Raw genomic sequence first — 72,089 nt, 5'->3', positions numbered from 1 at the left:
TAAAAAGCTAGAGTTAGAAAACAACGCAAGACTTCCATTAGGTATGGATTGTTATAAACCATGAGTATTATTGGTAGCATGATCATTCTCATGGGCATTATGAATAGATGACATTTAATAAGTAAAGGTAGTAGTGTATTATGAATAGCAACATGCCTCTAATGATTATGCAAATTCTCATAGGTAGCATGGTCGTGAGTAGCAATGTGTAAATGGGCAACAATATGCAAATGTATATGAGTAGTATGCAAACGTATATGGAAAATATGTTGATGCTTATGGATATCACCCTCTTGAGACCATGAGTTTCTATTTGATTTGGTTGCTTATGATTTTGTGGGTCTAAAAATACATGCATATGATTCCATGGATGATGATACCTATGGCATGGTGGCCGAGAATTTAGTGCATGGATGGGATGACACTTTTCCTTTTCATCCTAGAGGATAGAGGATTGCATTTGAAAAGGAAACCTCTATTAAGACTAATGTTACAAGACCACCTAGGGGTCAAAATGGCCTAAGTAATTTAAAAACAAGCTGCCAAGTGGCAAACTTTCCCATAGAAGTTGGAAAAAAGGCTATTGGCATTGGGGGGGGGGGGGGGGGGGGGGGGTGGCTTAAGGTCATTCCGACACCCAAGGAGAGCATTGTGAAAGGCTCTGAGAGACTAGTAAGGAATTGTAGACTACTAGTAGGCACCCGCTAAGAGCAATTTCTAGCCACCAAGAGACCCTTTATTAGGTAGTGACTGCATCATAAGGCCGTTAGGCTATAGTTGTCTATTGTCCCCAGGCTATTGATGATAGGTTCCTAGAGATATGGAGTAGTTGACAACAACATTTTTGCTGTCAAAAGATCAAGCTATATCTGATTCTTGCATTTTCTCATGACAAAACTCAAAAATTTCTCTCCTCATTTTTTCTTCCTTTGTAAGAAATCCCTTGGTAGTTCTTAGGCATTTTTAGTCTTGGTAAAGAGTAGCTTGTTTTTGTTGATGTAATTCCTAATTTACAATAGAAATTTGGGCTTAAGTTACCATCCCTTGCTTGTTAAAGATTGCAAATAAAATCATACAACAAAGCATATGACTCTTTTATTAGTTTGTGCTTTATCATACAATTGTGTTTATTATTTGTAGACAAGCATTTCTTTACAAGGTATTAGAGCTAGACGCTCTCACCAAAGAAACCTACACTTTTGATTGAAGAGCTCATCATAAGAAACAATTTCTTAGAGGGAAGATGACTTTGAACACATCATCTCACTACTTTACTCTTTAGAGTAGCCTTGGCCAAGATTTGAGCAAGAATGGATCTCATAGCTTGCTCTACAAGGGTTTGACATTGGAGAGACATTAGACTACCATGGATCATACAAGATTTTGCACGTCGATTTCATCCTCATGCACAAAGCTCAACAACAAGTAGAAGGTAAATGTTGATTATCCCCCTTTAGGTTCAGTGCATAGACCAATTGAGAGAACCTCCACTTGGGACTAGCCATCCTATTGGAAAAACTAGCACAAAGTATAATCCTATCTTCTCTTCTCCTCCATCTACTCATGTGTCAGGTGTACCGACTTTTACTTCTATATCAACTCTAGTTGTTTCTACTTCTTCGTAGATTTTGTTGAAAACCAAGAGGAGGAAGGATTTCTTCAATATATTCATAATAGTTTAAGTCTTCAAGAGAACCGGTATCTTTATGTAAACACAAGAAGTGATGCATATAAGGGAAAAATCATTGAGCTCTTCTAGTTTTCCTTCTCCTTGTTTTCCTTCAAGTTTTATTTATTAAGGTCATTCTAGAGTTGGCACATCATCCTTTTTTTCATTTCCATCTTCTTTAACATTTCAATTTCAACAATGTTAGGATTAAATAATCAATTTAATGCATTCACATCCATTTCATTCGTGCCACAATTTCAAAACCCACCTTTTCCACCCACTTCTTCCATTGCATCCCCATTCACTTTTCCTTTTCCTACACCCAATGTGACATCTCACATCACATCATCAAGGGGTTCTTCAATCATAGATGCATCCTTTAGGACCTCTATCTTCCCACATCTAGATAGTGGAGATGCACCTATGGGGGAGACTCAATCTCCATCTCATACACTTTCAAAATTTTCCTTGTGTGGGATATTCCCTCAAGCATTCTGAAGTGTGGATCAGTTTGGTACCATAGTTTGCCCACATGGCTATTACCTAGTGGACCTTCTACTTATGCTCCAGTGTGCCAACTAATAATTGGTCCAAGTTATCAAGTATCAATGCCTTCTCCATTGGCACCTTATGGAAACCCTCATCCTACCTTTGCCTACCCATTCTACCTAGCCTTCTATTCTCCTTACCCTCTTACTAGACATCTCAAGGATCTTTGTTCTCATAAGAAAAGCATGGATTCACTTAACAAGGCTCATGTTAATGGATCTAACTATACGACCTGGACAAGTTTGATGAGGCATGTTTTAGACTCATAGACTTGTGGGACATTGTACATGGGTTGGAATCTCAACCAGCCCTCACCTTGTTCCACTTGAGTTTGTCACTTCTTGGAAGGCATGAAATGTCTCAATCATTGTTGGAAGGCATGAAATGTCACTTCTTGGAAGGCATGAAATGTCTCAATCATTGTTGAGTTAATGCAAGGGCTACTTCCAAAAATTCCACTCACAGCTACAACATTTTCAATTGCATTTGAGTAATGGAAAGACTTGATTGACCACTACATAGCTTGGGATAGGACCAATCCTATCAATCTTCGACTGTGAGCTCCAAGAATTTAGGATTATAGACTAGGATGATTTTAAGGTTAAGTTGGCTGAATATCTGTGACTTGCTCAATTCTCCACAATAAGGGCTCCTAATCCTTTGATAAGTAGGTCACATTGTTCCTAAACAAGCTTCCAAAGGAATTTTTTCACTTTGTTCAACAGCCATTTCTCATTTTCCCTCAACAATTTTAGCAATTACAACCATTAGAGGTGGAGAACTAGAAATTCTCAACTGTAAACCCTAATTTACAGTTAAAATTAGGGTTTGATAGCCACTTGGAAAGCATACTCAGAATTTTGGACCTAGGGCTTAAATTTCAGCAAAAACTAAAGTTAGAGAATTTCAGGGGGATTCAAGAGGTTAGTTAGCCAACATCGAATTAGGGGATAAATTTTTCACCCAAGGACAAACCAAGGGGCAATTTGATTTGAAGACTTTTTGGTCATTATTGACAGCCAAGGGCATTTGGAAAGCAAAGAACATTGAAGAAACCACAATGTATTTCAGACCATTTGCAATACAATCAAAGAAATACCACAAAAGGCATCAGTTTTGGGGCAACTGGGTGTCTATTGTCCAAGATTAAGTGGAAAGATTTCAAGTTTTAGTTTTGGTGAACTTAAGTTCTCTTTGAGTAGGTCTCGCAGGACCACTAGTTCTTCTTCTGGAAGATTGAGACCTACTTTCAGGTGACGTTCAGTACTGTCAATATCCAAGAACATCACTTGTCTTCCACTTCGTGGATAAATGTCCCACTAATTGCTTTTGGAAAGAGGTCTGACTCTTTCAAGAGAGTAGTGTCCTCGTCTGATGTTCCACTAGAACTAGTGTCCTCCTTCTGAAGAGATGACTCATTTGTCTGTTGAGGTTGCCGAAAGGGTATTAGAGCTTTGTTTACTTCTGTGTGAGTGATGATTTCTTCTAGACTTAGGGATTCATCTTCAGAGGATGTGTCTAGGAATGTCACATAGCACAAACCTTCTAGAGGCCATGGCTCTAAGGGCTTTGGCTTCTGTTGGCAAAGGGTATCATCATCATCTTTTCTTTGGACTGAACAGTCGTTGCATTATGTCTCTAAGGGTCCTATTAAGGGATTTAAAAGCATATATATGAATCATAAGACCCTCATCCCATATAGTTAGACTTATTTGCCACAACATCTTAGCAAGGTCACTGTAGACAGATATTGCAAGTTGATAATGCATCTAGATCAATAAGTTTTTTGAACTCAAAATGTGTTATGCAACCATTTGATAGTAGCAATAAACCAATACTTGATGAAGCAATGTGGCCAATGTAAAATTCAAATTAGTAGCATGTCTTTGTCCATCATTCAAGAGTGGATCCATAGCCATAGATGCATTCTCATGTTCAATACCAATGTTCCATGAAAAAGATAACGATGATGAAGACCAACCTAAAAAATGAAAATCTAGAGACCCATTAGTAGGGGCATCAAAAGACATGAAAATTTAAGGGGCAAGAACACTACTGAAGGTTGAGGAAAAGGAAGATAATTGCAAATGGTATAGTCGGTACTATGAGAAGTCTAATGGTTGGATTTTGTAGTGATGGCGATTAAGTTCTAGTTAAAATAAAAAACATGCTGTATCATTCCTTATCCTAACATGGTCCATAGGAACCAAGATATGAATCAAGATATTATACAAAACAGACTTTTCCTCTCTTTTTTAAAAATTTATATTTTTCTTACCTTGAAAGAATTAGTATACTTATTGATGCATGTGTATCTATAAACAATCAAGTATTTTCTATTTAATACCACAATGCCAATATTTAGGTTCTTGTAATTGTTGCTAAGAATGTTCTCCTCTTTCACATTACAATTGATAAACCAAATCATTTATCAAAAGCACATGAAATTTTTTCCCATAGCATTTCAATTTGAGTCAATTTGTAAAATATAGAAATCAAAACAAACTTCACCATATGGGCAACATGGCCTTCTTGTCCCATTTCACCAATGCTTCTACATTGAACTTAGTTGGTCTTAGTCTATCTATAGAAATTAGCTCCAAACACTCTTGAAAGAAGAGTGGTTCCATCTTTAATTCCCAAGTAATATAGTTTTTTCCATTGATATTTTTAGCTCCATATAAGTGTAGATTGTGCAAACTAGGTGCCATTTTCCATTTCACACATATAGTACAATGAATGGGGATTTTCACACATGCAAGGTCAACAATATGCAATATCTAAAATGCCTTTTCTAGTACCATGAGAAATTTTGGTGAGGAAGAGGAAGTGAGACATGATTGTAATCAACAAGACAATGACAATGCAATGGAGATGATAGTATCCTTTATTCAATAGAGAAGGGTGGATAGCTAGCAAAAGCATAGTGATAGGATAATCCCAAAACCCAAAACTAACATCAAGGAGATTATTAAGATCTAAAATTGTGCATATAGTGATAAGATTGTTTTGTACACTCAACACTCCCCTACACTCTCAATGCTATACATCCAAAGTGTCTTACTTTTTTGTCTATGTTATATCATGTAATTGTTCAGGATTGCAATCTAGTTATACAATAACAATTTATGTTTCTCAATAAGTTGAGTGAATTTCAAGGAATCTATTGATAGGTAGCTACTCCATGATGTACAAAATAACTCTTCTTCACATTTTGTTGTGAGATAATGGTTTTAAGTTTAGTTATTTAGCTTCCCTAGTAGATATGTATGTGCAACCTACTCTTTTTGAGTATAGCTTTTGCAAAAAATTGACTCTTACTCATTGCCTTGACTTCCTTAAATGCTTCTCTCATAAAAATTTTATGATATATCCTCTTGATTAATGTGCCCAACCATCCTATCTTCTCACGGTAAACTAATCCTTTTATATTTTCCATATGTCCTAGTGTCCCACTATAATTTGATTTCTTAGAAAATTCATCCTATATTTTTAAAAACACATTTTAGTTCCCTTTCCACCTTAAATTTTCAAGCTATCCTTAAATAGGGATGTTGTAGCATGATATGCTAGTTAGCTCAAGGGGTATCTTGAATCTTGACAATGCAGTGCTCCTTCCCCTCACAATCTTGCCAAAAGACAATTGTATAAGTATGTTTTCCCTAACCCTCCAAGGCCATCCAAGTAAAACCAAACTATCTGCAAGTTATTTACAATAGCAAGAACTTCAACAAATTCCCTCATTTGACAACCATTTAAATTGAACTCCATTGAACATGCCATGCTTTGCGGCTGCACAATATCTACATCTAATTCATCATGAATCAAAGGGTTACCAAAAGCCAAAACCAATGCTTTGTCTATCTTAGGCATCCCCACAAATTGATCAAGGCTTCATCAATGTTGGTGCAATATGTCTTCTATATGCATCAATCTAACATTGAAAACCATCTCCTAATTGAATTGCAAGAATATGACCATGGGAAAGAATCAAATTATTATGCAAAATGTCATCAGTCATGTCAACTTTAAATTGTTCCCACAATTTCCTTGGATCCACGAGGACACAAAAAACCAAGAGGCTAGCAAAAAGAGCCTACAACTATCTTCCTATTTGCACCACCATCACTTCCTCCATATAAACAGACCACTCATGATCACTTTCTAGCAAACCCCTAGCCATCCAAGATTCTTTAAGAGTAGGATACAAAACCCCATCCATAGTATGCACATCCTCAAAATATGTGCATCTCGCACATTCTGTTAGAAGCATGTTCTAGTAATAAAGCTCACTTGCACACAACATAACAAAATAAATGTGACAACAAGTATTTCCCTTTTTTTGTTTGTTCCATAGTTTCCTTGTTTTGTTCTAAACCCAACTTCTTGGGAATTCCTAATACAACAAACCATTTGCATATGGATTCCACTAATTGAAAACAAACCACTCAGTCAAGGTTGTGTTTTAAACATTGTTGCTAGCCACCAGTTCTTCAATGTCATCATTGTCATGAAAAGTGACAGTATTTTGCCCGAGCAAGTGTACTTGCAAGTGTTATAACATCAGGCTTCTCATTGTGCATCTTGTAATCGTAGATCCTCTAGCCCGCCTTAGAAGTAGAAACATTCCATGCATCAAGACACAGTTAGATCTCATCAACATTATCACCACATCCGTGACTATTTGGAACACTCCCTAAATTCTTTGAAACAGCTTGGAGTGTGACAATAGCACAATCATGCCCCTTGTAAAAATATTTGTAAAGATATTTCACAATAGATATGGTGGAGCAAACCTCCACATTGATATGGGCATTGTATTTTTGTGAAAGGTATGGATTGTAAGGCACTATGCATTGTTTTATCAAGGATTGCACCTCTATCTTGCCAGCATTGCTTCTCATGTAAACAAGGTAACCTTTCTCATAATCCATAGTGGCACTTGTGAAGCTTCGCAGATAATGCCTTGAGCACTTACCATCCACCATGCATGGGCTTGTCTTCAACTGCCACGTGGACCATGCATATTGCAAACAACAATAGTATCAAACAATTTAGGAAATTTTCCCTTGTCAAGAGACAGCACAAACCAACCTATCATATTGCTCCACATTAGTTGTCTTATAATCACCCTCCATGATTAGCAAAGTATGTAAGTGCAGCAAGCCATGCTTTTGAAACTCCACCACATTTATGTATCTTACAACCATTCCAAACAATTTTTTTCCAAAACAGAATGCATCACGTCTTTGTGTTTTTGATAGAAGACCTTTGTTGTCAAATCCAACTTGTCATGCCCTGTTTGGCTAGGCAATAGGGCATCATCAATCTCTATCCACCAGAATTGCATGTAAAGGTAGCAAAAGTATTAGGCTTATCTCTCCAATGAACAATGGCAATTGCATCTTGATACAACTAATACTACATGTAGCATGGTTTGCTAGTAAATGATGATGGAAGAATAATAAACTTACCAACAAACCTTCCAGAGATAGCACAATGTCCATCTTTTGCAATGACCATATTAGCAAGACTAGAATAGACCTCCACATGCAATTTGGATTGATTGAGACAATACCAAGTCAATCTAGATTGCTCTATACTGCAATAGGCATCAACTATGAATTACTACATCAATCATCCACCATGCATAAAATGCATGACAATATCTGGTTGATGACAATATCTGGCCAAACCTGTACATGCGAGGTATAATATTGCATCTATGTGACACGTTCCTTATTGGGCACTTGCTCCATGGGGATATCCAAGGGTATATTATTGTATAGAATTTTCATGTGCCATCCATCCTCACCATTGGGAAATAGAAGAACATAAAATAATGGCATGTAGGTTCTATGCAATTTGGATATAGAGACAAAGGCACCATTCCTTGTATGCACCTTTATATCAGGATGTTGCAAGGTATCATCATCACCTTGCCTAAGCATTATGGAAAAAACCTCATTACCAATAGGCATAGAGTATTGTCTTGAGGTGCTCAACCTTCTATAATTGTCATTCTTAACTCAATCGTAGGGTCTCTTTGCAAGATCTCAAACAAGGAACAAAATGCATGAGCATAAACATTGTGTGCACACATCATTGCTTGGAGCAATGCTCGAAGACTAGGTCCAATGTTTGACATAACATTCATCCTATTCTAAAGTTCATGCTCAATATCATAAATGTACAATTGTGCAAATCTTGGAGCTCCATGGTAGTGAGCATCGAGCACTAGAGAACGAATACAATGATAAATTGAACCATGGACATGAAATGTGTAACCATTTTGTCCAATAAGACTCATCTATGTTAGCACCCATGGACACAAAAGTAGGTGCAACATTGTATGCACGTATGTTTTTCTTAAATTGAGTGATATCTACATGCTCTCCAAGTAACAAACTTTGTAAGGGCTCTGGTGGTGCATGAAGAGGTGGTAAAGGAACTTTTCCATGCTGACAACAATACTTTCCCATTGTTGAACCATTTGTAGACTTGGACTTGCAACTCCAAATCTTTGCATGATAGTGAGAACACACTTTATTCATTTTGGAAATGCTATGTGCAATAGAATCACATAATTGAAGTGCACACAATGGTAGATGAGGTCCATTTGCTGGAAGATTATCTTGAAGTGAAGGGACTCTTACCATTAGAAGGTTCATACCTTGGAGATTCAAGCAAACATTGGGTATGAAATGGTCTTTCAAGAATGTGTGACATTGTGCCTCTTGCATTAAACATTGGGTGTAGTTGACTCATAGGCATGGATACCATATAGCCAGTCCTAAGTGAATCCTACTACGCATCTGAGTATGGAGTCCTCCATGATGTCTTCAACTAACTCTTGTGGAGTTTAACCAAAGTCTATATAGTTGTAGCATTGACTCCCTTGACAACATACACACATTTGGAGCCATTTGGGGAAAATGATATTAAGAACTGTCCACAAAAAGAAAAGAAAATACCACAAAGTTTTCAATGAGAATAACACAAAAGGGGAGAGAGAGAGAGAGAGAGAGAGACACACACACACAAAGAGAAAAAAAATGCATGTCTTTTCAATGCACTCTTAAGACCAACAAATTTGTAAAGGAAGAAAATATAATCGAGGGAGGTGTGTGTGTGTGTGTGTGTGTGTGTGTGTGTGTGTGTGTGTGTGTGTGTGTGTGTGTGTGTGTGTGTGTGTGTGTGTGTGTGTGTGTGTGTGTGTGTGTGTGTGTGTGTGTGTGTGTGTGTGTGTGTGTGTGTGTGTGTGTGTGTGTGTGTGTGTGTGTGTGTGTGTGTGTGTGTGTGTGTGTGTGTGTGTGTGTGTGTGTGTGTGTGTGTGTGTGTGTGTGTGTGTGTGTGTGTGTGTGTGTGTGTGTGTGTGTGTGTGTGTGTGTGTGTGTGTGTGTGTGGGTGTGGGTGTGGGTGTGGGTGTGGGTGTGCGTGTGCCTGTGCCTGTGCCTGTGCCTGTGCCTGTGCCTGTGCCTGTGCGTGTGCGTGCGTGCATGCGTGCGTGCGTGTGTGCGTGAACTAAACAAATGCATACATTTTTCAAAGCACTCTTAAAATCAACTAATTTTTTAAAGGAAGAAAATACATTACAAAAAGAGAGAGAGAGAGAGAGAGAGAGAGAGAGAGAGAGAGAGAGAGAGAGAAAACAATATAAATGCTAATTTTAAGAATATTTAAATGACGTATTTCGATGAAGATTTTCAAAGCAATCTTAAAACTAATTTGATGAAGAGGGGAAATATAATAGACAAAAAAATATCAAGCAAAACCGTTTGAGAAATAGTTCTACATAAAGGAGCAACATTTTCCAAAATCTAACAATTGTAGGTTGCCAAACCCTAATGCCTTACCCTAGAGGACCCATTATTTTCATTCACACCACCAAAGGGATGCAGACCACCCACCTTAACAAGTGAGAGATTTTTACTCATTCTTCTACACTTCATTGCTTAGCCTAATAGTCATTGCATTAAACAACCAAGTTGCATCCTAAAGTTCTCACCTTCAGCCTCAATCCTATTGATTTGAGACTTCAAGCTTTGTAATATTAATTTTTCCTCCCCACCCCACAATGTCCCCCACATCTCTCCATATAACTCAGTTGTGTCCCTGTGTATGCATGAAGCAATGCCTATCACTCCTACAAAGCTACAAACACTCCAGCCCTCCAAGTAATGCCTTGTTGTGTAGCTATTTGTATTTGTTGTTGTTGAAATTTTTGGAGCTATTTCTCACCCCTAACAGCCCCAACCTTCTCGGCAATATCTTGTTGCATTCAACATTCTAATTGTTGGCATAAGCTTTGTAGCTCTAACAAAAGATCATCTTTGAGACCATTGGTAGATGTTCGCTTGTTTTGTGTAGCTATTAGTGCTTACCTAATGGATTTACCCTTGGCCATTTGCTTTGCCTTCCTCACATTCATGTGCCTTTGTGTCGTGGATGCAACCACCTCTAGAATGTCACTAAACAGAGGTCTCAATTGTGGCATTTCAATTGTGCACATTCACACTTGTGAGATAACATCGGATCCAAAGTTCTTATAAAAATAGAAACAATGATATGTATACTTCAAAAGCTCTAAGGGAGAACTTAGAGGGAGATTGACCTATTCCCAAGGAAAATTTTCTAATTTACTAAATTAACAAATATATATCGCAACCTCTAGCAGTTTCTAGCAAGCACAAGTCTTATAATGTCATTCCATCATTTTGAATTGCTTCAAGCCAAATGTTTTTGTATCTAGTGCCAAAAACAATCTTCTTGAACATCGTTCAAAAGCTCATAGCCTTCTTGAAGGATAGCACCTTTTATTAAAGGCTGCTAAAAAATGTACCCTTAAAGATAAGAGGTTCTTGTAAGCAAACTCTCAAACTATCTTTATCAAGTTATCCTTTAAAAGCAAGAGTTATCCTTCCATATATAAACCAAAGGTTGTTGCAATTTCAAGAAGAGTGATGTTGATTATGAGGAGAGAGAAAGTCATGCTATTGAGTCCCAAGAACCTCATGTTCATGTATGATTTGTGCAAGTATTACCCTATTGGAGGAGTACTCAATTCACTCTTGAAAGTGGAAAATAATATTTGCCCATGAATTCTTCAACTTTAGCAAAAAGATTTCTCTATCTCTATATGTGCTTAAACACCCTAAATAGCACACATCATTTACTATACACGTAAATGTATAAAAGCTAAGAAACCCAACAGTCATAAATACAAAATTACATATTTTTACACATGTACACTCTTTGAAACACACGTTTCCACACCCTATTTACATTCTTAAATGTGAAAGCTATCAAACACCCACAGACCTACTACAATACTACACACACCCGATAATATATAAAACCACATGTATGTAAATACAATAGAAGACATTGTGTGCACTCTTAGAAACACCCATTGGCACTTCGTATTTACATTTCCTAAATGCTAAAGCTATCATGCACCACGCACCTAGACTATCACACACACTCAAAAAAAGATAAACCACATGCACATATATACAAACACACACGGCCATGCACCTATGCATGTACACAAAAAGCACAAGTTTAGGGTGAAGGTGTTTAAAGAGAAAAGGAGAGAAGCAATAGTGATAGAAGAGGAAGAGAGGAGGCTTCTAAAACATTGCTTTGTGGGTGCCCTAAAGACCTTCACTTGTGTGGGTCGTCCTAGTGGGAAGCATTATCACTTATAAGGAAAATTGTGCCAACATTGAATCACTAAACATTTGATATATGAAAAGCAAAGGTGTGCACATTTAATAGCCCAATCCAAATCTCTTCATCTACAATGTGCAACATGCTTTTATGCCAATCACATATGATTATATTGATAGTAACAATCATTGTATTGAGACTCTTAAGTAGCAACATCCAAAACACGATATATTTTATATTTAAGTCATATGCAAACATAAACATATGTCCTTAAGCCATATTCCAAATATAACAATGCACAAAAACGTTTACCCCAACTTTATGCATTTAGCTCCATAGTGGCATGTGACCTCTTTGATGCACACCAAATTTAGTGGAAGGAGTATTATACATTTGATTCAAGCATTGGTTCAATCACAAAGAAATGTACATAAATACAACATCTTCATTTATATAATATTTTCAAGCAATGCATCCCTTAATGTTACTCTAGTGGCCCCTCAACCTTAATTAAGCATTGCACATAAATATGTAATTATAAGGATGATACAAATATTTCAAAACCTTGTGGGATAAGGTTCTTTCAAAAAAAGAAATTGAAACAACAAGCCCAAGGAGGACACACTTGATAAGGGGGTATGGGGAAATACACATGCGTGTCAGTTGTTAATGTCACATCTATAAGATGGTATGATAGTAGAGCAATCACATGTGTGAGATGAAAAAGAGTGACATCTCACACATGTCACTACTCTCCTATCATGCCATCTCACACACATGTGAGAGTTAGAACTAACACATGTGTGTACCCCCCCTCTCTCTAAGTTTGTCAATTTTGGAGTATTCTTTTTCTCCTTACTACATCGATTAACATTGTTCCTCCTCCCCTTTTTCTCCTTCATGCATCATTTAACGTTGTTCCTCCTCCCATGATTGTAGGTCTCAACAATCGTGTCTCCCCCTCCTCCTCCTCCACTTTAGTCATAAGATGTGGGGGCGTTCGAGAAGGGCACCTCCCCCTACACATCCCATCAGCTCCACATGCAATGTGATGGTTAGCATATGCCCCCCTTAAGCATTATGTCTCCCTATTGTACTCAACATAGTTAAAAATAATCTTTACACAGTTACATGTATGAATTTAATTATGTGGAAGTTGTTAATTAAGTTGAGGAAAAACATAGATTAAGTTGGCACAACATGCTATGGATTTTGGGCTTGGCAAAGTGGGGGGAGGTGAGCAACTTGCCAGTTGTAGATGGTACCCATCAAAGGCCATTTAAGGCATCCACTGAAGGCTATGAAATTGTAGGGGATGCAAATCTCTCTCTCTCTCTCTCTCTCTCTCTCTCTCTCTCTCGCATTCCAAATGCTATCACACTAAGTGGCTTGACTGACTCCTTTATGTCCCTACTAGCAGAAATGGTGTTATGCAGGCAAAAAGTGTGCATGTATCATGTGGGACCAAATAATGGAGATTCCAAATATCCTCAAGCTATGTTATGTTCCATTTTTTAGATTCCAGTGGAAAAAATTCTCCCCTTTTTCTCCTTTATGTTCATTTTCATCTTCATAAGCAAGTTAATCGACTAGTTTTAATTATTTTTCTCTTGGACAGAGCATATTAGAGCTTCTTGCTACATAAGAGATATAGAAAGGGATTTACTGACATGATGATATTGCCAAAAAGGTCAACCATTGTTTGTATTTAGCCCAATGCCCATACTCAAGGGCGCATTAGAAGCACGCACAGTGAGAGATATATATTATTTTATTTATTTATTTGATATTTTTAAAACAATTCTAACATGTAAATATATTATGGTTCTTTGCATAGGAGATATTGGACGAAGAATCACTTCCTAAAATGGTTCACAAACTGGCTCAAGGCTTGTTGGAAAGATTGCGTAATAGCATGCAATCCAATATGCCATATGCATTCATTACATTACATCACAATCAATCAAAACAATCAATCAAATGCTAGTCAAGTGCTAGCACTTTGACAACCCAAACATGAAACTTGAAGCTTGAGAGTAAGGCACAAAGAAGCTCGAGCCTTGAGAGCAGAGCATGAACTTGGCAAGATAGGGATGAAGAGTGAAATCTTGAATGGGAGAAGTGTTGTAGTTTGTGCCACCCATGTTGTGAGCTACTTATCCACATGTTAAAGTTGATGTTACTCGTAATAGATGTGCCCTTGCCTATTGCTTTTGACATTTTTAGGTTGATGGCACTTTCTTTTTCTCTTAACATTTCTTGCTAATTGCTCTATTTTTTTGTCAACTCTCAACACCATTTTCTTTGTCAACATCTCTTTACTAATGTTATTTTTTATCAAGTCTAACAGCTTGAAAAGGAAGAGCTATAAAGTCTCTATTGATTCATTATCATGAGCATGATATTTTAGGATTTCCCTTTGTTTGAAGCATTACTTTTAATTTGGAAGACACTGTGTTTGTAAGTAATGGAAAAATGTGTATTGGAAATTAGAAAATGAACGAACATAACTATTTTGGGGTATGAAGGATTTTGAGTGCTCTTTGCCCCTGCCACATAGGATAGGTGACATGTTTGGTGTTTCTTTGTTTTCTAGAGTAGTATAATCACTGTACAGAATTTTCATGTGCCATCCATCCTCACCACTGGGAAATAGAAGAACATAAAGTAATGGTAGATAGCTTCTATGCAAGTTGGATATAGAGATAAATGCATCATTCCTTGTATATACCTTTATATCACCATGTTACAAGGTATCATCATCACATTGCCCATGTATAATGGCAACAAGCTCATTACTGGTAGGCATAGAGTACTATCTTGAGGTGCCTTGACCTTCTGCAATTGTCATTCTTAACTCAATCATAGGATCTCTTTGCAAGAGCTCGGACAATGAACAAAATGCATGAGCATAAACAATGTGTGCATGCATCATTGCTTGAAGCAATGCTAGGAGACCAAGCCCAAGATTTGTCATAACATTCATCCTATTTTGAAGTTCATGATGATTATCATACATGTACAATTGTGCAAAACTTGGAGCTCCATGGTACCGAGCATCACGCACCAAAGAACCAATACAATGATAAACTAAACCATGGACACGAAAGGTGTAACCATTTCATCTAGCAACTTAGTAGCAACTTTGCTATGTTAGCACCCATGGACACAAAAGTAGGTGCAACATTATATGCACGAATGCTTTTCTTAAAATGAGAGCTGTGCACATGATCTCTAAGCAAGAAATTTTGCAAGGGCTTTGGTGGCACATGAAGAGGTGGTAAATAAACTTTTCCATTCCAACAACAATACTTTCCCATTGTCGAATCAATACAATTTTTACTAAGATATTGGCTAGTGCTAATAGTACTACTTAGTACTAACACTATCCATACCAAATAGTACTAGTAGTGTTTAGTTATAACTAATTCCTAGTACTAAATACAAAAATTTGGTATTAATCGTGTCCATTTGTAATATACTAGGCCAAAAATGGTTAAATCTCCCTCTGTCGGTTTGCACTCCCTTCCATGCACACGAACAAGCCTTGAGGAGACTCTTTAAAAATGTTTTTTTTCTCTTTTTTTTAAAAAGAAAAAAAATTATCGCCTCCCCCTATCGACGCCAAACAGGTGGCGGGGGGGAGAAGAGAAGATAATGAAGAGGGGGGAGGCCATGTGGCCTACCACCCCCTGGCCACCTCGTCTAGTCCGCGGCCACCTGGGGGGTTGAGGACTCCCCTGCCGCCATGCACACCCTGACAAGTGGTGGGCGGGGTGAGACATCACCACCACCACCACCCCATACCACCTCCGCCATTATAGAACCTCCTCCCTTCTCCCCCCATCGAGAAGGGAAGGAGGCTGCCATGGCACGTTGCTGACAAGAGAGAGAGAGAGAGAGAGAGAGAGAGAGAGAGAGAGAGAGAGAGAGAGAGAGAGAGAGAGAGAGAGAGAGAGAGAGAGAGAGAGAGAAGGTTCTAGAAGGTTCTTTTTTCCCCCCTCCTTAGAGGGAGAACACACACACCTTCCCTTTGCTTCTACCCTACAAGTGTGTTTCCCCCATTTGTCCCTCTATTTGAGCAAAAGGCTGCTAAAATTCCAGCAAGGGTTGCACCTAAAAGAGAAGAAGATAGAGAATGGCCCTCAAGCGAAGAATGTTGTGTGTGGGTGGAAATCCCTCAACCAACAACGAAGCTTCGGGTGAGGGTATCACTATTAATACACCTACTATATCGGATATAAGTAATACATTTCCAATTTGTTAGATGCTTATTTTGATTTCCAAATACATTGGGTCCCGTACTATGTCACATGAGAATATGTCATTGAAAGGGATAAATTTCATCACTATAATTGTAGGATGCATATTCGAGTGCAAGAGTTAAAATTATGAAAACGATGTGCACCCATCCATGTATGATAAACGCACCTACACCTAAGTGTAACTAGCGATGCAAAATCTATACTTGGCTGTGATTAATTAGAAAGGTCACCGAGATGACAATCTCCAAGATCGTTTTCATAGGAAAACATGCAATTACCTATAGGAAATGGATGTCCACTATTGCGCAAGTTAGGATTCTTCACAGTTATCTAGCCTCCGATAGAGTTACTATTGTTGGGCGCGAGGATTGCATAACGATTTCCATCATGAAATCAGGAGACAAGAAATTCTAGAAAGTTACTTAGAAACTTGATAGATTTGGATCAAGATATGAGTGCACGCGAGAAGCAAGCTTTTTGAGTGAGCTTTTGAGCGAGCTTCTCTGGGCAACCTCCATTTCTTGTTCCACATAGTCCACTTATTCCACCCCTTGATTTTTTTGACCTCCACCGCCATTACCACAACAACTTCACCACCACTACCACGGCCATTGCCACCACTATTGCCACTGCTACCACCACCACCATGGGTACCACCACCACCACTACCACCATCTCTGCTGCCAATACTGTTGCCATCTCCACCACCACTACCATTATCCCCACCACCTGCATGATTGCCACCACTACCATTATCCCCACCACCTACATGATTGCCACCACTACCTTCACTCACACACACATACTCTCTCTCTCTCTCTCTCTCTCTCTCTCTCTCTCTCTCTCTCTCTCTCTCTCTCTCTCTCTCTCTCTCTCTCTCTCTCTCTCTCTCTCTCTCTCTCTCTCTCTCTCTCTCTCTCTCTCTCTCTCTCTCTCTCTCTCTCTCTCTCTGTGTATAATCTCTTTTTCTCTTTCTAGCACACTCGATCAAATAGCACTCCATCTCATGTAAATGATTTCTCTCTCTCCCTAGCACGTAACGTGGATTCATTCATGCGATCACCTCGGAAGAATGGAACACCACAGCTCACACCTCTCTCTCTCTCTCTCTCTCTCTCTCTCTCTCTCTCTCTCTCTCTCTCTCTCTCTCTCTCTCTCTCTCTCTCTCTCTCTCTCATGAATTACTCCATGTCTTTACTCTCTCTTAGTTTAGGGTTGTACATGCAATTTCTCCCTCTCACTCTATATTCTCTATCTCTCCCTCTTACCTCTATATATATATATATATATATATATATATATATATATATATATATATTCACACACATACATACATATATGTACGTATATGAATCTTAGTCACTCACTCACTCTCCATGTTTATCTCCCTCCCTCTCTCAATTTCTCGCTCTCATGCATTCGATTAGTCCACATTGTATCATAATGCCTCACATCAGATTATGACATGTGTTGTAACAATCGCTTCTCTTAAATCCTAAACATCTCTCTCTCTCTCTCTCTCTCTCTCTCTCTCTCTCTCTCTCTCTCTCTCTCTCTCTCTCTCTCTCTCTCATATAATGTGAATGCTTGGATAGCCACTCGGTGTTTTTAGAACTTTAAGTTCAATGCATTGATAGCTCCCTCGCCTCCCCCTCTCTCTCCCAATATGATACAAGACAATTCATACAAGCAATCCAAATGTACATTTATATTTATATTGTGTTAACTCTAGGAAACGTGCTTTTGCTTGTCAAATTAAGAGAGACAAGTTCACCAAAGGCTTGCCATCCAAATGGATTCTATAACAGTGACTTCTCAACAAAATAAAATGTGGTTGTGCTAAGAGGTAGTGTTGGCATTGCATTGTTGGTTACTATATAGGTGGTGTTGGAAAAGTTCTTCTACTTCCAAATACAATGTGCATGTTTTCTTCAGTGAGTGTGGGTTGGTGTATAAACATGTTGGCATTTGCATCCATCCCAAAGACTCGGAGGTACACATAGTATAGGTGCTTGCATGCCAAATACACTTTTCCTTCTGCCACATGGTCCATGAAATCCCGACAATTACATGTTGGATTCTTTGCAATGTGCACATCATAACACTCATGCATGACACGAGTTAGTTGTCTCTAGTTTGAAAACCTCATGCTTCAAGGCCTTCACCACTGTGTGGCCCTTCACAGTTGCATCTAGAGCCAAAGCTAAGTCTATCCTTTTCCCTGTAGCTTGTGAAACACCTCTTTGATATCTACACGAGTCCTTGTTAACATTCGCCTCTTGTGCCGTCTTTTGTAAAAAAAACCCACCACTCTCCAATATGTGGATTTTTTTTACGGTCAAATTAGTGCCTCATGCCACTAGCCATACTTGTGGAACCTTGGGCGGTGCATGTTGAATGGAAGAACAAATGTTCCATGTATGGTCCACACTATCATTACAAAACCACATGAGCTGGCGCCACATTCCATGTTGATTGCTAGCTACTCCTCTTGAGCTAGACCACTCCATGATGCCCCAAAATGAAGGTGCAAGCACCCCATGTGATATATTTTTTATAGATTTTTTGCATTTTCCCTCTCTAGCTCCCAACCATCCTTGACATTGTACACAGCTGCGAGCTGGAATCCTTCTTATAGTCCAAATGGTGTCATGAAGGACTGTCTCCACTACCGTTTCCTCCGCACAATTTGGTGATACTGCCCTTGATTGGTCAGAAGGCAAAGGGTCCTCAAAGTTTAGTTTTCTTGTATCCTTTCTTCTAGGTATGTTTTCGGTCACATACTCAAGCCTATGAGAGGCGTTGGCTTCCTCCAACCCCACTTTCCCATCAACCTTTTATTTTCTTACTATAGTCACATTGTCCCCTAAAAAATCGGGACGTTATGCAATTCAGTTCCTCTTGCCACCTCCTTAACCATCCTTACCATTGCTCAAGGTATGGGGCTAATTCCTTGTTGTAGTCGACTCAAAAGCTTCTCTGCACTGGGTCCTCCACCAATGAATGCATGTCGTTTGTGCTCTATAATAGAGCATTGGCCAAATCACTGACACATGCATCGTACAAGCGGATAGATCCCTTGAATCCCTCCCCTGCCAACCAACTTGCATGCATTGGCTCTGCCAAGTTTGTGGTTGGCATATGAGCAATGTCCTCCACCACCTGGACAAAAATATAGCATGAGAAGGTATGGAGCGTGAGAAAACAAATGCACCACATGTCACATCCTACTATTACGAACTAGTCTTACCCTTCGACAAAGTGCCACCTCCAACATGGATATTTGATATGCCACCAACTAAGCCAACAATCCATTGTTGGTATATTGCAATCCACAACTTTCCCTGAGGCCCACCAAGCCCAAATGAATCGATATTGCATTGTTGCATCATCTTCTGTGACTGCACACCTCCACATGCGGCACAAGCGCTTATGCTCATCTTGAAAACGCTTGTGCACATACTGTGATGTGTGTATTTGGAGACTTTGTTCCCAATGAAATAAGTAAGATCTCTCCCTTCCTTGCATTACGCTTTTTGGACCACCATTGAACGCTGTGTGGATGGTCCTCCAATTGGCAGCTGCCTCGTCTGCCATGAATCCTTGAAAATCAATGCTTGGGTGTCCACAATTCTCCATCACCTCATTCATCTTTGTCCAAAAAAGAGCTTGTGCATCTGTATCCTCTTTTTTCATCTCACATATTGCCAGAGTCATCAACTCTTGTACACTATAGAAACACAAAGGAATGGGAAAGTAAGGAAAACTATGTTGCTTAAGTTTGTGTTGTGATGGTAGAATTAGATAAGAGAAACTACCTTGGATCATACACGTGTGCTACTATGGTGGTCCAATCATTAATGCAATGCACGTGGTCAAAGCATACCCAACTATTGCGTAGGTCCTCGGTGCCATTCCTTCGAATATGATTCACTAAGTCAACCCCTGAGGCTAGCCTAGTTGTTGACATTTTGAATATAAAGCACCTACTATCATTGTCAATGGCTTGACTAGGAAATAGACTACCATGGAAAAATCTGTATGCACAACGTTGCTTTAACTTTAGAAGACGAGATTCCATTCCCTGATCACTCTCAGCGCGTGCTGCACGGACCATGTGTTTGAACCTGCATGCACAAAATATTGATCTTCATATGCATGGCCTTTTAAAGATATTTTGAAATGTGTTGTGAATGGAATAATATGTTACCTGCTTCTCTGAATGAGTGGTTGGAGTTCCTCGAGCATCGTCGAGAGTTCAGTGTCGGACATGGGGATACCTTGCTCACGAAACAAGGCACCCATCACTAGCCTTCTAGCCGCAGTCATTTGTAGTTGTCGAGGTCTAGCTGCACTAAAGTCTCTTACCATTTCCTCTATAGTCTTTCGCACCTCTTTGACATTAGCTCTACATGTGCCTCTTTGCACCTCATGGTTATGTGTGCCTTGATGAATAAATAATCTTGACATTGGCTTTGCTGACATCACATAATACACTACACACTTGCACTTGGAGAGCAGGATGGGGGGGTTCTTACAATAGAAGCATCCAAGGCTTCCAAGACCAATAGCTGACATTCCAACAAACATATGGTGGTACTGAGTTTACCTGCATGGCATGCATTTGGACTTGATTAGTGTGATTTACTTGCGATAGGGTACTAGAACCATGTCATGCGACTTTGCAATCACTTTAATGATAGTGGAGTGAATGAAGAATCTTGCACTTGTCCATGCCACCCTGTTTGGGGAGCTAAAAATTGACCTACCAGTACAATATCTATTGGGACACTCTAGCTCTCCAATACATTTGCTTCAGCAAACAGTACCAAGGAATACCATTGATGTTGATGTGGGCTTTGTTCAGCCATGGCCATCGTACTTTTGCTCCATACTCTCCATTGGATGCATATTGTGTGCTACTAGTGGAAGCTCACATGCCACATTGTCATCATAGAAAACTGGGATCTCCTCCACTCTCTCTATAGTGCTCGTATTCTGAAGCAAATGACGTAAGACTCGGTTCGGTGTCAGCCCCCGGAAGACATTATGTACTCAACCACACTTACAACATAAGAGGACTGCAGCATTCCCTTCTCTTCCACATCAAGCGTGATAGGGATGGTTTTGTTTTTCTCAATGTCCAAGGGGGATGGTGAGGCTTCCATGGTGATTGTTGTTTTCTCAATGCTACAAGGGCTCCGGTTGAGGTCTATGGTGGGGGAAGGCTGTAATGTAGGCCCATTTCCTTTTTCGATAAGATAGTCTTGCGAGACCAAGTATTCAGAACATATACTTAGATAGCCTCATGGTCATTGTTACAATGGACCGGTGTGCTTTGTATTCGGCCATTTGCATGGGTGATAGCAAGAACATGGGAGCCATTGCCATTGCAAATGTCTTCCTTCTTCAACATCAGGAACCGACTACTTGTGTAGTGCATAATAGGTTTGGCAAAGAGGGACGATACATATATGTGGACCTCGGTATTTGGTGTAGCACTAGATGTTGAATCTATTTCCAAAGCTATCTACACGTACAAATACTCATGTCAGATATGGGTGTCATTGAAAGACTTAGTGTGGGGGTGTATGTCATATACAAGAGAGGGAGAGAGAGAGGAGGATATATAAAGTGTGTGCATGAGAGAGAGAGAGGGAGGGAGGGAGGGAGATAGAGAGTGTACATACATGTGTGTGCGTGTGAATGCTATATATATAAAGTATTTGGTATGAGAGAGAGAGAGAGAGAGTGTGTGTGTGTGTGTGTGTGTGTGTGTGTGTATGTGTGTGTGTGTGTGTGTGTGTGTGTGTGTGTGTGTGTGTGTGCTAGATATGAGAGAGAGAGAGAGAGAGAGAGAGAGAGAGAGAGAGAGAGAGAGAGAGAGAGAGAGAGAGTGTGTGTGTGTGTGTGTGTGTGTGTGTGTGTGTGTGTGTGTGGGGGGGGGGGGGAGAGGGGGAGAGAGAGATAGAGAGAGGATATAAAGATTTGTGTGGGGGGAAGAGAGCAAAAGAGGGAGATAGAGAGTGTGTGTGTGTGTGTGTGTGTGTGTGTGTGTGTGTGTGTGTGTGTGTGAATGTGGGTACCACGGAGAGAAAGAGAGAGAGGAGGGGGTTGGAGAGCACCAAGAGGGAGCTTGGGAGAGAGATCGGGGGTGATGGATAGAGTGAGGAGGAGGAGGAGGAGGAGGAGGAGGAGGAGGAGGGGGAGGGAGGGAGGGAGGGAGGGAGGGAGGGAGGGAGGGAGGGAGGGAGGGGTGTACATACCTGCAAGATTAAGAAAATAATCTACAACTTGAGGGAGGGGGAGGTGTTGTGTCATAGGGGGTGTGTGGCCTTATAACCACTTTGACATAGTGGGGCATTAAATGCATGTCAAAGAGAGAGAGAGAGAGAGATGGAGAAAGGGAGACTGGGAGACATGTGCCATATGAAGAGAGAGATGTGAGAAAGGGGTAGAGGGGGGGTACTAGTCATATTTTTCTACACCACAAATATTGGTCTATCAACGACCCCTAATTCTTTGGCAACAAAATGATCCCAATCCACATGCACTCTCTCTCATCAGCAGTCCTCTCCCACACGCACTCTCTCTCTCATACCTTGGACCCTAAACCCAAATAACTAAGATAGATGATGTAGGCACGCCGAGGACCCCTTTCTCAATGGGCAGAATGATCCTAATCCACATGCACTTGCACTCTTCATTCTCTCAAAAAAAAATCCCATACAACTAACGTATTAATGTACAATTATACTACTGATTAATTAGTATTACTATTACAATACATTGATATATATGAAATGATTAATAGTAATATATAAATTAATAAACAAGTTAAGTAATATTAATATACCAATGGTTCACTTTATACTAATTGATTACTATGATAGCTAATTAATTAATAGATTTATATTAATTAATTGAGTAATAAATATTTTTAATTACTAAATAATTATGTGATAAAATAAATTTAATATTTTTAAATAAAATAAATATATAATATTACAATCAACAATTACTACTTGAACAAAAGATATTTATTGGTTATTAAAAACTAATTTATAACTAACTAAAGATATTTAAGTAATTCATAACTAATTAATAAATAAGAAATTATTATTTATTAGTTATTACTTTTAATAAATTATTTCTTAATTTTAAGTAACTATTTATTGGTTATTATTAATTGTTTTTTAGTTTGTAGTTATTAATTTTAAACAAAGAGTTACTAATTTCAACTAATCGATCAATATATAATTTTATTGGCTAAGTAATTAATTAATAACTAATATATAAATTATTTATTTATTAATTATTAATATTAAGTAATTAATTATTTAACTAAGTAACTAATATAAAATATAACGTTATTTGTTCATTAATAAGTAATTTTTTAATTGGTTAAATGGTTACTTAATTAGTTAATTGGTTTTTAATCAGATAATTAATTATGAGTTGACTATTAATTTATTGGTTGATTAGTTGCTTAATTAATTACTTACTTATTAAATAATTAAATACAAATTTTTATTTACTAATTAATTACTTTAAAAATCTATTACTTTATTTTTGTTAGTTACTTAATTAATCAATAATAAATTAACTAATTTGTTAATAGTTAGTTAATTAGTCATAGTTATTTAATTAATTATTTAATTATTAATCACTATTAATTAGTTAATTACTTAATTTCTAAATTTAAGAAAAATTAAATAATGCTTTTTTTATTTTTTAGTTAACCTGCTAAAATAAGAAATTAACTAATTTATTAATAGTTAATTAATTAGTTCATGATTAATTATTTATTTACTTAATTATTATTGATTAGTTAGTTAATTAATTTTTCAATCTAGGAAAAATTAAATAACACTTTTTGCTCTTTTTTTGTCTTTATATGAGAGAGAGATTCCCCCCACCTAGAGAGAGAGTGCGCGCGAAGGACGGACGTCAACGAGGACGGACGCAGTGCGACAAGCGAGCGGACATAGGTAAGCACCAAAAACCTTTCCCCCATCTACTCCCCCTAACCTGCGCTAGGAAGGGGGCACCTGCACCCCCTTAACCAATCCACAAGTCCCCCTGCCCCCCCCCCCCCCCCCCCCCCCAAAACAAATTCCCCCTCTGATGTCATCGGGTGGGTGTCACTCCAAGGCGTCAGCGGGGACGGACGCAGGTAAGCACCAGAAACCTTCCCCCCATCCGCTCCCCCCAACCAACCCACAAACTCGCACTAGGAAGGGGGTGCCGGACAAACATCGACGGGGACGGATGTAGTGCTACAAGTGAGTGGACACAGGTAAGCGCCAAAAACCTTCCCCCAATCCGCTCCCCCCAGCTTGCGCTAGGAAGGGGGCATCGGTGCCCCCTTAACCAACCCACAAGTCCCCCTGCCCCCCCCAAACAAATCCCCTTCGATGTCGTTAGGTGGGTGTCACTCCAAGGCCAATGGGGACGGATGCAAGTAAGCACCAAAAACCTTCCCCCCATCCTCCCCCCCTAACCAACCCAAAAACATGCGCTAGGAAGGGGGCGCTAACCCCCCCCTAACCAATCCACAAGTCCCCTTGTCCCCCCCCCCCCCCAAAACAAATCCCCTCCGATGTTGTCGAGCGGGTGTCACTCCAAGGCGCACAAGTCCCCCGATGTTGTCATGTGCGCGTCACTCCAAGGCGTGCAACCAAGGCGGTGACCAAGGCATAGACCTTGGTATACTTGGCAGCGGGCAACGAAGGCTTTGTTGGTGCCGTTGGCTACGTGTGAGGAGCTCTCACTAGTTTGTAGGAAAATCTTCCCGAGAGGTCACCCATCCTGGCACTGTCGTCACCCAACTGCATTTAACTGCCGAGTGACTATCCACTAGGCTAGTTCTTTTTGTTATTCTATACTACAAGCATAGTTTTAATAAGCTAGTCTTGGGAGGGTTTCCCAAGTCTTTTTTCCATGAACTGGTATATAATATGTAATTAATAATAATAATTATCTTCATAAGTAGAGCAAGTTTCATAATTAGAGCTAGTTTTAAAAAATGTGCAACATAAATCAATTTTCTTTGGAATGTATATGCATATTGTTTATTAAAATAAACTAAGTAATGGGGGCCCATTCATTGCGAGAGTAACTTTTTTCCCAACAGATTTGTGGGTTTTCTTCGCCTAATAAGGGATTGCCGGCAACCCCTTTTTGGCGAAAAAAACAAACTACAAATCCGAGAATATACAACATGGGGAGAATAGGGATCAATAGGGTACAAGTTTTTCTTCACCTAATAAGGGGTTGTTGGCGACCTCTTTTTGGTGAGAAAACAAACCACATAACCGAGAATATACAGCATGGGGAGAATAGGGACCAATAGGGTACATGTTTTTTTTTCTATTCTCCCCATGTTGTATATTCTTGGACCTGTGGTTAGTTTTTTTGCCAAAAAGGGGTCACCGACAGCCCCTTAATTGGTGAAATAAAAACCACAAATCTAGTTGGGCAAGGGAAGCGAGAGTAACAAAGTGATGGGGGAAGAGAGAGTAACAAAGTGTTGGAAGAGGGATGAGAGAGAGAGACAACATGAATAAAGCAATGTTTGAACGAGTGTGTATAAGCTTCTACTTTGTATAACTATCTCATATTATGCTTCTAGGAGTGTAAAGATCTACTATTTGGAAAATTATATCTCTCTCTTTCGCTCGTAAAGATAATTAAGTAAATATTTGTTAATTAGTTGAGAAAATGGGGGGAGAGAGAAAGGGTGATGACAGAGAGGGCATGTGATGTGTGCAATTTTTTCTTACCGAAAAGGAGTCGGTGGCAACCCCTTATCAAACAAAAAAAAAATTTGCGACCCATTCCTTGCAAGAGTAACTTTTCACCCAACTGGATTTGTGGGTTTTCTTCACCTAATAAGGGGCTGCTAGCAACTCCTTTTTGGCGAAAAAACAAATCAAAGATCCAAGAATATACCGCATGAGGAGAATAGGGACCAATAGGTACATGTTTTTTTTTTCACCCAAGAATGAAAAAAACCCATATACTACTGGTCCCTATTCTCCCCATGCTATATATTCTCGGATCTGTGGTTTGTTTTTTCGCCAAAAAGGAGTCACCAGCAGCCCCTTAATGGGCAAAAAAAAAAACCACAAATCTTGTTGGGCCAAAATTTACTATCCAAGAATGGGTCATCGAAAAAATAAATCGTCCAACAAGGGGTTGCTAGCGACCCCTTTCTGGTGAGAAAAATTTACACATATCACATGCTCTATCTCTTTCCCCTCTCTTTTATCACTATTTCTCTCTCCCCCTATTTTCTCTCTCCTTCATCTATAAAAAGACCCATCTCCCCCTCTCTTCACATTGCAAATCGTTCCACTCTCGGTATGTGACTCTCTCTCTCTCTCTCTCTCTCTCTCTCTCTCTCTCTCTCTCTCTCTCTCTCTCTCTCCTTTTTGTATTTAAAAGAAACCCCCTCCCCCTTGCAATTTAACTTCTTATTTTTTGTTCCCTACCCTTAGTACGGTTCTCTCTCTCCACACCTCTCTCTCTAACACAGTCACATATACTCTATCTCACCATTCTATCCCAGGCTTTTTCCCTCTCTCTCTCTCCCCTTCCCACTCTCTCTCTCTCTTTCACTCACTCATTCACACACACACACACACACACACACACTCTCTCTCTCTCTCTCTCTCTCTCTCTCTCTCTCTCTCTCTCTCTCTCTCTCTCTCTCTCTCTCTCTCTCTCTCTCTCTCTCTCTCTCTCAATCTATCCCCACCTTTCTCCCTCTCTCTATCTCCTCCTTCCTCCCCCCTCTCTGTGTCTCTCTCCCTCTCCCTCTCCCTCGCTCACACACTCTCTCTCTTTATCTCTCACTCTCTTATCCCAATCTCTCTCTCTCTCTCTCTCTCTCTCTCTCTCTCTCTCTCTCTCTCTCTCTCTCTCTCTCTCTCTCTCTCTCTCTCTCTCTCTCTCTCTCTCTCTCTCTCTCTCTCTCTCTCTCTCTCTCTCGTGTACAACAAGGCCGTGGCCATATGCAAACTAAGAAGAATCGAACACAAAGAACCGAAAAGAAGCGCATGCCAGATGCCAAGTGAAACGACTGGCAAGACCAGTCTCACAATCACTTGCGATAAACGTATTGTGCAAGCATGCATAGAAGATCAATTGGAAACATTGACGGTGAGTGCTTGTAAGAGATGGCAGCATGATTTAGATTATGATTTTTATTTATTTACTTTGGTTGGACATTAATCACTTCATCATCTCATTCAGATGCAGACATCCACCCCTTTGCCACCCATCCCATTATGTCATTTGGTTTCCATGCCTACAATTAGACAAGTCACATCGAGGTACAAGAAACTCTCGGAAACCTTTTTTAGCAATAGGTGTGTTAGAGGGATGGGTATATTTATAGTATCATTAGAGACTCCAAGACACCAGTGCAAGGAGGTTGACGATGTGATTAGAACTAAGTGGGGTCCCCATTGGCTAAAGAAGCATGAGGACTTTGAGGTAGAAATTAGCGGCACCGATTGGGCCTTTTTGTCAAATTGCATGTTTTATATTTGGGATGGTAACCATCGTCTCACAGCATGGATGAATGAGATATGCACATGTGAGTGGCCCTAAACCGTAGGGCCTTAACATTCTACAATGTGTTTGTTTCTTACATCATTCTTAACATAATTGGTTGTTTGCAACAGCCTTTCCAGATAATGCGAGGCAACATGTGCGCATTGACTGTTGCCTTGTGAAAGTGACAAGTGTGGTAGAGGGGGAGATTTTGTTAGCTATTTCTCGTGGTACAAGGCACCATTGATTGCACTGGCCCATGTTATGTGGAAGGTAGGTAGTTCTTCAAGCTATCTTAACAATGTTTTTCCTAATGCATTTTTTCCTAATGCAATGATATTGTCCCTAATTACCAATGCAGGACGAGTATGATATGGCAATGCGACCAATCGAACAAAAACAGACACAACTCTCCGACTCTAAGCTTAGAATCAAGTGGGGTGAGGCATACTATAGTGCCAATGAAAAACTCATCAAGAAAACTCGACGTTTTCTAAGAGTTGCAGACCCCAGTCTCGGAGAGAAGTGGTATCAGTAAGTTGCTACCTCTTTGTATCTGCCATCTATATGTACTTATACTACGTTTGTCCAAAGTAACAATATTTTTGTCAATGCAGAACTGTCTCATGCTTGGAGTGGGGCTCCAAGACAGGGGGTGTATTGAACGAGAAGAGAGTATACACATTGGCATCCTCAAAGCTAAACGAGGTAGATCGCGTAAGGATACTGAAGGCCATGGAGAGTTCTGACAGGAAAATTTGAACGTTGATAGGCATGCCTAAATGTAGGTTATTCTTGTTCATCTAAATTATGTGCATCATAAGTTTGAAAAATTGGTATTAGACAACATATCTTTGATTTGAGCAAATGGAAATGCACCATTTCGAAGTTGGGTAAGACAAGAGACCTTTTGGGCCATGTTGCAAGACAGTGGAAAGAGATTGCTTTTAAGTTGGGAGGACTACTATAACATTCGAGTGAAACACGATTTTTTCTTCCAATACACCAAGAGATAAAGAGAAATCATAGAGAGAAAATGTTTCACACTGTCTTCCATGATTTCAAGCCAGACAAAGATATAGAGTCACAGAAGTCAATGAAGTTGGCAGCATGGAGGCTTCTATACATGTAGTTCATAATATCCTTCTTTAGTAGCATGTCTACAATGCTATCTTGCCAACCCATTCAAGATTTTTAATGGTGACTTTGCAAGTCAAATTCATGTATGGGCAGATGGAGAGGAGGGCTATACAAACTCTTCCAAGAGAGTGTGAGGACTGGGCAAACGTGCAGGAGGATCAGTGCATGTATGAGGATTACCAGATAGAGCAACAGTGGGATAAGGAGGTATATCAAAGATGCCCTATTTTCCTTAACTATCCAGAAGGTGAATACCCCTCCAATGAAAAAAGTTTGTACCAAAAATACTCAAGGAAAAAACAAACACAAGAGACACAAGGATCCAAAGGCATGGTAAGTGAAATGAGTTACATTCTTAGGAGTATATTGCACTTTGTTGTCTCCTAATGAAGAGACTATGATGGGTTCATAAGAAACTGATACTAGTAGTGTGGTTACTATAAAAAGAAAACACCAGAGTAAGCGCATATCCAATATCATCGAAGAGAGGCCAAGCAAAGATCGGCCCTCATCGCCAATTAATTTGGTTTCTCCACACCTAAAAGGTTTGATGTTTTGAAGTACTGTAGCCAATACATCTCTTGTGTCCCTCTAGTAAAATATTTTCTTGAATATGAATCGTAACCACCAATCCATGTAGGCCCCTTCATTGATACCACTGAAGAGCAGATCGCAATGGAAGGCATCACCGAGGAGGTCCGTGAGATTGGCATGGATAGAAGGATACAAAAAGTTCTTCGAGATCTTGCGATGGAGAGTGTTACCTTACACACCACTATAGAGAGATGCACAACAATGACGAGAAGCTGTGAGGCATTACATGGAACTGACACACGTATTATAGAGCACCAAGATGGTAAGCTTGCTTTTGTACAAAACTCATGATGTGAAGCACGTAATTCTTGTTCACCAGCAAAGTAACATCAACAATATTTTTTAACATATAGAGGGTAGAAGAATTGAGTGTCTTGGATTTGAGGTCACATCGGACGTGACGCGTGCACAGAGAGGTAAAGAAACAATGCTTGTAAATTCTACACATGTCAAGATTGGATGATGTCAGAGTTTTAAAATATTCTATCATTATATGATGTTAATAGTTATGTGTGTCCTTGTGTAGGGAAGGAAATAATGCAAGAACATGAACTAGCCGTGCTAGGGGACGTGGCAGCTACCTGTAAACAATCATGAATCATGGTTTTTTTTCCCCCACAATACAATGAAAATAAGAATGGTCTATATTTTTGCAGAGGGGGATACAATTTTTTATTTTCAACCTATAATGCTGGAGGATGTGCCAACCACAAACACTGGTGAACTAACGTGTCTCAATAATACTATCTACAATAACATTTTGAACAAAAAATATGTTGCTAATTATGAATTTATCATATAGAGGGCCATATTGAAAGCCATGTGGAATTCCACTTGCAAGACATCATCTCCCACGAAGCTACAATGGTGCAAGATGTTCCAACCACACTTGCAGTAAACAAACATGTAAGAAGAATATTATCTATCGTTAACATTCAATAAGAAAAATATGTTACTAATCAAGGAGTCAATGTGCAGAGGTCCACAACATTGAAAGCCCTATGGAAGATCCCTTGCAAGTCACTGTCTCCCATGCCGCTATGATGGCGAAGGTGGAGTGGCATACTATTCTCTGCGACCCATTCGAGATCGGACATGCATTGCGAAATGATCAGCCAAGTGAGGCATTCTCTCGATTGGTAGAGGCATTAGAGGATGTCAACCAAATTAAGATTGTCAAGGTTGATGAAGAAACCACAAATACAGCATGTGATATCATGGTGGTTCGTCTCCCTAAAGATAGTGTTGTGCATGGATTGGGGGATGGAATTCTGTCATGGAACTCCCATACTGAGGCAGATTCAATCAATGCCATGTATTTGGTTGATCGTGTTCTCAAGGACGCAAGGATGTTACTGTTCCTTGCCACACAACACACTCCATGGTAGAGCTTATCGAGCAGGTTGTGGAGGATGGACATCGACGGAAGGAATCAAGGCAAAAGTGTTGGGCCTTACGCATGGCATAGGTTATTCATTGTGAGACACATGTATGTGTCATTAGAGGTAGAGAGGTGAGAGTTTTAAAGTCATGATATGCTCATGCTAGATATTGTTTATATATCACACTTGTTGGCTTCATTTAGTGATTATAATTACTAAAATTAGTATTTCAATATTTTGCAAGTACATGTGCTATATATTCTAGCGTACATGCATTCAGATATCGCTTACAATGGAATCATCCCTCCGGATTTCACAAGAGATGACATTACTACGAATGAGTGGGTGCGAGATACATCACGATCCCCAATGAGAGGTCAATATGAGATCCAATGTTGTTAAACTATTGTTGATATGTTTTGTAAACATTTAGTAGATTCCTAATACATTATATGACTACCAAATACTGTAGGTGGCATGCAACGTGGTAGGGCTTTTTGGAGCTCGTTCTTGCAAACGTACACAAAAGAAGGGGACACCATTTTAGATTGCAATACAGGATGTGGTGACTTTGCATTGGTAGCACTACTTGCATGTCTGTATCGCTTCGCTGAAGATGGAAGATATCTAAGAGCAAAGGTAACATTTTTACGTAAACTTGTACAATATCTGATTGTAATGTAGTGTTCTTTTTCGTCATACCAATACATGGGTGCTCACCCTTCCACGTGGGCATGTACAACTATCTCCCACAACCCGAAAATTAATTGTGTTCGATATGAATGGGGTGCTTCTACATAGGCGGCCAAAGCAAAAGGGATCATTACTAGTGAAGCCCCTAGAAGTGGGCAAGTATTGGGTGATTTTGTAGCCAGGGCTCACCATGTTTTTGAAGGAAATATCTACATTGTTTGACATTGCCATCTAGAGCTCCATGAAGGAAGACAACTTAAGTGAGTTGCTCCAATTGGTTAGAAGTGAATGTGTGAAATTATCAAAGCAAGCACCAACCTTTGTGTTCCAATATGGACAAGGAAAGTGCAGAGCAACTCCCACAACAACTTTTGCCAGAAAGAGTTACACAAAGCCCCTTTTCATGAAATGTTTTGACGACATTGATTGGCCACACTTTAGCCCAACAACAACACTATTTGTGGATGATAGCATGGAGAAGATGCAGATGAACCCACCCAACAACTTTATATGCTCACCCCCATTTGAGGGAAACCCCATGGATACAATCCTTCTGGAGCACATGCTTTGCTACTTGACCGAGCTAGCATGCTTCCGTGGTTTAGCCCTAGACTTTGTTAGGGATCACCAATTCTACCCCCTAACAATGGAACTCGATTGATATTTGATGTGCATGATAAATATATACTTTCAAAATTATTAAATTCTTTTTATTTACAAGTGCAATAAAATGAGGATGAGAGGGAAGAGGAGAAAGAGAGAGGAATGTGCAAGTGAAAGAGATTCTATATAGGCATTTGCTCAATTGCAATACTATAAGATGTGTAAACAAAGCATGTGCAAAATATATAGGGAAGGGTGGAGTGTAGAAACATGAATGCATGTGAATGTATTTGTGCATAGTGGATTGAGTAACAATGAGGTAATATTTACTGCAGTGAGTGTAACAAACTATTTGATACCCTATCCTCTTGTAGTAAGTCCACACAATAATGCTCAATTGAAAGTAGCAAAAACATGTGCAATGTAGTTTTGCCTATGTGTGCACAATGGAAGTGATATATTAGGATATAATATCAAATCATGCACATAAAAGTGAGAGGTACATAAATGTATATATGCATGTGGGATAACAATGTGATATTCTTTTCGTCTTGATATTAACAGCTAAAAGTGTTTAAGATAATTTACCTCATGCAAACCCTTGACCCTTGTAATAATAAGAGGGTTGTGAAAAATGGATGGATGACCCTTGCAAAATTAAGAGGGGGGAGATAGAGAGAAGTTGCTAATTTAGAGTGTGTATGAGAGAGAGGGGGGGAGAGAGACAGGTTGCCATTTGAGAGAGAGACTGTGTGTGTGTGTGTGTGTGTGTGTGTGTGTGTGTGTGTGTGTGTGTTCGTGAGCGCACAAGAGAGAGAGAGAGAGAGAGAGAGAGAGAGAGAGAGAGAGAGTGTGTGTGTGTGTGTGTGTGTGTGTGTGTGTGTGTGTGTGTGTGTGTGTAAGAGGGGGACAAAGAGAGGAGTTGCTTATTTGGTCTAGTGCTCTCTGATCTAATATTCATTAGTTGCTTTATTTAGTTTCTATATTTGTGAGAGAGAGAGAGGGGGGGAAAGGAGACACAGCACAGAGAGAGAGAGAGAGAGAGAGTGAGTGAGTGAGTGAGTGAGTGAGTGAGTGAGTGAGTGAGTGAGTGAGTGAGAGTGAGTGAGTGAATGAGAGAGGGAAAGGAAATAGGGATAGAGAGAGAGTGGATGTATATGTATTTGTGAGCGACACAAGGAGAGAGAGCAAGCGAGAGAGATAGTGAGTGTAAGAGAGGGAGAAACGAGTTGAGAGAGAGAGAGAGAGAGAGAGAGAGAGAGAGAGAGAGAGAGAGAGAGAGAGAGTGTGTGTGTGTGTGTGTGTGTGTGTGTGTGTGTGTGTGAGGAGATGGGGAGGAGAGAAAATAGAGAGAGAATAATTGGTGGAAGATGGGGGATAGAGAGAGAGACCTTAATTAACATAGGGGGAGAAACATGGGAGGGGATGGTGGTGGTGAAAGCAGTGGAGGTGGTAATGACAACAGCAGTGGTGGTGGTGGTGGTGGTGGTGGTGGTGATGGTGGTGGTGGTGGTGGTGGTGGTGGTGGTGGTGGTGGAGGAGATGGTGGTGGCAGTAGGGGTGGTAGTGGTGCTTGATATGAGTAAGTGGTAGATGTGGAACAAGAAATGGAGGTTGCCCAGAAAAGCTCGCTTAAATGCTCGCTCGAAAAGCTCGCTTCTTGCCCTTCCCCCAAGATATGAACGGCCAATTAGAAACTTAGGTTGACTTACCTAAGCTTCGTACAAAACTTCAATCTGGGAGGCTAGGTAAAATTTTGGTAGATGTCGAAATTTGATCCTAAGTTCAATAGTTTGGATGCTCAATCGAAAAATAGAGATAATTATCCTCTAGTACTGGCTTGATTGTATCTTACAAGGTAATTCTTGTATGAAGCCTTGACATGCACCCTAGGCAAAAGAAGGGAGTAGAAAAACTCACTCTTAGATCCCAAGGGGGAGAGCAAACATGCGGATGAAAATGTTATCGCATCTATTCTTGCATTGTTTGGAAAAATGCAATTGGTTTTGTTGGTTGATCAAGCAACATTTTAAATGCTTTTACATTCAACTGATTGTTGTATTGTCGTTTGAATGATTATTCCAAGTGCTTGTGATTGATGGTAAATTCTTTTGGGGGGGGGGAGGGAGAGGGGAGGGATCTGTGATAACAAATTTGCCATGGGGATAAAAGGATGCTTTTTCTGAAAGAATATATTAGGGATGAACGCCTTGATTGTGCTTGATTCTTAACTGGATTAATTAAGGAAGGATATTTTGCACAGGTGGATCACCTCCATGATCGCACCACAAATAAACTCGAAAAGGGCACTACTCGATTCATGGGCCGAAGGTCGAATGGTGAAAAGACCAACCACGGGAATGATGTTTCACTCCTAGGCAGCTTGTGGGTCAGGGAGGCTTTGGACATCCCCAACTAGACCGGTATGGATTTGAAGACCTTCATGGCCCAACATTTGTGCACATTGGAAGATCTTATTCTAGATAAAGGATGGAATTTGTGGTGCCATGTGATTTGGACCAGTTACTTCTGCAAGGTAGAAGGGATATATAATTTCTCCTGTATGGGCAAGAGACAAGGATTAACTTGAAGATAAGTTAAGGAGCTTGTTTGTCAAAAGGATTGCTTGCTCTATATTCGTGTCCGTGCAATAAATTACAAGAACGAACCCTGTTCCCTAAAAGGCTTAATTAAAGAAGCTGATTTTAAATGTCACACATAATTGTGGTAGGACCTAATTAAATAACTAAAGAACGCCGATTGAGGGAAGCGGGTGGGCGAAACCCCCGACAGGTTTGCCCTATGGCAGGGTGGTCCCAGAGAACTAGGAGGCTTCTCACAAGGATTTATTGATGTTTGACCCTTAGAAATTGTTGGGTTAGAACCCCGATTCATGTAGTTTTAGGGGACCGAATTGGGACTATGCCCTATGGGTAGAGAGGTTGAGCGACGCATCCCTCTCGTTTCCCATTCTCTTTGAACCAAGTGTGGCATGGATCTGCTTCGGCTTGGGTACCTCTACACAAGTAGGACATCCAAGACCCGCGATACTAGAATGCCGTTAGGAAACCTTGTCCACTAGGAACCCAAATTTCAAGTCGATCCCAGTGGGTTTGGCCGCAACGTTCCATTGCGAGGCGAACTCCAAAAACCTTAAGACACAAACCTCGTAACATTCTATGGGAGTGCTAAGCAGCATCGCTTAGATTCATCTCTCAATGGATCACTAAAAAAGCGTGCCTGGACAGTCGCTAGATAGGCATGTTACACCATTATATTGAATAATATTATTAGTAGTGCTTTATTGTTAGGTAATGATACTATTAGTATAAATATAAGTGGTTATGGGTATCAATTTAACTTTCTAACAATGAATATAAATTTTTATCCATTTTGTGTTGATTCAGCTATATGATGGGACTACTCAACATGGTGCTACTAATAATATTCTTTTTTAAGACGATATAGCATTAACTATATCATAAGTTATTTGTACCACTTGTATTCCTATAGTGATGTTATTTCTTTTTAAAACTATGTACTAAAATTAATAGATACCATATATCGTATAGCTATATAATATTGAATATTCAAAGTCCAAAAGTTAGTTTTGTGAGCTCTAAGAGATGGGTTGGATGCTCTTCATATTATTTTTAGCCAACTTATGTCCTACAACTATCCTTCTTATTTGAGGGAGACACCTTTATCAAAAATCCACCACATTGGATAACCTCCTTGCTCTAAAATCATGTTTACGCTTTTGATCTCTGACGGTCCATTTGAAATATTTTTCCTTGAAGTCAACACTATTTTTTACTACATTTTAAGGATGAATATTGAGCCCTTTTGCTACTTTTTATCACTCTATTGTGTTATATTGGCACCATTAGAAATTATATGAAGTACAACCCTCTTCGCATCTAACTTATTTATAGGTTGCACATCTTTGACAACATTTATTGAATTATTCAAGTTCTTCACGAATATAATAGAACATTCTTGATTTGGAAATTTAGTTATATCCACAACATGCTTTATTTGTGGATATCTTGAAATTTTGTCCAAAGCCTCTTCCTTAGTCCCCTAAAGCAAGGTTGTTAGTCATTTGCTTGAATTGCCAAACAATAAGTAATGTGTGTTGTCACATCTTCCTTTCTAATTGCCAAGCAATGAGCAATGTACAGTGTCACATCTTCCTTTCCACCTTTTCCTTCTATGATTCAATGTCTACACTTGATTTTGAGAAATGTGAGATTGTTCAAATGACCTTGATATATTAAGATTGATACCATTAGATCTCACATTGATGCCATGCGATCCCACAAGCACTAACATTGTATAAATAGGAAACATATAAACTAAAATTTTCATGTTCGTATATGGCATGTGAATTTACATTCACATCTACTAATGGCATTGAAAACTAGTAGTACAATAAGAGCATACATATGTCTACAATAAGGGAGCAAGAACAATCCAGACTACTAGAGAGGAGTACTAGGATAAACCCATAGCTGTTTGTTTTTTTTTTTGGGGGGGGACTCTGTGTGTGTGCGTGTGCGTGTGCGCGCGTGTACACACACAAAAAAAGAGGGAGGATACTTCAATTCTTATTAGGCAAAGGATTCATTAAGCAATTGATTCACCCCAATATATTTTTCATTGTAATATTCTATACAAAAAAGATAGCCTAGTACCTATAGTATATTTTTTGGAAGTCTGTACTATTTTACACACACTTTCATGTTCTTCCTTAGGGGTTAGGCCCCTTAAGTTTTAGGATAAGCACACTAAAGGTTTAGGTGTGTTAGGCCCTAAAATCCCGAGCAAATGACTAACAATGCACATTGTAAAATCCCAAGCATGATTAGGATGCACTTGCTAATCTTTATCGGGTGTAACAAGGCACAAATTGCCTATACATATAAATTATTGGATTCTAAGCATATGACAAGGTAACTCTATGCATGTCTCCCAAAAATTAAGGATCTCAAGGAGAAACTTGCTATAGTTGACAAGATCATTCTAGATGATACCCTAGTCGTCGTTGTTGTAAATGTCTCACCAAGCTCTTATTGAAATTTTGCATCTACACTTCAACTTGTGATGATGTTGTTGCAAGAAGAATGATGCACATAAAATCATTCTCTCACACATACAATTGACTAAGCATTTTCTCTATAGGTCTTAGGGTAAGGGAAAGCACCCTTAAGTTGGTAACTCAAAGCCTAAGTCAATTTCTACATGAAATTTTGGCAAACAAAGTGATCTAGATAAAGAACTTTTTCTTGCTATTGAAAACATAAAGGTCACATTATTGAGCACTATGAAACTTTGAAGGCTGGCAAGAAGAAAAAAGTGTGGGGTTTAGGAATTCCTAATCTATTTGATTTTGGTATTGAAGAAGAACTTTCTTCAAGAAGGCTCATGTGTTTCTCACATATAGCAAATATGATCCATTTATGCACAGTTGACAATCATTTCTTTTGATTTTCCATATAGCAAGCATATTACTCTTCATAAGAAGTTATTTTGTTCCTTTAAAATACCTTCATAAAAAGGCTTTGCTTTGTATGCCAAACACCTCTTATATCTTGTTCAAGGTGTTGGTAAAGTAGAGCTTCCAATAACATGTGAAGGTATACTTAAGTCACTTATTAGTGCTTTACATAATGGGCATCAAGAGAACCTATTGTCTATTTTTATCATTACTAAAGAATAAGTTGTGGCATGCACATTTTGGACACTTGAATTATGCGTCCTAGTTGGGTCTTGCTAGATAAGACATGGTGTCTTACCATATTTGTAGGCTCTTGCAAGACGTGTATTGTGTTTCATTCTCTAAGGATGGTGCAAATACGGAAACTAAGAAATCACAATTTGTACGTGACGATGTTTGGGATCCTATGATGACACTTTCGATTGGTTGAATATTTGTAGTATGTAACATTCATTGTTAACTCTAGTGGGGTAACATTCATTGATGATTATAGTAGATTTACATGAGTTCAGCCTCGGAAGTTAGAAGTGTTTATACTCATCAGATTTATTTGTGGCTGAGAACGAGATACATATTATACATTTGGTGCATTACATACATAAGGGGAAGTACATCTCTGAAGAAAAGTTTCATGGGTTTATAGTAGAAAATGCAATTATGGGAGAAGAAGGCATGAACCATCAATGTAGAGTGCCTTATACATATCTTCCAAAATAGAGTGGCTAACCAGACAAATAGGACCTTCGGGAGATGACACGATTCATGGTGAAAGCTAGTTCCTGCTCGGTAGCTCTTGTGCAATTCTAATTACATAATGTAGAGTCGTCCAACTAAGGCTTTGCAATCAGTGACGCCTTATCAGGTTTGGCATGCTAGAAAGCCTTTCAATCCCATCTATGTGTTTTTCCAACTAAGGCTTTGCAAACAGTGACGCCTTATCAGGTTTGGCATGCTAGAAACTTTCAATGCCCATCTATGTGCTTTTGGACCCTTGGCTGAGGCTCTTGTGCTTGAGAAACAACCTACAATGCTGGATGGCAATGCATGCTCCGACTATAGATTCTTTACCATCTATGCAGTCTCATATACAACCAGAGATGTTCACCATTAATCGATCGATTGATAGAACGAATACGGTATGTGATTGGAGAAGGCTCTTCACGATCTGCATAACAAAATCTTGTAGTCAGGGTTAACAATATAATCCTTCACAAATACTGTCATTTCAAAGTACATGCTAGTTGACCTTTACTAAAACATTTTCAAAGTATACATATGGTTCTCCATTTATGACAAGTTGTAGTGTCCCGTCTATTAACTGAGGTTTATGCTTTGTTTATGACATGATGCAGTGTCCCATCCATTATCTGAGGTTTATGGGTCCTTGGTTCTCGAAGATGCAACCACTCTTTTGCAATGACAAGATGGGGCTTCTTTCAACGTGAAGTGGTTAGATAATATCTCTTCAACCTTGAGCTCAACTCTTGGAATCATTTCAATTTTGACTCACCACAACAGACCAGACACATTCCCACTATCCTGAGGTTGGAATCATTTCAATTTTGACTCTAAGCACCTCATCACAACAGACCAGACATTCCCACTATCCCAATCATGTAGTCTACTTATTGAATAATGATCTAGGCAGGTAGAAAAAGGGTAAATTGATTTCAGGGCTAGATGTATGGCAGGGCAGCTATGTCTCTAAACCGGTTTGTTCCTTTGTAATGCACTCTGCAATTTCATCTCTTCCTCGTGTAATTCTCTATTGGAAGGAATTTTGCTGATCCTGCCTCATTTGAGGCAACTTTAGATCTTCTAAGTAATCATCTGGCTCAGATCTTCTAAGTAATCATCTGGCTCTACCTCAGTTGACTCTTGTCCTGAGGTTGCATAATCATATATTGACCTTAGTTCAAGAATGGGTGATGTCAGTACTATCATTTTCAACAAGACTGTCTTTTAGCATATCTTTGTTGCTACCACAGGGTTGAAGTATTCTCCCTGAAATTGTTTGCCCACCCAAACCTCATACCCATGATTGTTCACTATTGGAGAGGAGGGATTTGTACAGATGACGTGTTCTTTATTTGATGTCTGCTATTGTATATTTTTTATTTGCTTTTATAAACGAGTGCTATTGTACACCACTCCTTGTTTGTAATCAATGTATGTTGCACTGCTTAATGACATGCCAAAGCTTTCAAGAACCATGTCAAGAAAGCACGTATGGGATAAATAGCATAGACTAGTTTTCAGCATGCGACATCATAAAAACATTATTCTCGCAACCACATACTAGTCTCTGCTTCTGTCTGTGGCTTCAAGGGTCCTGCTTTTGCAAGTAGGGGACTTCACAAGCTGATGGCTGAGGTAAAGGGGGTTAAGATGAGGCTTAACCACAATAAAAAGACAAGGTTAAGAGGGTCCAATAAAATCACTGACAGCATCAAAGAATTTGGAGAACGGGAGAAAGGTAAAAAGCTAGGCACATAAGAGTTTCGTTAGGCGAAAATATATTTCACAAGGATTGTCCAAATCCATATGCCCCCCCACCAATTTTCATTCATCCACTGTGATGACTAAACATGTCCTCATCTTATCTTGCTGGACTAGTTCTCATCAGTCGACCAGATTGATCTTTGCCATAGCAGGATCATGCTACAAGCACTTTTGCAATCTGTGGCTGCCCACCCTATTATCCAAATCTGTAATGCTCATATAACTTGTTTTCTGAATATGAACTGATTGGACTTGTCCAATCTCGCTCAGGAGTAAGTACATCAGGCCATCTGTCTCTGTTGCAAAACTCACCACCCATTGACGCAGGAGCACTTTCCAGACTTGAAAACATGAAAACAACTGCCATCTCTGCATATAATAGTTCGTTGCTCTACAGTTGAAATAAAAGACATAAGTGAATGGCAATCAGCACAAAGGCGGTTGTCTGTTATGACATTTATACATGTCCCCTCAGAAGTACTGATAAGTCCATAGGCAATGGCAAGCATCTCACTATGTACATCAAACAAGCCGGTGCTTGCTTTGTTAAGAAAGTCAAATGCATGTTTTTCCCCATTCACCAGCATTAACTGCTCTAATTTGCCATATATCTTCTTGCTTTCAGGATGTTTTCTATCCCCTGGCGTAAATGAATGCACATGTCCACCTATTTCGATCCAACTCTTTCCCACCTCTTTACCAGATAGCATCCTTGCTCTCATTGCATCAATCTTCTTTGCATCTTCCCACATTTGTGCATCAACATACATATTGGACATCACAATATATATGATAGCTTGTTCTTTATCCAAACTCACTGCACGATCAAAAGCCTGTCTGGCAAGCTCTATGTTATTCCATTTCTGGCAAGCACCTAACAAAGTACTCCATGTCACAAAATCAGGTATAAATGGCATCTTTTCCAAGATCTTCAATGCCTCGTTGAGTTGTCCTGCACGACCAAGTAGATCTACCATGCAGTTATGGTGCTCGAGTGTCAAAGTGATGCCTTGCTCTTGACCCATAGCTTCAAAGTACTCTTGGCCTTTCTCAACCAGACCTGCATGACTGCAAGAGCTTAGAACAGTAAGAAAGGCAACACCATCTGGTCGGACACCTTCTTTCAGCATTTGTTCAAACAATAAGCAGACAAGTTGAACTTCCCCATGGCGAGCATGTCCTGCAAGTAGGGAACTCCAGGAAACTACATCTCTAACTGGCATCTTGTTGAAAACATCATATGCTTCCATGAGTAAGCCACACTTGGTGTACATATCCACCAATGCATTTCCAATAAGAAGGTCCCTCTCAGAACCAGCTTTCATAATTTCAGTGTGGATGTCTTGACCAATATCTATGACTCCTGCATTACCACAAGCTTTCAAACTGCAAATGTGTGTGATGTCATTCGGAAACACACCCTCACTTTGCATTTGCTCCAAACAGTGCAGTGCTTCTCTAGCATGCCCATGTTCAGTATAGCCTGTGATTAATGCTGTCCAAGAGATTACATCTCGAACCGACAGTGAATTGAAGACTGCCCATGCTTCCCTCAGTGAGCCACATTTGGAATACATATCCACCAAAGCATTGCCAATAACAAGGCCTTTTTCCAAGCCTTCCTTAACAATCTCGCAATGTACTTCATGGCCTCTGTCACTGGTTCCCAAGCTGCAACAACCCTTCAAGCTGCAAACAAATGTCACAGTATTAGGAGAAAAACCATCGAATTTCATTGACCATAAACAGTTCAATGCTTCTACATTAAATCCATGCTCAACATAGCCTGCAATCAATGATGTCCATAAAACAACATCCCTAATTGGTAACTCATCAAACACATCACGTGCTTCTATAAGGGAACCACATTTTGCATACATATCTAATAAGGTACTGGCAACAAAGGGGTCTTTTTCGAAACCTTCCCTAACAATTTCACAGTGTAATTCCTGTCCCCTCTTCAAGCATTTCAGAGTAATACAACCTTTCACAAGGACTTGAAATATGTAGCTGTTTGGACATATGCAATCATCTTGCATTTGGTGGTACAAAGCAAGGGCATGTTTGTAGTTCCCGCTCTCAACATATCCATGAATAAGTGCAGACCACGAATACTCGCTTTGGTAGAGGAGCTTGTAAAAGACCTGCTCAGCATCATACAGGCTTCCACATTCCACAAACATGGTCACAAGGAAGCTTCCGAGCACTCGATGTGTATCAAGTCCATGGTTCCGAATATGAGCATGTGCTTGCTTTGCATACGGCAGATGCTTGTTCCTCTTGCACATCTGCAGGATACTGACAAGATCATTCAGGCAGGGCAGTCGGGAGCTGCATTCGAGAGAAGCAAGTGCAATCTCGAGGTTTTCCATCTGCGAGCGCAATTTCAGATATACATGAGATGCATATGGGCCAGGCGACCGGATCTGCAATGTCTGATTCATCGTACTCCAGTTGTGTGAGATGAAAACATCATGGTCTATGATGGGAAAGGGTCTGTGTCTGCCCGCTAGAGCCATCTCCACGATACCTTGGCAGCCTGTTGGCGGACAGACGAGAAGCGCAGACGCTTGAGACATGCTTCCTCGCACCTCTCGGATTGTTTGCATTGGACGGTGTACAAATAAATATAGCTCCCTTGAAAAGTGGGGAGCAAAGGGCCACTTTAGTACAACAAACATAGGGAAATTTGAAAATAGTATGCTCATAATGAATTAAGTGAGATTTTACAATTCTTCCTTTGCAAGCGGTCAGACTTGACCAAAAATGAAGTCATTAACAAGATGTTCTCAAAGAAAATGGTGGTGAGAGTTGGCCAAAACTAGAGCTATTAGGTAGAGATGTTAAGAGGAAAAAAAATGGAGCCATCAACTTGAAAACATTAGAAGCAATAGACATGGGCACATCTATTACGAGTAATGTCAACTTCAACACATGGATAGGTGGCTCATAGCATGGGTGGTACAAAATTGCAACACTTCTCCCATTTAAGATTTGGTCTTTGTCCCCATCTTGCCAAGTTTGTGCTTTACTCTCAAGCTTTGAGCTTCTTAGTGCCTTACTCTCAAGCTTCAAGTGTCATGTCTAGGTTGTCGAAGTGCTCGCATTTGATTGGTTGTGATGTAAAGTAATGCATCCAGGTGGCATATTGGATTGCATGCTACACAATATTTCCAACAAACATTGAGTCAATCTGTCAACCATTTATAGCTAGTGAGTCTTCATTCAATATCTCCTATTTGAAAAACCATAGTGTATTTACATGTTAGAATTGTTTAAAAATAGATTAAATAATATAAATAAAATCAGATCAATAAAACAATGTGTGTGTGTTGTGCCCCTCAGCCTCTACATTGGCCTAAGTACAAACAATGGTTGACCTTTTTGGCAACATCATCGTGTTGATTACGCCCTTTCTGTAGCTGTTATGCAACCAAAAGCTCTGATATACTCTGTCCAATTTAGATAAGAGAAACATAAGTTGCCTATCTTGCCATTTTACAATAAGATAAACATAATCAAAACCAATTGGCTAACAAGTTCATGAAGATGAAAATGAACATAAAGGAGAAAGAGGGGAAAAGCTTTTCCCTTTTGGAATCTCAAAATAAGAATATAAAATAGCTCAATGATATTTTGAATCTCCATTCTTTGAGCCCACACAATACATGCACGCTTTTGTACCTACATAACATCATTTCTTCGTATTGACATAGAGGAGTTGGTTGAGAAACTCAATGATAGCATTTGGAATGCTTGAGTAGGCAACTAGGGGGGGGGGGAGAGAGAGAGAGAGAGAGAGAGAGAGAGAGAGAGAGAGAGAGAATAGAGAAATTTGCATCCCTTGCAATTCTGTAGCCTTCAACATGTGCCTTTTCAACAACCTTTGACGAGCACCATCCACAACTAGCACACCGCTCACCTTGTGCTACTTCACAAGGGCCAACCTTCACAACACGTGGTGCGCCAACTTAATTTATGTTTTTCCTCAAAATAATCAACACACACATAATTATCTTCATACATGTAATTGTATGAAGATGCGGAGTACAATACGGATATATAATGCTAAGGGGGCACAAGTTGGCCATCACATCACACGTGGAACTCTATGGGGGGTGCAAGCGGAGGTGCCCTTCTCGGGTGCCCCCACATCTTATAACTGAAGCAGAGGAGGAGGAGGAGGAGGGGGAGAGGGGGTTGCTAAGGGGGCCACGGGCTTGCCATCACCATGGCCGTGTAATTGATGTAGGGGCATAAGTACCACTCAAATGGAGGAGGAGGAGGAGGAGGAGGAGAGGGAGAGGGGATTCCCAAGTTGTGACAAGGGGAGGAGGAACAATGTTAAATGATGCATGAAGGAGAAAAAGGGGAGGAGAAGCAAAGTTAAGGGATGCAATAAGGAGCAAAAAAAGTCTAGAACAAACAAATTGGGAGAGAGAGAGGGGAGGGATACACATATGTGTTACTTTTAACTCTCACATGTGTGTGAGATGGCATGAATGTAGAGTAGTGACATGTGTAAGATGTCATTATCTATCATCTCACACATGTCATTGCTCTACTATCATGCCATCTCACACACATGTGACAGTTACAACTAACACATGTGTATCCCCCCCTTTGTTAAGCATGCTCTCCTCGGACTTTTTGTTTCAATTCCTTTTTATAAAAGAACCTTATTCCACTTAAGAGCTTTTGAAATATTTATATTATCCTTATAATTACATATTTATGTGCAATGCTTAATTAAGTTTAAGGGGTCACTAAAGTAACATTAAGGGATGCATTTCTTGAATATATTATATAAATGAAGATGTTATATTTATGTGCATTTCTTTGTAACAAATCCAATGCTTGAATCGTGTATAGTACTTCTTTCACTAAATTTGGTGTGCGTCAAAGAGGTCACATGCCACTATGGAGCTTTTATACATTGACATGTATGGTAAACGATGTGTGTTATTTATGGTGTTTAAGCACACATAGAGATAGAGATTGTTTTTTGCTGAACTTGAAGAATTCAAGGGTGAATACTATTTCCTACTTTCAAGAGTGAATTGAGTACTCCTCTAGTAGGGTAATACTTGCACAATCATAAATACACATGAGGTTCTTGAGACTCAATAGAATGACTTTCTCTCCTCACAATCACCATCACTCTCCTCTCAAAGTTGCAACAACCCCTGGTTTAGATATGAAAGGGCAACTCTTGCATTCAAAGGATAACTTGATAAAGATAGCTTGAGAGTTTTCTTACAATCAACTCTTGTCTTTAAGGGTACCTTTTTTAGCACCCTTCAATAAAAGGTGCTATCCTTCAAGAAGGATTCTATAAGCTTCTAAACGATGTTCAAGAAAATTGTTTCTGGGAGCAGATCCAAAAACATTTGGCCTAAAGCAATTCAAGATGATTGAATGACATTGCAAGACATGCACTTGCTAGAAACTACTAGAGGTTGTGATATATATTTGTCAATTCAATAAATTAAATTTTTTGCCTTGGGAATAGCTAGACCTCCCTATAAGTTCTCCCTTGGAGCCCATAAAGCATATATGTCATTGTTTCTACTTTTATTAAGAACTTTGGATCCAATGTTATCTCACACATATGAAGATGCTCAATCATAATGCCACGGTTGACACTTACAATAGTGACATTCCAGAGGTGGTTGCATCCAGGCCACAAAGGCACATGAATGTGAAGAAGGCAAAGCAAATGTCTAGGGGTAAAGCCATTAGGCGAGCACTAATAGCTACACAAAACAAGCGAACCTCTACTAATAGTCGCAAAGTTGTTGGAGCTATAGTGCTTGGCAACAATTAGAATTTTCAATGCAATAAGATATTGCCTCAAAGTTCGAGGTTGAGCAATAGCTCCAAAACTTTTAGCAACAACAAATATAAACAGTTGCATAGCAACGCATTGCTTGGATGGTTGGAGTTGATGTAGCTTTGTATGGACTGCTAAACATTGCTTTTGGCATACATAGGGACACAAGTGAGTTATATCGAGAGATGTGGGGGATGTTGTGGGTGGGGAGGAAGGATCAATGTTACAAAGCTTAAGTCTCAAATCGATAGGATTGAGGTTGAAGGTATGAACTTCAGGATGCAACTTGGTTGTCTTAATGCAATGACTATTAGGCTAAGCAATGGAGTGAGTGGTAGAACAAGTAGCAATGTTTCACCTATTATGGTGGGTGATGTGCAAGCACTATTATTTTGTAATGTAAATCTGAGAGTTAGGTTCACTCCCATACTATTTGTATTAATAGCAATAGACTTCCAAGAAAAAGAGAATAATCTCTATTTTATTTTTACCTTGGAATGGCTCATAGACCCTAGGAAATCATGCAATGAAGTAATATCAATCATGTGGCCACAAAAGTGGGCTAGATGCCCAAGGGGAAGGTGAAATTTTTAACCCTAGAAAACTTGTATACAAAGGATGAATAATAATAGAAGAGACTATTCATGTCTGTGCAAACTTTTGCTCCTTATCTTCTTGCTACTCTATTATCTATGTGTCAGAGTGCTAGAGAGAGAGTGTGAGAGAGAAAGTGGAGTGAGGGGCATGGCATTTTGAAGCTCTTTGCATTCTCTCTCTTCTTCTCCATCCCATCTTCTTGGTGATTAAGTGTGTGAGTGAGAGCATGTGAAGTTGAGAGTGTGAGGGACATGGCTACGTGAATTTCTCTCCTTCTCTTCATCTCCTCAATCTCATTATTGACAACTCCTCTCTATGTGGCTAGAGAGAAAAGGTAAGCAAAGGGCTATATATGTGGATCATGATGTGATGCTTATCAACACATTGCAACTACAATGTGGTAAGCATTGATAAGCGCACTCAATACATTTTCCTTGAATTGAACAGTCATTTAGTAGGTTGGTTGGTTATGCATGTAGTGTGAGTAGACTAGGTGAGAGATAGTCATACACTTCATACATCGAGCTTTTGAAATAATAAGGGTGGACCATTGGACATATCACCCATGTAGTCTCTTGCACACCTTGCGTAGTGGAATACAAGAAGGTACTTGTATATCAACTTCAAAATGCATGCAAATAATTAGATTTCATTTTTGTTCCTGATCAAATTTCATTTTATTTTTGTTGGATCAGATGAGATTTTCAATTACGATTTATTTAAAACCATTAAGTCAGGAATAAATTGTACATTTTTAGAATGAAAAATGAAAAGAAAAGCTTGTGAACATTATGGTGAGTGTGTTAAAATGAAAATATCAATTATTTGAGCCATCTTTTGTTACATTGGTCACAAGGCACCTTTCCACATCAAAAGAAATGTGGTTAGTTGTGGATTTGAAAGGGAAAAAGTTAAAGATACCATCACGTGTACAATGTTAGACATGAAAGTTTTGAGGAGAGAGAAGGAGATACATCCCTATAGGAAGAAGGGCTAGTTACTACTCATTGGGGGGCAAGCTAATGGTAAGTACACACACACACACACACACACACACACACACACACACACACACACACACACACACACACACACACACACACACACACACACACACACACACACACACACACACACACACACACACACACACACACACACACACACACACACACACACACACACACACACACACACACACACACACACACACACACACACACACACACACACACACACACACACACACACACACACACACACATAATGCTTCAAAAGAAAAATGATTCTTGCTTTTTACTTTGGGGGGGAACCCTTATATTAGCACCCTACCCCTATTGTGATGCTATAGGTGCTCTGCTGCCTTCTTACATCGATTGCCATAGCTTGGAGGAAGCTAATGTATAGTAGGCATTTGTGTGTTGTACCAACACGAAAAACATTGTTGCATTGTTGATGGTGTGATCTTCATGATCAGCAAGCATGCATACACGTTAAATCAATGCATGTTCAATCATCCTAGCAACAATAAGGATTAGGTTGTTGGCTATCCACAAGCATCAAATTGCCAATAGCAAGCATGATTATTGGTGTTACCATAGTAGGCAAGACCTCATGGAAAACATTTGTTGTTTGGAGCAATAGAGTCGAATCTTCTAGTAACAATCATTTTAAGTATCACCATGTCACCTTCAATAATAGACATTGTTAATTGTTGCAAGGAGAAAAAGGATCTACAATTTCTGAAAAGAAAATGGTTTTGTAAAATTTGTTCTATTATTTTGTTGAGAGTAGGCTCCCCTTGTGGAAATTATATTAATCAGATGGCACTTTGAAGTTACAGCTTGCATTAATCAAATTTCAGATTGAAGCATATAATAGGAGGCATGACTAGTCAAAAGGCCACAAAGAGGGGTAGAATGCCCAAGGCATGGGGAAACCATAACCCTAAATTTTATGTATGAATAGGATGAAAACTAATGGAAGAAGCTATTCATGTGTATGCAAATTTTGCTTTCTTGATTCTTTGCACCCTTTTTGCCTTGAGGGAGGAGTGCCTTCGTGAGTGAGAGTGCAAGAGAGTGAAGGGGCGTGGAATGAGAAGCCTTATTCTTCTCTTCATCTCTTTGAGCTCATCATGGGTGTCTCCTCTCCATTGTAGCAATGAGGAGGTGAGATCGAAGCTAAAGGATGGCGCAGTTGGATTGGGAATGAGGCAAGAGCCAATACAATGACCACAACAAGATAAATATAGGTAAGCATATTCTCCCATCATTACTGTGGATTTATCATATGAGTAGACTAGGTGAGAGCTAGTTGTGTATATCAAGTGCTACTTCGACTACAAAGTTGCTCATGTGCATCACATCATGAAATAGGATATGGGAATTGTGTGCTAAGTTTGAAACATGGGAAGTAGTTAGATCATAGTCTTAGGTTTTTTAATAATGCTATTCATGCTATTTATAATAAGCAAGGAGTAAGGTAGAAGACTAGGTACACATGTTCATCAAGAACATTAATATTCTTGGAGAAGGTAATAGCAAAGAAAATTGAAAGAAATAAATATATTGAATTTATTAGGAAATTACAACTATAATGGGTGCTTCTATCATGAGCCACACACGCACACACACAGAGTCCTTTCCATATCACTACATTTACATTTGTTGAGGAAGGAAAATTTAGAAGAGAAAACATGATGAGAAAAAGAATGTAGATGCTTTTTTGAGAAACTCCTCCCATCATCATCATCATCATCCTGTGTATCTTCAAGGCCCATGTTGTCAAAAATTGCATTGTCCTATCATCGTCATCATCTTTGTGATCATCATGAGTAACACAACACTCATAATCTTTGTCATTATGAGTAATAGCACCACCATCATAATCTTCATCATCATCAAGATCATCATTGTGATCATCATCATCACGTGCTTCATGCCACCCATTGTACCATGCTTTGTTGCTCCATAATACCTTGCTATAGGCCACGCCGGTTGTACCATGCCACCTGTTGTACCATGCTTCCTTGCTCCATAATACCTTGTTATAGGCCACGCCGGTTGTGTGCACACTGCTCTAGCATCTTTATCATCACTTTCATCATCATTAACTTCAATAGCAGCCCAACAATCATCATCATCATCGATCTTCATTAGTAACATGTTGGCTACTAGATCATGCGCACCCATAGAGACCATATTGCCTTGCTTCATGCTACGTGCTTGTATGCTACCTTCTTGTCTATGCACACGACATGAAAATCATACTTCTTAGCATTGATATTGTCATAATCATCATATTCATCAATTGCAATAGCACAATAATCATCATAATTACCATAATCAGGAGTACAAGTGATATAAGCATCATCATCATTAGCATAAGGAGTAACAACATCATAATCATCAACTTCATCAGCATTGGGATTGTCTTATACACATCTCTATCATCATTGGAATCATCATCTGAACCATAACCCTATTCTTCACCACTGGTTTAAAGGTGGAGCTTGAGTGGACACACATAAGCGAAAGCAAGAGCTATGGCTGATGAAGCACGAGAGAGAGAGAGAGAGAGAGAGAGAGAGAGAGAGAGAGAGAGAGAGAGAGAGAGAGAGAGAGAGAGAGAGAGAGAGAGAGAGATTGAGTGTGGGAACTCTAATAGTCACAATGTGTGACTAGGCTTCCCTTATTCAATAGTCATTGAAAGAATAAAGAATAAAGTGACAATGATGGGCGCCTACCACTTGCAATGTACAAGTGTGCGGTCATGGAGTGTGGAGTAAATATAGGGCGATATAGGCATATGTGCCTTTACCCCCAACAACCTCCCACTTGAAGACAAATGTGCCTCTAATTAAGGAGAGGACAAGAAAAAGTGACAAAGTACAAATGTATATAAAGTACAATAGGATGAAGTTGCCTTATTTGCAAGGGGGGGACTAAGGAGAAGTAGGAGGAGGGAGGAAGGTGGTACCTCATAGTACCTAATAGTTGTGCATAGTGCACAGTCCCCGTGGACTAGTGCACAGTACACAATGCACAAATGCATAGTATCCCACATTAGGACACTTCCACTAAGTCTTGCATTATATATATCCTTTTAGCAATGTACACCTCACATCAATCCACCTAGGCATACATGCATGTACACACAAAAACCCACACACATACACTAGTATGCACATAGTGTCTCCTTTTTTTCTTTTCCTCTAAACTCACACCTCCTAGGGGTGTTGCATGGGTAGGAGAAAGAGAGAATGAGGCACTTATAGTGCCCTATATACCATCCTACCACATCTAGAACCCTACACTTAGCCACTTTGCACAAGGAATCAACCCACATTAGTGTATTGCATCCTTGTACATCCACATGCACTATGCATTGAACTAGCATACAAGTGCACCATGACCCAACACATTGCACTTCACTCTCGTACACTATACATAAGGCACTACACATAATTCATTGAAAGTAGACACTACATTCCCTACACACAATCTAATGCACAAATCCATTGTTTCATTCCATCTAATCATTCACCTAGATGTACTAGTGTATATGTGCACTAGTGTACCCACATACAAGTAGCCCATTAGTGTACTTTCCTACCCCCAGCATGGCTCACTCATATCACGATGCACCCACCCTCTAGCCTATTAGGAAATTAGCTTCCTTACATCATCCCCCTATGCACTAGCCCCTACTCTCAGTACACATTGCATACACACATGCACTAGGTCACACCACTCTAATGCACAAAAAGTAGACACATGCTTATGAGTCGGTGACTTGACTCTTTTTTCTCTCACTCAATTGACACTTTCCCTATTTGCAAGGGGGCTCTAAGGGGAGAGAGGAAGGAAGAAATGGACACCTTGTAGTGCATTAGTGTATGCTCCCATAACACATAGGTAACCCACTGTCTTAATTCTTGCATCTAACTTAGAATACCCCCCCACTTTCCACCTATACCTCACTATTACACCTCCTTAGACTCTCGCTAGTGCACTACATAGCGCAATAGTCTATGACCTAGTGCATAGCACATAGTGCACACATGCACACGTACACATAGTGTAGATACCTACTCATATTGCAACTATTTACCCTACCTAGTATACAGACTGTGCACCACACCCTACACTACAAGCTTTTTAGCATCCTAAACCCAACCTCACACACCACCTAGTGCACATATGCACTTGCACTGTGTGCACATGTGCACATTGCATAATGCATAGCGCATGGCGCACATGTGCACACTGCACTGGCACCCATCCACCTTATATTCAACCCACCTAGTGCATATACACACTTTGTCACCCATCCACACACACATAGAACATCCTACTACATAACTCATCACCTTAGTGCACAATGCATAGTGTATGACACACAAGTATACATGGACCGATGCATAGTGCATGGTGCACAGCACATGGTGCATACAGACACCACACCTAGCCCCATGCAATCAACAAATTCTAGCCTAGACAATCCTAGGGGATCTTTAGACCTTAGTCACATGTAGAACTTTGCATTGAAACCCCAATACTCAAACATAAGAACAACTAAGTCAATCAAAGTGATGTTATGAGTTAAAAACACCTCCCCCAAATTTGTTTGGAAATCTTGTTTGCACACAATGCACTAAGAACTAATAAAACTTAAAACAAGAACTTATAAAACAAGAAGATAATACTTTTTGGATATTCAAAACATTGTTCAAACAATTGTTGAAAATGAGCAGACAACAAAACAATACAAACATGGAAAACTAAGCCAATAGTAGCAAGCCTGGGACTTGCAATCATAGCATAGGTGCATGTGCCTATGAAGTGGACGTTATCTTTTGACTCCCATTGCTAGTCATGACCCTAGTCCTGTTTGATCCTTTGGATATAGGAAACACACATATCCTTGAGTTGATCAACCATGTAATTCAACTAGTCAACGAAGAGACCACCTATCCTTGACTTGATCAACCATGTAATTCAGCTAGTCAACTAAGAGACCACCTATCCTTGACTTGATCAACCATGTAATTCAACTAGTCAACCAAGTGACCATGGAGAGAGTTGATGGAGAGAGTTGATACTTCTAGCTTCCAAGAGGTTGCAAACTTTGATGTCTTAGCCATGACCCTTGAAGCTATGGGAAAAACCTTGTGGAGTTGCAGAGGCAAGGGACACCATCAATTGGTATTGGACATCAACAATGATACTAAACAATAGCTTGCAATTATGCAAGTAGAAATGGATAGCATCTGCAGGGTGTTGTTGAATGTCGGAGCTTCAAGATCCTTGCAAGATTCATTATGAGATCTTGTATAATGATGTTTCTTCTGTCATATTAATATGCTACAAGTAGGCACACACATAGCTCCAGGCACTATTAACATGGATGGGGAATACTCTAGGAAAAAAGGATTGACCTAAAATTTCATTAAGAGCCAAATAACTAAAAACCATGTTGGGGATGATCGTTACAACTTTGTAGAATAGTCCGAACAAGTTTGTGGGTTGAAAAACCTTACAAGTGATGCTAAGCAAGCACAAATGTTTAAACTATGTCTTTGAGAGAAGGTGCAAACTTAGTTAACTAGACTTGATGCCATAGAGAAAGCCTCATTTATAGTACTCAAGGGTCTATATATAAACCATTTTGCAAAGACTAACTATGGGGATAACCTCATCATGTGACTGATGAACACTAACCAGCAAGAGAAAGAGAGCATGCAATACTATGTCTCAAAAGTAAGGAGCCTATTCAAGCATATCCCAAATCTTGAGAGACCCACTTCCAAGGGTGTAACTAAAGATTTCAGTAAGGGTATCTGGGATGGAAGAGTTTATGAAACAATGGTAGGGAACTCAAATCTCAACTGCTCAAGCATCAATGACGTGCTTGACAAAGCAATTTGTATTAATGACCTTCATTGAGAGAGAAAGCCAATAAGAAAGGTTCATACAAGAAAGTAGCCACAACAAAGAAGCCAGCTACAATCAAGAAGCAACAAAGCCAAATACACCTAGGAAACCAACTGCAACCAAGAAGCCAGCCACAGCCAAGAAGCAACTTGCCAAGAAGGCAACAATAGCTAAGAAGGCAACGATAGCCAAGAAACCACATGTTTCCAAGAAGGCACCTACCAAGAATCTTACATCTACAACAAAAAATAAGGAGTCTCCCTTTGGCAAGCATAAGAGAACAATCGAGGAAATGGTTGGAGCAACTAAGGAGATAACCAACAAGAAATAGAATCTTGGTGTTGACAAAGGCCCCATGCCACCACAAATTTCCCCAAAAGCATCACCACAAAGGCAAAGTGGAGCTCAAGATTCCCAAACTGCAACTAAAACCCCCCAACATGTCATACTGAAGTCTCCACAAAGGAAAGGTGCATATCAAATATTCTCTAGATGATCCCCTGGTTCAATAAGCAAGTAGCTAGAGTCTACGTCATCTCTTTAGGAAAATTGTAGTGCCCTAGTTGGGGGATGTATCAAACAAGGCAATTGTAAATATCTACTGGATGAATTTGGTACTTTTTTTAGTTTCTCTTATTCCCTTTAGAAATATTAGTCTACAATTCTCTCTAACTCATTACAAGCATACTAGTCTACTGAAAACTAATTCACTAAAAAGGAAAAGGGAAAATGTTCTATAAAAGAAATGAGGTTAACTCTTTGTAGATCTTACAATGCCCTCATGGGGTAGCTAAAAACATGCATGAAGAGCCTCACTATTGAGCACTTTGCCTTCCTGAGGAGATTGATGGACATTGGATGAGCTGACATCTTTTTCCTCATCGTGTTGTACATGTGTACATGTTGTACTATCTTTTCTTTTTTCTCTCTCTCACTGGGGCAGATTCGCCTTTAAGTGGGAGGTTGTTGGGGATAAAGGTATTTCCACCTAGCCGCCAGTGTATTACTACACTGACAATGCACGCCAGTGCACACTGCAGGTGGCGGGTGCCCATCACAGTCACTTATTCTTTATTCTTTTAGTGACAGTTTGAATAAAGGAAGGCCCGGCCACACATTGTGGTTGTTGGAGTTCCCATTTTTGAGTCTCTCTCTCTTGGCTCTTGCTCTCCATCTGCCATAGCTCTCACTGCCAAGCTTCTTCCTCTTGGGTTCCACTTCCCTTTCAGAAATCATATTTGAATCTGGACTAATATCAAAAACATATATTGTTGCTCCATACCTGACAATGATTGCTATTAGTTTGATTGTTGGAGAGTCGAGCCTCATGAATTGAAGGAGCTTGCAGCCTAAGGTTGATCACTAATTTAAGGGCAAGCTAGCATAATGAACTTGATCTTGGAATGTTAGAGCAATGATGAGTTGAAGGCTAAAGCATCAAGCTTGAAGCCTAAAGGTTGAAGTTTGAGGCAATGAGATGTGAGGGGATATGGATGTCCAATCACCCACAGCCATGCAATCACTATCAACACTCACCTCACAAATCTTATCAAAATTAGGGCTTCAAAGTTGAGACTTGAGAGTCCAAATTCTAGAGTCCATACCTCAAGCTATTACACTAGCCACTTCAAAGTTGGAAGTTGGGCTGCCCAATGATCAATGACCAGTGCCCACTTGCCTCATGGCCAATGCTTGCCTAGTGCCCAATTTCCAAATCTCAAGGCGTGTTGTGGCCACACATTGCTCGCATCATGTCTTAGAAGACTTATTAATAAGTTATCAAAATTACAATTTGTTTATATATATATATATATATATCTCCATTCATTCTATATCAATGTTAAAAAAACTTGCCCTTCATCAATAAGGGAAATTTTTTAAATTTGCCCTTCAATACCAAGGTTGACAAAATATTTGCCTTCTCTTGAAGGTCAAAATGCTCCGAGAAGGGCTATGCAACCCTTTTAAAAAAACCCTGATTGATTTGGGGTCTTGAGAGGAAGGCCCCATAAATTTAGGAAAAGGGACTCGAGTGGTAAACACCATAGTGTTGCCAAAATGTGGGATAAAGTGAAGCACCACTAGGAATAGAACCTTTGAAGTTGTAGCCCACACTTACGAACACCGTCCACACATAAGAGTAAGTAGACGTGTCAATGGCCTCAAGAACATGTGTACATGCAAACTCACCAATCGAGGGAAAGTTTATCATGGTCAAACAAGTGTTATCATGTAAGGATATAATCATTACACAATACATCACCACATATCTAGACCCGACACATGAAATGTTATATGCATTCATGATAAACTATATAGCACAATACAATATAGAATAAACACAACCATTTGAATATAGAAATAAGACGAAACAAGAATTCCCATCTTCATTAGAACTCAAAGTACATCACTCAATATTTCATACATATGGCATGACAATTGCGAATAAATACAAGTATACTTGTAGTTAGAGATGCATTGCCCAATCAACAAATCTCAAAAGGTATGTTCTTTGATACATAAATTTTGTGAATACTCATGACCCTTTTATATCATGCAAGCATACTATTTAGCACCCATCACTTCCCTAGGGACCTTCATTGTGTGACTAAAGGGCAATCTATACTTCTATTTTTCCTCTTGTTTCCATAAGTACGTAGTGTAACGTAGCAACAATGGAGTTCTTATGGTAATTACAAAATCAATCCATTGCATTTTTGGGCTGATAAAACATAAGTGATAATGCACATGCACATAGATGTGAGCATGTGTGCACAAACATACACACACATGCACGTATGCACACACGTGAATGCACACACACACACACACACACACATCCACACGTAAGATACCCCATACAAGGAGAGTGGAGGGAGTTGTCTTGATTTGGAATGTGCTAATACAATTTGCTTAAAACAAAATAGATGTGTCGAGAAATACCTACAATAATAGTCAAACAAAGACACATGATAAATTTAGAATGTGGCACCTCGATTCCCACAAAAACCTTCAATTCAGAAAGATTAGAGAGGTGTTCATCCATGAGTTTGAGAGGCCAAAATATGGTTAAAGGATAATAGTCAAACAAATGTCCTCCACACATTATGGATTTGAGAAGGATTCCCATAGAAATTGGAAACTCCATTTCTTCTATGAAACTTTTGATATGGTCTAGCACATTCAAAGACATCTCACATAATGTGAAGCTCTCACAACACATTTAATCCAATAGTCTTAAAGAGTGCAATGCTAACTACAATCCAAAATAAGGTGATTTGGATTTTTAGTCAAATCCACCATGTGGGCCTCTTACATTATTGTGCAACATGGTGACCAAAAAAGTGGAATCAATGGGTGGTATTGCCATGGTGCAAGCTTAACTACAATCCAAATTAAGGGTGATTTGGATTTTTACTCAAATCCACCATGTGGGGCCTCTTACACTATTACACAACATGGTGACCAACAAAGTGGAATCAATGGGTGGTATTGCCATGGTGCAAGGTCAAGAGGGTGTGATAGGATGCATCTCTTCCTATTGCATTGAGTTTTGTGGTAGTCTAGCTTCTTTCCACGGTCTACTGGTGCTCCTTTTGTAGAGGTATGTTCCTTCTATACAAGAGGTCACTCTCATCTTTCTTGGTTGGATTAGTTGTTTTTGGCCTCATCTAACAAAATATAATGTTGGTTCTCATCTTTTCTTTATCTCATCTCACTGATGTGTTGGGAGACTACCTTGAAAGACACATGCTAGAGTTGCTATGATATGTCAACCATGTTGCTAGTCCTCCAATGAAGTATATGGAAGGAACATGTAGGTTAAACATTTGTAAGTGAAGGTTATATGTAGTCTTAGTGTACGGTAAGTTTTGGTTGGGTCATGATACAATGTCACTCAACTTGGAATAAGCCCCATGCAAAAGTGTAGATTGTATTGAAGAGATGTATAATCATAGAAGATGAGGTGTAACAACTAGAAATGAGAGGTAGATAAGCACATCTAAGGTCATGGCCTAGTCAATTAGCAACATGCAACTCTTCTTGTGGTATGAGGTGGTTGAGCAGAGGATGTTGTGATGGTTTTTTACTGAATGGAAAGTCATGCATGGGTTCTAACACTCGTAGAAATGTTGAAGGTACACATGCATGATCAAATAGAAATCTTTCTAGTTCTTCTTTATTCCTACCATCCTTTGTTCATCTTTCTTTTGATAAAGGTTGTAGAGTCTCTAAATTTATAAATGCACCAAACTGTAAAATAAGTTATTAAATCCTTGGTGTTTTAGGATTGAGAAATTTATTTAGGAAACTTCCTATCTAACACATGTTTCAACCAAAGTTTAGAGACACTATCAAGGTTAGCATCTCTAAAATCTAAACGACTCACATTTGCATCCAATCAGATGAAGGAGAGTGATTTACTTAAAACATCTCATAACAACAATGCAACAACATAGAGTAGTATGCTTATGAGAATCTAGATCCTAAGCCAATGCGTATTGCTATCACTGATAAACTAACCCACTAATTAGATAAACTAAGTAGGTTGAAATCCAAAATAAGCTTAAGGAGGTTTCCTTGACTCATCTTCAGGTTAGCACGTCACCACCTATTGGCCTCAAGCATAGATATCTGTCATTTTATCACTACAAGACTAAGCAAAAAATGTTGCTAGAACAAGGGTGCTTCCTCCAACTAGATTTGATACTCTGAACATTTTTCAAGTGTTTGCAATGATAAATATGAGACTTTCTAGTGATGACATGATTGAACAATTTTTAAATGGCATCCCACAAGGGAAGGGAATGAGCATCTCTTTTGTAAGAGCATCCCCATCTAGGAAGATTTTTCAAAGACTTTGTTTAAGAAGAAACTACTAGCATATTGACATGTTCCTTCATATGCTTTAGTTACAAAAAGCAAAGATCTGTCAAGTTAAGGAGAAATGCAATTCATTGAGTTCATTCTTAAAGAAGAGTATTCCCATTGACTTACACTCACCTATAAGGGTAGTCATCTTACGACAATACCTAAGCAATGATGCATAATAAATCACCTTTAATATGATCCAATTTATTATGAGAACACTTCACTTCATTCTATAATTCTTGCTCACGAATTTAATTCCCTACAAAAATTGTAGCTTCACCCATTGTTTGAAAAAATCCTAATTAAAGAGAAGTTACACATTGCCAATCACTTTGGAATACCTTCCCTACTTTGTGACTTGACTACTTAGCTTTATGGTCTACTAGTCAAACAATTGATTTATACACTTTTTTTGAACTAGAGTACAATCCAAATTTCTGCAATGTTTCACTCAAACTATAATATCATTAAACATTGTGATCATGCAATGATTATATTTATGCTATTTTTGATAAAATCAAAGGTTGAGCGCTATGAAATTTGTTGAAGAGCATATTTGGCAATTTGAACTACAATTTCTACATCTATAGTGTTTGTAGGGGTGCTAGTGGGAGTCAAGGTCTCATGGAATTGGAAGCTAGGTTGAAGTTACTCACTTGCATCTATGTCCATGCTGACATGGGTATGTTGCCTAGTGAACATTCACAAATCTACTAGTGATTATATAAGAGTTTGTGAACTCTTGTTTGGCATTGACAACTAATATGGAAAGCTATTGGACTCCACAATTAGAAATTTGGAAGCCCTTAAGGAAATTTTTGGAAAGTTGAAATATAAGGGAAATATCATCACAAGAATATTGGATCACCAATTCCAACTCAATGCATTATAACTGATGATGATGCTTGTTTTGATTAGGAAATAATGAAAAACACTGCATGACAAGTAGGAGCAACAAGTTGAGAACACTAGCACTTTGATGCTTGAAACGAGTCAAGGAGGATGAGACTATAGATTGATTGATAACAAAAGTAATAAACCAAAGGCTATATATAATAGCCTTAGAACCTTAATTTTGAAGGTCTTCTCCTCTTACTTTCTATTTTTTTACAACTAGCTAATCAATCCATTTCAATGTGTGTGTGAGAGAGAGAGAGAGAGAGAGAGAGAGAGAGAGAGAGAGAGAGAGAGAGAGAGAGAGAGAGAGAGAGAGAGAGAGAGAGAGAGAGAGAGAGAGAGAGAGAGAGAGAGAGAGAGAGAGAGAGAGAGAGAGAGAGAGAGAGAGAGAGAGAGAGAGAGAGAGAGGGAGAGAGGCAAGGAGATAATAAGTTAATAAAGAGAGAGAAAGAAGAGGAAGGGGTAGAGAGAAAGAGAGGGTGAGAGAAAGGAAGATGCTGATACACAAATGAGGATTTGAATCTTGAATCACCCACTTTGGAGACCTCCATCTTTGTTGTTGCAACCCCCAATCTATGCAGAATGCATAATAGGATTGCAATGCCTCATATAGGAATACAACAAACTGTTGAAAGCAATGCAAAAAATGAATCATATTGTATCGAGAAAATAACCTAAAACTCAGAAATAATGACATAGAGACATAGAACCACATTCTACAATACTAATAATGAAAAATCAGATATAGAAATTAGAGTGTGTGTTGGAAATGGAAAAGAAACAAAGAGATGAACCATGGTGCATGTTGTCAGATTGCATTGATTATCTAGGAATTCCATCATACAACATGTTGTCATCATTAAGAATGAGCAAAAACATGAGAGACATTCATAATATCCCTTCAAGTCACACTTGAAAATTGCCCACCTAACTACACTTCATGAGGCATATAACCTCATGAGGCATCTAAAGATTGCTTCACATAAGAAATAGTAAAGCCATTTCAATCTTCTCATCATCTTACTAGGGACAATTTGCCCTGATTGACCTTCATATGAGAAGGTAATGGGCAACCAATCGACTTACCACCCTCCTGCATATGGAATCACTCAAGTACTTTGTGTATGTACTCTTTATGGGACAAGTAGAGAAGTCCCATAGTACAATTGTGTGTAATACACATATCAATTATGTGAGAGACATACCCCATGTCCTTCATCTCAAAGTTCTTCTTGAGCTAAGTCTTCAAATCATCCAATTTAGCATGAGTGCTCCCAACAATCAACATATCATCAAAACATATAGTATCAAATTGATAAGGCTACCATCATGGGCCTTCTTTGTGTAAAGACACGAATCCATAACACTGTTCGGGATAACCTTGAGAATGTATAAAAGCATCAAACTTGTGGTACTATTCCTTAGGTGCTTGCTTCAGGCCATAGAGACTCCTTCTCAAATTGCACACTAGGTATTACTTACCCTTTTCTACAAAGCCCTTTGGCTACTATATATGAATGTCCTCATGCAGGTCCCCATGTAAGAAAGTTGTTTTCATATCCATTTGATAAAGCTCTAGACCTAACTATGTAATCAAGGCTAAAGCCAAGTGCAAGATTGTCATCTTGACCATAAGGGAAAATATCTCATCAAAGTTAACTCCTTTGTTCTATTTAATACCCTTTGCAACCAAACTTGCCTTATATGCTGGGTTAGGGTGACCAAGGGTGCTCTTTAACTTATACACCCACTTGCATGGCAATGCATATTTACCATTTGGTAAGGAAACTAAGTCCCACATATGATTTTCTATAGCAAATTAAACCTAGACATGGCCCTCTCCCAATAATGACTATTATATTTGTGTATAGCCTCCTCATCATAAGTAAGGGGCTCATCAGAATCTATCACTAAGACATAAGGCTCAAAACGATTAGGAGGACATGAGCTTCTAGTAGAGCATCTCAAAATTAGATGTGGGCATGTATTGTCGATCCTCTCTATCTAACATCATGATCATGCACAACAAGTGGATCTTGGGACACTACATCATTAACAATTGTTGTAGCCTATGGGGCTAGCTATACTATGATAGGAGGCCATTGAGAGGAGGCTATATGTTATAAGATCCGAGATACATGCTCGACTTTCTTATATACTTAAAATATATATATTGAATATTATGCTGGCGCAGAGAGAGAACATATGAGAGAAAAGAAAGATGTATATATATATATATATATAGAAATTGACAACACACTAGGGACTGGAAGATGGGCTAGTCCCCCCCTTGTGGAGTTATATTACAAGGAGCAAGCTCCTCCATTACACATAAACCAGTCCTTACTTGTAGATCTTGGAAACAAGATCACGGTTCCTTGCAAGTTATACACCTGCTAACACTTGCACAACTTGGAAGTTGGCACCTTTTGATCCTTCTTGAGTCTCCTTCTCTCCTACACAATATGTGTAGGGCTCTCCTCTTGGCGCTTGATTTCAACAGAGCTTCTGCAGCACTTGCACCTTCTCTTCTCCTCTTGGAACTTGATTTCAGCACAGAGCTTTCGCAACACTTGATTTCAGCAGGGCTTCCGCAGCACTTTCACCTTCTCTTATCCTCTTGGATGCATGCAAAGTGATGCTTTCTTCACCTCCCTCACACCCAGGGAGAGCCTCCTCTTTTATAGGCTTTCAAGAGCTTCTCTTCTTGGAGAGAGACTTGAGTTGATCTTCATGTAAGATGTGGCTGTTCTAGGACCTACTTATGTAGCACCAATTTCGAGATATCTCTCTGTGTGTTGCTTGGATGAAAAAATGTCCAACACAAAAGTTGTAGATCTTGTTGTTTTTGATAACTCAAGTGGGCCGTTTTTAGAGATCGTCTTTCTATCGCGAGATATTTTAAAAATGGATTCACCATGTCTTTTTAAGAAAAAAAATACAGCTTTTTAAACTGTACTCTTAACTTGTGGTCCATGCAACCACCTTAAGGAGAGTTCATTAGATTGCCTTGAGTCTCAACCTTAAGATTGAATTTCACATAAAAGCTTGTGTCATTTTAGACCTTAGAAATAGAAAATCACTTCTCTTCTCACTTTTAGAGGATCATGTCTTTCATCTTTCTTAGTGAGAGAATTACCTCTCTCGTCTTTCTTAATGAAAGAAAAGACCTTAAACCTTGATTTGTAAGGGAGAGGATGACCCCAAATGAATGCAATGTTCATTACACACAAGTAAATGTTCTGAGGTATCCTCAGATGCACACATAAATACATAAACACAATGCTAATGCACTTCCTCTTCTTAGAACTTAATCCATCTTGATTTATGTGTAACTCCTTGTTTCTTGTATACACTCTTACACTTGGCAGACAATTATTTTCCCCTTCATAACTTGTACTACATGTACCAGATATTCCTGTCACAGTGCTCTGATCACCCATTAAGTGATGCGCTAGGAATACTGGTCTCTAGATGGTCTCATGGCCATGCTAGATCATCATCAACACTTAAAGAAAAGCGAGTCATTAATTTATTGACATAAATGTATTGAATAGAGAATGCGTAATAAGCAATCAATTTAGTGACACTATACTATAATAGGAGGCTCTTTCTGAAAGATCACCCTGTGAGCCTCAACCATCTGCTCTAGTCTAATACACATCTTATCTTCATGAAACACAACCATAAAAGGTGATAGGCCATCTCACTTGTATATAATCATATCCTAAAAAGATGCATTTGATGGATTTTGGATCTAACTTGTTGTTGTTTGTCTTTGGGAATATGGTAGAAAGCCTCACATACAAAGACTCTCAAGTGTGCATATGAGGGAGGTTTATTAGACCATATCTCCTCTGTAACTCTACCACCACGAGTGATATATGGGGATCTATTAAACAAATGAACTATAATAGTAACTACTTCAGCTCAAAATTATGTGATAAGCTTACTTGACTAAGCATACTATAGACTCTTTCTTGAATAATCTTATTCATGTGTTCTACAACACCATTCTGGGGTGGGGTGTAAGGGGTGGTCAACTGACGCTTAATACCCCTCTCATTACAAAAGTGCTAACAACTTGAATTTAGCAATCAGAAAACACCAACTTGAAAACCTAATGGCAACAGTAAGTGCTACATAAACTGGAATAACAAAAATTATAAGAAGTTAAAAATAAGAGCTAAAGGTAGATAGATTTAGAAAATTCTAAATTATTTGAAAGGAAAGTCGAAAGTAAAACTCTTATATTGAGCATAAGTTCAAATTACATTAATTTGGATTGATGTAGAGAAAGATTTTGGAGGTAATATGGTGCAAATTGTGAACTTACATGATTATGATGTACATGTAGATACAATGATGTATTGTTTCCTTTTGTAGGTTCTCTGATATTATTTGCGTTATTTTTCGATGATGTAATGTTTTTTTTAATATCAAGATTGTGCGATTCATCGCAACACATTTATTATGTTGCAAATACTAGAGCATCATCAAATATTTTTTGATTGGTGTTTTTACTCCTTGATTTTGGAGTATCGATATACTTATTCAATCATGGTTTTGTGTCTTTATTCTTTATGGGTTTTTATGGATATCATTATACATTAGGGGTTCCCAACCTTAGCATGTTACCTTAAAGTGGTTACACTATATTTCATTTTGTGTTCTTTTGAGATATACATGTAGTGTGGATCTATCTTTAAATCTCATGGGATAGTAGTAATTTCCTTGATGTTTGCGAAATTCTCTTGTATTCTCATTAGTCTCTCATGTCTATGTGCTAGTCAGCTCTAATACTATTAACAGGGGTTTGGTTCATGTTATGTTTATTCCTCCAGGTGCTTTATCTATTGTTTTTCTTGGTGGCAAACAGGGCAAAAAACAACAATAAAACTTAAATGATAATCTTAGCTTTTACATGATAAATCTTATACTAAAGCTTAAATGATGAGCTTAGCTTTTAGGCAATAAATCTTACACTAAAACTTAAATGATGAGCTTAAGGTTTAGGTGACAAATCTTAAATGTAAGTGATAAGCTTTTTTAAAAAGTTTAAATGATGCATTATGTGTAGCTTTATCTTTTGATAATATTGAACAATAAGCTTCAAGTGATGTGATAAGCTCTTGATGAGGTTAAACGTTGATGGGAAAGATAAAACAAGCAACTTGAGGTGTCACTTTAGGCAATGAGCTTAAATGATGACGGTTAGGAGATAAGCTTATTGTTAGCTTGGGGCAATAAGGTAAATGATAAGTTGTGGATGATAAGGTTAAAGCTGTAAGCTTAAAATGATAAGATTGATAAGCTTAAACTTTTTCTAAAACCCTTTCTAATGCATTAACATGCAAAATAGGCACGAGAGCTTAGTAATGCTTGTCATGTTTTCTATGAACTTTACTAGGCCTATCAATATTGACAAATGTACTCAAAGTAAACATTATGAAGATACGAAAGGTAAGGAGTCTTTTGAGTTTAGATTTGAGTCTCGTGAATTGGTGAAGTCGATTTTAATGGACTAGTATCATTTTTAGGTATCAAACTCATGTAAGCCTTTTAGAATGATAAGCTTAAAACAAAAAATGTTTCGAAAGAAGTCTTAGCTTTGATAGGCTTAAAACAAAAAGCATATAAGGACATGCTGGGATAAAAAGCTTAACCTTACATGATAAGCCCTAGTTTTAAAATGAAAAGCCTTAACATTATCCATTTTTCAAAGAAAGAAGAAGCTTAATCTAAAGGTGATGGCATGCACTTTGCACATTCCACTTAGTAAGCCCTTCATCAGTACTAATTGTTCCTTCTTATCCTTGAGCTTGAAGGAGTTTCTTATTGCTTTTTATCATTCTAGTCTCCTTAGATACCTTTGCTTTAACAACCCTTCACAGTATCCTCCAATCGACAACAAATCCAATAGCCACATTGGTAGACATTCTAGAATGCATTGCTACACCTTGAGAGCTAGTAAAGTAGTGGTGTCTTTTGCATTAACATCAAGGGAGTTTTTCATTACTCTTGGTAGCTCATCTCCTAGTGTTGTACTCCCTTGACTTGGCATTCCTTTAACAACTCTTCACAATCTCCTTGAACTTACAACAAATCCAACAACTACATTACTAGAAAATGTAGCACGAAATGGCATTTTTTGCACTAACATCAAAGGAGTTTTGCATCATTGTTGGTAACTTGTCTTCTACCTTTGTAATCTCCTTAGTTGGCACTCTCACAACAGCACAAGTCATCATTGCCTTCAGTGGCTTACAACAAATCAAGCCCCTTTGCTTGCCAAAATAGTGGCATAAACAGGTGCCACTCTTGAAAGCCAATGTACAACATAAATTGTTGTGAGACTCAGATAATGAATTATCAGCGTTGCATGATATATCTTCATATGTGCTAATGGAGTGAAACAGCTTCTTGCAATAGGGGAGAAAGAAGTCCATCATCATTATTGACGCTGCATACGGAGAAGAAAGGGGAGCTCCATTGGCTCGGACAGACCCCTCATGCTTCTTCGTCTTCCTGCGTCGGCCGAAGTCCTAGGGTTTAACTGCAGGTTTGTGCGAATCGTGCTGTTATCTGGTTGCTACAATGGCTTTAACTTAGGGTTTCTCCCTTCGATATATGTGCCCCATCCTTCTGATGAGGAGGCAGGGCTTCTTAAGGTCGCTGGAAGAAGCTTCCGAGCATGCTGTCTCAAGCGACGGCTCCGCACACTTACAGAGAGGCAGGAGATCCCCGCATTGGTCATGCCGGAAGATAGTTTTCTGAATCAGGTCTGAAAGAAAGGTGCAGGGATGCGTTTTTCATACAAAAGATTGTACCTGTCTGCAAAACACTCACATGTTTTTTGTTTCCTTCCATAATATCTTTGATTTGACGAAGGTTAACTTCATGATTATGTGGCAGGTTAGGGGTACTGCTTTTCGAAGTGTAGCTTCCATGGAGCTAAAAGATCTCCTTTTAATTTTTTCTCTTTTGTTGTCAATTTGATTATCCCGCTGAGTATGACTGTGATTTGATACAGTTTTGGTTATCTAGAAGCATGATCTTTAATGGTGCAACGTCTTTTTTTGTTATGGCACTTCGTCATCTGTACCAGCACCATAATAATCAGTTTTTCTTTTTGCTTATATCACAATTTATGTGATGCACTTATTGTAGCCGTGGAGTTGGCCATTAGGAGGGCTCAAGACAAATTCGTTTGACCTGCGCATTGCAGGTTCTAGAAAATGATGAACCGGTATAGCCTGGATAGGTTCAAGAAAGCCCAGTCAGCAGAGCCATTTTCTGTGAATACAGGAGCTGTTGTACAGTCTGCAGCCGCCCCAGCGCAGGCACGTCCTTCGCTTGTAGCCAGTCAAGTGAGGACTCAACCACCAGCCCCTGTTAAATCCGCACAGACAGAACCTGCAGCCCAGGCGTCATCATCGATTGGAGGTGGCCAATCAACTTGGCAGCCTCCAGATTGGGCTGTGGAGCCTCGGTCAGGGCTGTATTGGCTAGATGTCTTCAAGGATGGAGAAGTTGTTGATAAAATTAACCTTGAAAAAAAACGTCACTTGTTTGGGCGCCAAGCAGTGATGTGCGATTTTGTGTTGGATCATCCATCAGTTTCGAGGCAACATGCTGCAGTGGTGCAGCACAAGAATGGGGGGTATGTCCTATTTTCCTACGATGGTTAAATTCTGAAGTTCATTATAGGCTTAACAGCAGAGCCACTGTTGCCCACACAAAAGTTATTGTGTACTTGTGTTCTATTTTTGATGCACCGCTCTTGTGCAGTGTCTATGTCATTGATCTAGGATCAGCTCATGGTACATTTGTGGCAAACGAGCGCCTCAGTAAAGACAGCCCCATCGAACTTGAAGTTGGGCAATCTCTAAAATTTGCTGCATCGACTCGAAGTTATGTGCTGCGAAAAGGGGTTCCTCAAGTTCCACTCCTATCTCAGCCTCCTGTGGATTTTGTGTTGCCCCCTCCACCTGACCCATCAAATGAGGATGCAGTAGTTTCTTATAATACACTTCTGAACAAACTGGGTATACTTGGGTCAAATGGGACTTCTGGCCTTAAGGAACGAAATGCTTCACAGAAGATGCCAACAATCTCCAGTGATGAGAGGGTTGCCAAGAAACCTAGAAAATCGAAGGTGACTTTCAGAGACCAGTATGGTGGAATCTTAGTAGAAGTAGTAGGCATATCAGATGGTGCAGGTGTGAACACGGAGCCTGGACCGCTAGTTAAAGAAGGTTCCCTGGTTGGGAGATTCGACAGCCTTGTTGAGATAACTGTCATTCCTAGAGACAAAGACAGTAGCTCTGTAAAAGTTTCCAATAGTAGCACATCAAAGGGTGTGACAGAGAAGCTTCAACAGTACCTTGAAAAAGTGAAGTCTCCCGGCAAAGGTGGGCTATATGGGGATTTGTATGGTGATGCGCTTGGAGTATCAGTGGGCTCTTCTTGGGCAAAAGGGTCAAGCGGTTCATCAGGTGGTGCTGAGAAAGACAAAGTTGAAACTGCTGATAGAAAAATTGAGGCAGCTGGAAAGGCTACAGATTTTGATGATGATCTTGATGACTTGTTTGGTGATGCTGGCTGACTTGTTTGGTGACGCTGGCAGCTGAATTGCTTTTTGGTTTATCTACATTTAGGAGGTGTATGACTACGGATTTTGTTCAATGGTGGAGTTAACAGTGTTCTGTTGTATACTAGTGGCTATGAGGCTCTACTTGTTAAAGACTGGCTGCATGCTCTTTTTCTAATCCCGTCATAAACCCTGACGTTTGTACTTGATTTGCAAGATATCTTCATTTGGGTCTGTCAGCCCTTATTTGCCATAATGCTAGCAAGGAAACAGCTTTGAACTTAGTCCCTCCAACGAGGTTGACATTTACTGTAAAGCAATGAATAGTACATTGAGCTATTGACTTCAGGACTCTGTTGGGGATGAATGTTTTTGTCTCTTTGGCTTTGGTTTCAGCTGTCAAGGGAAAGGAAGGTTGAATTTTTGGATGAGTATGTGTGGAATTCCTTTTATCATGCCATGCTCAGGTCAGCTTGTAATAGCTTTGGGGAAACTAAGCACTTTGATATGGAAGTATAGACCTAATGTTGGATTTGTGGATGTTACAAAGGGAAGGCCTGTACATATGATTTGGAGGGTCTGTGAAATTTACAGTGTTGGTTCAGGGTAATAAAAGGCTGATCTGTCATATCCATCACTTAGCCTAAGGTTTTTACAGTGTTGGTTCAGGGTAATAAAAAGGCTGATCTGTTATATTATATCACTTAGCCTAAGGTCTGGAACTGTCAAAAAAAGAAAGAGGAATATGGGACATTTTTCTTTTCCAAAGTCTAATATTGGTGGGTTTTAACGTGTGCAGTTTATTATGACTTTTTGGCTAGTAGTTTTCTCCCTTTTATGACAAGAGATGGATTTCTTAATTTCCTGAGTTATACATATGAATTTTGTGTCTTCTCTTTAGTAGTCAGTTGTTTTTGGTGCATTGGCTTGTGTAGTGTTGATGTATCCTGTTGCGGCAATTGTTGCTTGCTTTTAGCTTTGTGTGAAATTGACGAGACGAGAGTAATTTTACTCTCATTGTTAATGATGCCCCTCTCATCACGGACTCATCACCATTGACTTGGTTTCCTCTTGCTGGTTTAATGATGATGTGGACTGTGTGAGAAGAGAAGATGAACATACTAATCAAAAGCTTACTAAGACTATGAAACTTAGATTTAAAAAAAGGGTGCGTGCTTGCAACATATAAAAGGATTGAAATCAGTTTCCTTAATTTGTGTTCACAGCCACTTTATTGTTTATATAGAATTGTGTTAATGATACTAGCCAACCTCACTAAATTGGGCCAAGGCAGCAAGACAATAGTTTTCATAGATGTCTTGCAAGTCCATTATGTCAGGTAGCGACATGTAAAGTGTCTCAGAGGGTATCTCTTTCACTTAATCATCCCCTGGTTCTAGTGGGGCCTTCATTTTACTTGATGTTCCTACAAGAGAATTACACCTTTCAACTCACTGTGTAAAGTTCTCCAAGCCCGCTTAACAAAGCATGAGGGTCACCATTGAGTGATAAGATCTCTCTCCCCACCTTGGAGTAGTTGTTCTTGGTTGTGTGTGAACAGGGGACATGAGTAGCCTTGTCTTAAAGGCTAAAATAAGAACATTTGGTGCTATTCACGGGGAAGAAAGAATAAGAGGGTGGTGGAAGGAATGAGGTGGATGGAGCGAGAGAGTTGAGGCTATCACAGAGATCTAGGTTCAACAGTGCTTTGTCTATGGGATGGTGCTTGGCCTTCTCTAGAATAGCATAGCTCAAGAAGGGAATGTGGAGGATGATCTTATAAATGGGATGGGAAATCCAAACATGGGGCTAGTTGTTGGTGAAGACCAAGAGTACTTGCTAGAAGTTCGGAAGCCAACATTAGGTTTCATGACTATATAACACTTTCCAAATCATGCTAACAAAGCAATACAAATTGGAGATTTTGTTAGTGATCCCCTTGGGTTACCATGCATGAGGGTCACCATTGAGTGATAAGAGGCATCTCCCCATCTCAAAGGGGCTATTCTTGCTCATTAGTGATGCTAATTGGGGGTTACCTTGCATGAGGGTCACCATTAAGTGAAAGGAGGCTTCTCTTGACCTGAAAGGGTTCACTCATTGGCAATGACTTTCATTCACTTGGCCAATACTTCTCCCAATATCAAATGTTACTTCTCACTCATTGGCAATGACTCGTTCACTTAGCCAATATTTGTAAACATACGTCTAGCCAACATATATCTAAATTTCTTTTTAGAAAAGCCAAAAAAGATGTCTTACATGAGACTAGGACTCCAGAGCTAGCCTAAAGATTTTATCGATAAACAAGTTTTTAGGCATCATGACACAACTACAAGGCTCTTCCTTATAAAGGGCCATACATAAAAGGCAATTGTTAACCCTTTTTTTAGGTTTAGTAGTTGAAGGGAGTGAGGCTTGAAGTGGAAGCACAGAGTGAAAGCAAGAGCTATGGTGGAAGGAGCAAGAGCAAGAGAGAGAAAGACACAAGATGTGGAAACTCCAACAGTCAATGTGTGACCGACTTTCCCTTTATTCAAATGTAACTGAAAGAATAAAGAATGAAGTGACAATGATGGGCACTCGCCACACTTGTAGTGTATAGGTGTGCGTGTATGTGGGTACTGTTAGTGTAACTAATACACAAAACCGCTAGGTAGAAGTGCCTTTACCCCTAACAACGTTTCACTTAAAGGCGAATGTGCTCCTAGTGAGGAGAGAGAAAAAAAGTGATAGTACAAATGTACATAAGTACAATAGGATGAGGAAAGACATCATCTCATCCAACATCCATCAACCTCCTTAGGAAGGCAAAATGCTCCACTGAGAAACTTTTAGTGAGCAGATTTGTAAGATTTTGGTCAGTTGAGATCTTAATAAGCTAAATGGACTTGTTCTCAATGACCTCTTGAATAAATTGGTAACACATATCAATGTGCTTTGTTTTTGCATGGAAGACTGGATTCTTGGCCAACTAAATAGCACTCATGGAATCCAAATGCAGTGTAAGGACCACATTAGTAATGCCAAGGTTTGTCCACCAGATGGCCTAACTAGAGAGCCTCCTTGCAAGCCTCAGTGGTTGCATTATACTCTACCTCTATAGTAGATAGGGCCATGTATTTATGCACCCTAGACATCCAAGAAACAACACCTCTAGTAAAGGTGAAGACATAGATAGAGGTGGAATTTCTATTGTCTACATGTCCTGCACAATCAGAGTCAGTGTATCCCATAACTCCTGTATCTTGGCCACCACAATAGATGCACATAGTTGTTGTGTCCTTCAGGTATTTCATGATATCCTCGATGACATCCCATTGTTGTCGACTAGGTGTAGCCATATAGTGTGCCACAACTCCTAGTGCAAATGCTATGTCAGGACGAGTGGCTATCAAGGCATACATTAGGTTGCCCACTACGGATGCATAAGGGATCTTGGCCATCTTGGCCTTTTGCTCATCAGACTGCGGATAATTGGCCTAATTAACCTTCATGTGAGAAGATAAAGGATAGCAATAGGCTTAACATCCCTATAGATAAAACTGCTCAATGACCTTTTGGATGTACTTTTTCTGTGACAAGTAGAGAATCCCCTTAGAGCAATCACGCGTAGTGTGCACCCCAAGAATATGTGAGGCCTATCCTATGTCCACTTCAAAGCTCTTCTTGAGCTGATCTTTCAAGGTATCCAACTCATCATGAGTACTCCCAGTAATCAACATATCATTCACATAGAGGATCAAAATCGTAAGGCTGCCATCACAAGCCTTCTTCATGTATAAACACTGCTCCATATCACTGCGGGAATATCCCTGTGAATGCATAAAAGTATCAAACTTGTGGTACCATTCCCTAGGTGCCTGCTTAAGGCCATAAACACTCTTCCTCAATTTGTACACTAGGTGTTCCCTATCATGTTTCGCAAAGCCCTAAGGTTGATCCATGCAAATCTCGTCATGCAAGTCTCCATGGAGAAAAGGTGTCTTGGCATCCATTTGATAAAGATCTAAGTCAAGCTAAGCAACCAAAGCTAGTACCAAGCATAGGGTAGTCATCTTCACAACAAGAGAAAAGACTTCATCAAAGTCTACACCATATTCATGCTTGAATCCCTTAGCAACCAATTTGGCCTTGTATCTCGGCTTGGGCCATCCATGGATACTTTTCAATTTGTACACCCACTTGCATGGCAGTGTACACTTGCCACTAGGTAAAGGAAGCAAAT

The 72,089-nt window shown here is 39.3% G+C and overlaps 1 protein-coding gene and 1 pseudogene across 9 annotated transcripts; one reads left to right on the top strand and one right to left on the bottom strand.

Moving 5' to 3' along the window:
- Positions 1–38,201: 38,201 nt before the first annotated feature.
- On the bottom strand, positions 38,202–42,758 carry LOC148023430 (putative pentatricopeptide repeat-containing protein At3g11460, mitochondrial pseudogene; annotated as a pseudogene).
- Positions 42,759–65,624: 22,866 nt separating this feature from the next.
- Positions 65,625–68,207, top strand: LOC148023429 (SMAD/FHA domain-containing protein). Of its 9 annotated transcripts, none has more exons than XM_087696384.1 (4): positions 65,625–65,830; positions 65,940–66,050; positions 66,497–66,931; positions 67,060–68,207. In XM_087696384.1, the coding sequence occupies exons 3-4, from the start codon at positions 66,507–66,509 to the stop codon at positions 67,874–67,876; spliced, it is 1,242 nt and encodes a 413-aa protein (XP_087552510.1). In that variant the 5' UTR covers positions 65,625–65,830; positions 65,940–66,050; positions 66,497–66,506; the 3' UTR covers positions 67,877–68,207. The 9 variants fall into 9 exon arrangements, with proteins under 9 accessions (XP_087552510.1, XP_087552511.1, XP_087552513.1 ...); XM_087696385.1 differs by having other exon boundaries at positions 66,184–66,931; XM_087696387.1 differs by having other exon boundaries at positions 65,940–66,063.
- Positions 68,208–72,089: the final 3,882 nt, after the last annotated feature.

Source organism: Lygodium microphyllum, chromosome 16 (genome assembly GCF_053477565.2).
Source record: "Lygodium microphyllum isolate KBCC chromosome 16, Lygodium_microphyllum_v1.1.10, whole genome shotgun sequence".
NCBI classification, from domain to species: Eukaryota; Viridiplantae; Streptophyta; class Polypodiopsida; order Schizaeales; family Lygodiaceae; genus Lygodium; species Lygodium microphyllum.
The sequence above is the reverse complement of the archived record's forward strand: the minus strand, read 5'-3'. Positions and strand labels throughout refer to the sequence as shown.

Excerpts from the sequence above, each read along its gene's own strand:
- LOC148023429 (XM_087696391.1), top strand. The coding sequence starts at position 66,507 with ATGATGAACCGGTATAGCCTGGATAGGTTCAAGAAAGCCCAGTCAGCA. Across the intron at positions 66,932-67,059 it reads GTGCAGCACAAGAATGGGGG|TGTCTATGTCATTGATCTAG; the intron begins GTATGTCCTATT and ends GCTCTTGTGCAG.